General features: G+C 46.3%; 2 protein-coding genes across 5 annotated transcripts; both read right to left on the bottom strand.

The window, feature by feature from the left end:
• Nucleotides 1-11,198: 11,198 nt before the first annotated feature.
• Nucleotides 11,199-33,926, bottom strand: SPSB1 (splA/ryanodine receptor domain and SOCS box containing 1). 3 transcript variants are annotated; one of them, XM_032231946.1, is made up of 4 exons: nt 33,598-33,926; nt 23,846-23,956; nt 19,150-19,943; nt 11,199-13,239 (listed from the first exon to the last, which is right to left on the bottom strand). In XM_032231946.1, exons 3-4 carry the CDS (start codon nt 19,841-19,843, stop codon nt 13,112-13,114), a joined length of 822 nt encoding a protein of 273 aa, XP_032087837.1. In that variant the 5' UTR covers nt 19,844-19,943; nt 23,846-23,956; nt 33,598-33,926; the 3' UTR covers nt 11,199-13,111. The 3 variants fall into 3 exon arrangements, with proteins under 3 accessions (XP_032087837.1, XP_032087836.1, XP_032087835.1); XM_032231945.1 differs by lacking the exon at nt 33,598-33,926 and adding an exon at nt 26,075-26,823; XM_032231944.1 differs by lacking the exon at nt 23,846-23,956.
• A 4,359-nt stretch (nt 33,927-38,285) lies between these two features.
• Nucleotides 38,286-56,407, bottom strand: H6PD (hexose-6-phosphate dehydrogenase/glucose 1-dehydrogenase). Of its 2 annotated transcripts, XM_032231822.1 has the most exons (5): nt 56,302-56,407; nt 49,163-49,804; nt 45,591-45,708; nt 41,764-42,033; nt 38,286-39,784 (listed from the first exon to the last, which is right to left on the bottom strand). In XM_032231822.1, the coding sequence occupies exons 2-5, from the start codon at nt 49,790-49,792 to the stop codon at nt 38,427-38,429; spliced, it is 2,376 nt and encodes a 791-aa protein (XP_032087713.1). In that variant the 5' UTR covers nt 49,793-49,804; nt 56,302-56,407; the 3' UTR covers nt 38,286-38,426. The 2 variants fall into 2 exon arrangements, with proteins under 2 accessions (XP_032087713.1, XP_032087712.1); XM_032231821.1 differs by lacking the exon at nt 56,302-56,407 and having other exon boundaries at nt 49,163-49,916.
• Between the last annotated feature and the right edge of the window lie 14,239 nt (nt 56,408-70,646).

Raw genomic sequence — 70,646 nt, 5'->3', positions numbered from 1 at the left:
ATGGTCAAAATCTGAACGTTTCTCCCTTTTCTTTCCTCCCAAGAAACCGAATTGACTCTCAACAGAACAGCTCAATTTTGGACGTTGTCATCAGCCAGGGTTTTTTAAAAGCCCTCTCTCTCTTTTATTCATTTCCCAGTTTTGCATTTGCTTTTTAATCTCTTGCTCTTTCTTCTTTTCTTCAGTGCTTTCCTCCTCTTTTTGTGTTGTTTTTTTGAATAAAAGGTAGAAATATAAAATAGACTGCAGACAAAAATAGTAGAAAACTAAAATGATCTATAAGATGATATGGAACTGATGGAAAAGATACATGAAAAAAAATGTATATACTGTAGATATATAGTTATATAAGATTTATATGTACAGATAAAGGAAACACAATAGATATGTAAAAGAAGTATAAACGTGTTGCAAAGATGTTATGTTTGTATAAACAAAATTTAAAAAAATAAATAAGAGTCCCTCTCTCTGCGTCCAAGCGTCAATTTAAACACCCGTGAAGTTGGGTGGGTGGGTGGAAGAGATTTTGCGATATTTATTTCCTTCCTGGGGGTCATTCTTAGCGAAACAGATTAACAGCGTTGGAAGGGACCTTGTAGGTCATCTAAACCAACCCTCCGCCTCTTGGTTGCGTTCCGGAGTCCTGGGTGATCCTCTTTTACTACCTTCGGACAAGCAAAATCAACGGGGAAGCTCGGTTCCCTAATTTAGCCCGGCAAGGAAAGTCGTAAAAACGGGGACCAAAACTCACTTCACCCACGTCTCGCTTAGCAGCAGCAATTCTGGGCTCCACTGCAGGTGTAAGTCAAGGACCAGCTGTTAAAAAGAAAAAAAAATCGAACGCAGAGGGCTATCAGCTCACGCGAGCCCTTTTTTGGGGTGGGGGGCGGGGGGGCTCAGATCAAGGACAACCAGAAGCAAAACATAAGAAACATTAAAAAAAATAAAATCTGACTCGCAGACAAAAGAGAATTTTGCTCGCTTCCACGAAGCCACTGTGGAAAAGGGTTTTTTTTTTTTTTTTTTTACATTTTGTCTCCGAGAGGCAGGAAAATATCCACGTTTGTTGGACAAAGGAGGTTAAAGATCAGACAGACAGGAAAAAAAATAATTCCCAGACTATTGTTCTAAGTGAGATCGGAGCGGTTCTCAAGCCCCAGGTGTGACAGCTTCCTGCCTAACCAAACCTCATCCTGTAATTTGGACAAATCCAGACAAGGAGAGCGTCAGAAAAATTCCCAGCAATCCTTTTCCGTATTCGTCTGTGTGTGTGTGTGTGTGTGTGTGTGTGTGTGTGTGTGTCTTTCTCATGCTGTGGATACAAAACGAGGAGAAATCTTGGAGACAGGAGAACAGCCTTCCAATATTTGAGGGGTTGCCACAGAGAGGAGAGAAGGGGGTGGGTGGGTCAAGCTATTCTCCAAGGCACCTGAGTGTAGGACAAGAAGCGATGGGTGGAAACTAATCAAGGAGAGAAGCAACCTAGAACTAAGGAGAAATTTCCTGACAGTGAGGACCAGAGGTGGGTTCCTACCAGTTCGCACCTATTCGGTAGAACCGGTTCGTCAAATCTACTGAACCGGTTAGAAGAGGTTCCACCAGTAGATCCGGAAAGCAGGCCACACCTACAGAAGAGGTTCCAAAAATGTTTGAAACTCATCACTGTCACACACACACACACACACACACACACACACACACACACACACACACAGACAGACAGACTGACAAAGACAGAGAGAGAAAGAGAAAGGAAGGAAGGAAGGAAGAAAGAAAGAAGAAAGAAAAAGAGTGAGAGATGAAAGAAAAAAGGGAGAAAGAAAACACATGGCCGGCAAGCCACTCCCACCAGATCACATGGCCGGCAAGCCACTCCCACAAAGGCGGCCACGCCCACAGAGTGGGTTCCAAAAATTTTTGAAACCCACCACTGGTGAGGACAATTAACCAGTGAAACAGCTTGCCTTCAGAAGTTGTAGGTGATCCATCTCTGGAGGTTTTTAAGAATACTGCATCCAGTTTTGGTCACCACACTATAAAAAAGACGTTGAGACTCTAGAAAGAGTGCAGAGAAGAGCAACCAGGATGATGAGGGGACTGGAGACTAAAACATATGAAGAACAGTTGCAGGAACTGGGCATGGCTGGTCTTGTGAAGAGAAGGACCAGGGGAGACAGGAGAGCAGCCTTCCAATATTTGTGGGGCTGCCACAGAGAGGAGGGGGGTCAAGCTATTTTCCAAAGCTCCCGAAGGCCAGAGAAGGAACAATGGATGGAAACTGAACCAGGAGAGATTCAACCTAGAAACAAGGAGGAACTTTCCCAACACGGAGAGCAATCAAACCCATGGAACAGACGTTGCCTTCAGAAGTTGTGGGAACTTCATCCTTGGAGGCTTTCAAGAAGAGACCGGACTGCCCTCTGTCGGAAATGGTGTAGGGTCTCCTGCTTGGGTGGAGGGGTTGGACTAGATGACCTCCAAGCTCCCTTCTTCCAACCCTGTCCATCCCCAATCTTGTCTGATAAACATTAGGAGATGCCAGTCCCAAACCTTATTTCCCCCTCAGGTGGCTACGTACAGGTAGTCCTCAGCTTACAACGGTTCATTTAGTGACCAAAGTTACAACAGGACTGAAAAAAAAAGTCACAGGAGCATTTTTCACACTGATGACCTTTGCAGCGTTCCCATGGTCACGTGATTTACATTTGGGAGCTTGGCCACTTACTCATGTATATGACGGTTGCAGTGTCCCGTGTGTGTGTGTGTGTGTGTGTGTGTGTGTGTGTGTGTGTGTTTGTGCGTGTGTGTGTGAGACATGATCACTTTTTGTGACCAGAAGAATATAATACAGTAGAATGCAGAATACAGTAGAGTAGTATAGAAAAGTATGCAGAATAGAGTTGAGTAGAGTAGAACAGAATGCAGAATAGAATAGAATAGAATAGAGTAGAATGGAATAAAATAGAATGCAGAATAGAATAGTGTGATGTAGAGTCGAGTAGAATGCAGAATAAAGTTGAGTAGAGTAGAGTAGAACAGAATGAAGAATAGAATAGAATGCAGAATAGAGTAGAGTAGAATGGAATGGAATGCAGAATAGAATAGAATGCAAAATAGAATAGAATGCAGAACAGAATAGAGTACAATAGAATAGAATAGAATGGAAAAGAATGCAGAATAGAGTTAGTTGAGTAGAGTAGAATGCAGAATAGACTAGAATAGAATGAAGAATAGACTAGAATAGAATGAAGAATAGACTAGAATAGAATGCAGAATAGACTAGAATAGAATGAAGAATAGACTAGAATAGAATGCAGAATAGAATAGACTACACTAGACTAGAGTAGAATAGAAAAGAAAAGAATGCAGAATAGAGTTAGTAGAGTAGAACGGAGTGCAGAATAGATTAGACTAGAATGCAGAATAGAATAGAGTGGAATAGAATGCAGAATAGACTAGAAGGGTAGAATAGAATAGAAAAGAATGCAGAATAGAGTTAGTAGAGTAGAATTGAATGCAGAATAGACTAGGCTAGGCTAAAGTAGAATAGAATGCAGAATAGAATAGAGTAGAGTAGAGTAGAATAAAATAGAAAAGAATGCAGAATAGAGTTAATAGAGTACAGCAGAACAGAATGCAGAATAGACTAGAGTAGAATAGAATAGGATAAAATAGAATAGAATGCAGAACAGAATAGAATATAAAATAGGATAGACAGAATAAAATAGAATAGAATAACAAAACAATACAATACAAAACAAATCAAAACAGAACAAAAAGTTTATTTTCTCTCCCCCCCCCCCAACCTCGAATGCAGCCAATCGCTCTTTGCAAATTCCATGCCTGCCTCGGAGACTCAGCCAGTTGTCTGATGACGGGATCATCCCTAAAAATACTCCTCTGCATCTTTATTTTTTTCACTCCGCTCTTTGCTTTTAAATGCTTATGTTTTTGGCTGAGCGCCAGATGAAAACCAAGCCTGTTGCGCACGTAATCCGGGAACCCACAAAAAAGGAGAGAAACAACAACAACAACAACAACCACCACCCCCTGATGTTTGATTAATGCCGAATCTCCCAATCCCTTTTTAATCATGACGGGGGAACATTTTATAACTTTATTTTTGGCGTGCATTCCTGAGCAATTAAACAAAGAATGGGAAGTAACCCTTGGGCCTTCTCAGAGGCCGGGCTTTCCGCCTTGCTTAATCCAAAAGTTTTTCCCAGATGGGCTGCCCGTTTTCCCATAATTCCCCATCCAACAAATTCTGGGAGTTCCAAGCCGTCCTATTGAGATGAGCTCCTGTTTGGGAAAAGCAGAAAAGCCGAAACCCATAGTCAATATTTAATATTCATTAGTCCTCGACTTACAACTCGGCTGTTCCAAGTTACAGCAGCACTGAAAAAAGTGACTTACAACCATCACTTGCCCTTATGACCGTCACTTCATCCTCACTGCTCATGTGATCAAAATTGGGGCATTGGGCAACTGATTGTTGGTGCACGATCACCTGATTCTCATTTGCGACTTTTCCAGCCCTCCAAAATCAGTGGGGAAAATCCAGATTCGCTTAACGACTGCAGTGATTCACTTAACAACCATGCCCCCCCCAAAAGCTCACAAAAATCAGGCACAACTCTTTTAAGAATCATTTAGCTTAGCAATGGACATTTAACCATGGCAGTGATTTGCTTAAGAGCTGTAGCAAGGAAGGTTGTAAGATGGGGCAAAACTCACTTAACAACCGTTTCATTTTACCACAGAAATTTTGGGCTCGCTTGTAGATTCTATATTTAGGCAAGAAAAACGAAATGCACAGTGACAGTATAGGTGGTACCATCCTCAATAGTAGTAACTGTGAGAAGGGATCTTGGAGTCCTGGTGGACAATCATTTAAATAGGAGCCAGCTGTGTGCAGCAGCTGCCAAAAAAGCCAACACAGTTCTAGGCTGCATCAACAGAGGGATGGAATCAAGATCACGTGAAGTGTTGATACCACTTTATCATTTTACATTGCGATGTAGAAAAGATGTGGAGATTCTGGAAAGAGTGCAGAGAAGAGCAACAAAGAGAATTAGGGGACTGGAGGCTAAAACATACGAAGAACGGTTGCAGGAACTGGGGATGTCTAGTTTGATTAAAAGAAGGACTAGGGGAGACAAGATAGCAGTCTTCCAATATCTCAGGGGTTGCCGCAAAGAAGAAGGACTCTAGCTATTCTCCAAAGCACCTGAAGGCAGGGCAAGAAGCAATGGGTGGAAACTAATCAAAAAGAGAAGCAACTTAGAATTAAGGAGAAATTTACTGACAGTTAGAACTATTAGTGGAACAACTTGCCTCCAGAAGTTGTGAACGCTCCAACACTGGACGTTTCCATTTGTCTGAAGTGGTGTAGGGTTTCCTGCCTAAGCAGGGGGTTGGACTAGAAGACCTCCAAGATCCCCTCCAACTCTGTCTATTCTATTCTATTCTATTCTATTCTGTTCTGTTCTGTTCTATCCTGTTCTATTCATGATCTATTCCTGTTCTATTCTATTCTAATTCTATTCTAATTCTATTCTATTGTATTCTCTGTCTATCCTACATTCTATTCTATTATAATTCTATTCTATTCTATACTCTGTCTATCCTATATTCTAATTCTATTCTAATTCTATTCTAATTCTATTCTAATTCTATTCTAATTCTATTCTAATTCTATTCTGATTCTATTCTAATTCTATTCTATTCTATTGACTCCCAGTAGCTGTTTTTCCTTCTCCAAACACACTGAAAACCAAGACACCGTAGGATGCAATTGTGTGAATACGATCTCCAAAAGAGCTTTCTTGGGAATGAACAGCGCTAAAAATAAAATCAGCCATGGATTCCTCTTGGATCAGCAGCCTACAACTTTCCTAGCGAGTGGGGTTATCTCACATGTCTTCGGAAGCACTGTCCTTTTGCTATTTTTAAAAGCAAACTTGCTGGAATCTCTTTTCGAAAACAAATGCATCATGATTAAAAGGGACTGAGGGATTCGGCATGCATTCGCTGGAATTGTCTCTGCGGGAAAATCTCTCCGGCTCGGTTGAGATGCTCGTCGGCACGTCTCAACTCTACGCCGGCCGCAATCCATAATAAAATAATAATAATTTTAAAAAGGGTGGGAAAAGCATCGCACGCTGTTCTCCGGGATTTCTGATGTTAAGAATTCGCTTGCAGTCAACCAGTGGCTTGGAGCTACTGAGAACATTAAACCCAGGGGAAAAAAGCGTGTGACACAAACACCGCTTTTCCCCGAAAGCTGGATTTTTTTTCCTCCGGAACATTGTGTCCCTCTGGGATGGGAAAAGTGACTTACGACCATCACTCGCTCAAATTTTGATCACATGAGTAATGAGAATGCAGCAATGATCGTGAAGTCACTTTTCCCATCCCAGGAGGGAAATACCAGTCCATGCCGGACTTGGGATTTGCACCTGGCACATTGCAGTAACCCTATATTTGCTCTGAACAGGAAGTCAAGGATTTTGCACTCCTACAATACAGGTAGTCCTCCACTTATCACCACGAGTGAGCCCCAAATTTAGACGGTTAAGGGAAACATCTGTCAAGTGAATTTTAGCCCGTTTTATGAACTTTCTCGCCATATTCGACACATCTGCATACAGATGGGAGGTTGAACAACCAGTCTTCTGGTGCAGCCAGAACAATCTTGAACTAAATACACTCAAAACCATAGAAATGAGGGTGGATTTTAGAAGAAACCCTCCCATACTACCACCTCTTACAATACTAGACAACGCAGTTTCAACAGTAGAGACCTTCAGGTTTCTAGGTTCTATCATATCTCCAGACTTCAAATGGACCCCTAACATCCAAAACGGCATAAAAAAAGCACAAGAAATAATGTTCTTTCTGTGCCAACTCGGGAAGCTCAAATTGCCCAAAGAGCTGCTGATTCTGTTCTACAGAGGAATGATGGAGTCTTGTCCTCTCCACCTCCGTAACTGCCTGGCTTGGCTCTGCAACCCAACAAGACAGACACGGACTTCAACGGATAATTAGAACTGCAGAAGAACTGCAGAAGGCTACCAACCTGCCTTCCATTGAGGACCTGAACACTGCAGGAGTAAAAAAGTGGGCTGTGTAAATATCTTCAGACCCCTCGCATCCTGGACGTAAATTGTTTCAACTCCTACCCTCAAAATGATTCTATAGGGCACGGCACACCAAGACAATTAGACACAAGGACAGTCCCCCCCCCCAAATGCCATCACTCTGCTAAACAAATAATTCCCACAACACTGTCAAATAATTTACAAAGACTGTATTACTATTACTCTTCTCTTCCTTCCTACTATCTATCTTCCCCCCACTTATAACCATGTTGCTTGTATCTTTCAATGTATTTTGTTTTTATTGTTTCCTAGTACAATTTGATAGCCCTGAGTCCCCCCAGGGAAAAGGGCGGCATACAAATAAAGTATCTTATCTTATTTATCTTATCTTATTAATCACTAAGTGTTATCTTCTTATTCTTGAATGTATTTTTATTCTCCTTATGTATATGGAGAGCTTATGCACCAAAGACAAATTCCTTGTGTGTCCAATCACACTTGGCCAATAAAGAAATCTATTCTATTCTATTCTATTCTACTTTCTCTTCTCATATTCCATTCCATTCCTATTCCTATTCTATATACACTAAGAACCTATGCACCAAAGACAAATTCCTTGTGTGTCCAATCACACTTGGCCAATAAAGAATTCTATTCCATTCTATTCTGTTCTATTCTATTCTACTTTCTCTTCTCATATTCCATTCCATTCCTATTCCTATTCTATATACACTAAGAACCTATGCACCAAAGACAAATTCCTTGTGTGTCCAATCACACTTGGCCAATAAAGAATTCTATTCCATTCTATTCTATTCTATTCTATTCTACTTTCTCTTCTCATATTCCATTCCATTCCTATTCCTATTCTATATACACTAAGAACCTATGCACCAAAGACAAATTCCTTGTGTGTCCAATCACACTTGGCCAATAATAAAGAATTCTATTCTATTCTATTCTGTTCTATCCTATTCTATTTCTATTCTACTTTCTCTTCTCTTCTCACATTCCATTCCTATTCCTATTCTATATACATTAACCTATGCACCAAAGACAAATTCCTTGTGTGTCCAATCACACTTGGCCAATAAAGAATTCTATTCTATTCTATTCTACTCTATCCTATTCTATTCGCTAAGTGAATCACCGCAGCGGCTAAGTTACGCCAACACAGTCAAGTGAATCTGGTTTCCCCCGTAGATTTTGCTTGTCGCTAAAGGGGATCACATGACACACCTCTCACAAGCCCCCGCTGGGGACGCGGCGACCCCTGTCTGAATTCGGTCCTTGCAGGAGGACGTGTCAAACGGCGAGCGTGCTGGTAAGAAGGGTACAAAAGCTGCCCTTATTTAATCTCAGCCTTGTCTCCGAGCTCTGGATTGTTTGCCCTGGATAAATATTGAATGTGCTTTCCGGGCCAAAGCAAACAAACCTTATCAGAATTGAAAGATCAGCTCACGTGTGAGCCAATATTGGCTTTTGGGAGCTGGCAAGGTGGCGAAATCTAATCAAGCCAGACTAATCCCACACCACAACTCCCAGTTTGATCACTGAAAGATGCTTTAACAGCCCGACCTATTCGTGATTGGGAAGAGTGCAGACCACACCTGGAACGCTGCATCCGGTTTTGGTCGCCATATTATAAAAAAGATGTGGAGACTCTGGAAAAAGTGCAGAGAAGAGCAACCAAGATGATTAGGGGACTGGAGACTAAAACATATGAAGAACGGTTGCAGGAACTGGGTGTGTCTAGTTTAGTGAAAAAGAAGGACTAGGGGAGACATGATAGCAGCCTTCCAGTATCTCAGGGGCTGCCCCAAAGACGAGGGGGGTCAACTTATTTTCCAAAGCACCAGAAGGCAGAAGAGAGAATGGATGGAAACTAACCAAGGAGAGAAGCAACCTAGAAATAAGGGAAAAATTCCTGACAATGAGAATTTAAGATTTTTGCAACTGCAAAAATCTCTGAATTATTTCTCCAGGAAATAATGTCCCTTTGCAGAAATGTCATAGGTAAAGACAAAGGTTCCCCTCGAACATATGTGCTAGTCGTTCCTGACTCTAGGGGGCGGTGCTCATCTCCGTTTCAAAGCCGAAGAGCCAGCGCTGTCCGAAGACGTCTCCGTGGTCCTGTGGCCGGCATGACTCAACTCCCGAAGGCGCACGGAACGCTGTTCCTTTCCCATCGAAGGTGGTGCCTATTTTTCTACTTGCGTTTTTTAACGTGGTTTTGAACTGCTAGGTTGGCAGAAGCTGGGGCAAGTCACGGGAGCTCACTCCGTTACGCGGCGCTGGGGATTCGAACCGCCAAACTGCCGACCTCTCTGATCGACCAGCTCAGCGTCTTAGCCGTCTTAGCCCCTGAGAAATGTCAAAAGCAGCAGATAAATAAAAAGGGGGGAAAATATTGTGGGTCTTTAGAGCAGACGTTGCAAGCTTGCATAAAAGCATCACACACTTCCCTATACCCAGGCCAGTTAACACACAACAGTTGTTGGCAAGCTTAACACCTCCCCACATCCCCAGTCCGGTGTGTGTGTGTGTTGCCATGGTTTTGTACATAAACAGCCCACACGGCAAGGCTGAATTCTTCATTTTTGCTGGCTGTCCCGCATGTTTGGGTGTCTGGAAGGGAAGACCGATAAAACATTCGCTCTTCTCCACACACACACACACACACACACACACACACACACACACCCGAAATGATTTTTCTCGGAGCTTTCGACTTTGCCCCGAACGCAAAGCACATTCCACCGCTGTTGGGGACGAAAAGGACTATTATGGACTGCCAGGCGGCTGCTTCGTGAGCCCCCTGCCCTACAAGTTCGCCAAGAATCCCCCTCCCCCTTCCGAAGGATACCAACTCTTGCAAATATCGAAGGAGGGGAAGGGGGAGGGGTGGGGGGGGGAGAAAAAAGACCCTTCAGGAATTTATTTTATTTTTTTTAAAAAAATAGCGGTTGCATAGAAACCGAGCAAAATATTTCTCCGCAACCTGGAAGGGAGAGTTTGGAAGGAGAGAACCGGGCGCCTCTCGTTTTTCTTGCAAAAAAATATAATTCTATTTTTTTAAAAAAAAAAATCGTTTCTAATCCAGCTCACCCACTTCCTCATTTGGGGGAGCCGAAAACTGGGTTTGCTTGTTGCTTAATACGGATTGCAGAAGAAGCCGAGGTGAACAAGTTCGCTTGGCCACCAACGGTTTCCGTTTCGCAAGCCGCGATGAACAAGCCTTCTTTTGCCTGGAATCAGGCAAACCAGGTTAGCGCTTGGCCAGGTGAAACCCTAGATTCCTTCGCTGGTTGGTCTGAACATCCTGACTTTGCCCCGTGAAGTACAGGCAATCCTCGACTTTACGACTGCACCCAAAATTTCTGCTGTTAAGAGAGACCTTTGGTTCAGTGAGTTTTGCCCCATTCTGCAACTTCCCCCCCCTTTTTTTTGGCCAGTTGTAAAGTGAATCACGGCAGGCGTTAAGTTACTGACACAGTTGTTAAGTGAATCAGGCTTCCCAGTTGACTTTGCTGGTCAGGAGGTCGCAAAAGAGGATCCCAGGGACGTGGCAACTGCCATAACTATGAATCACGTGCCAAGAATTTTGATCACCTGAACACTGGGATACTGCAAAGGTCGTTAAGTGTGAAAAACGGTAGTAGGTCGTAACTCTGAATGGTCGCTAAATGAACTGTGGTAAGTCGAGGACCACCCGCAGAAACAATCCAATCTCAGCGATGAAACTGTCATCTTTAAACAAACTTCCATCCTTTCTTTCTTTCTTTTTCTTTCTTTCTTCTTTCTTTCTTTCCTTCCTTCCTTCTCGCTCTCTCTTTCCTTCCTTCGTCCTTCTTTCTTTCTTTCTCTCTCCCTCCCTCCCACCCTCCTTCCTTCCTTCCTTCTTTCTTTCCTTTCTCTCTCTCTTTTTTTCTCCGAATGCGCAAATCATATTTTCATCATTTAGTCATTGGAAACAGCCTCGTCCCTCCCTGTCTTCCAGCAAAATCCAGCTCGAGAGATTTTATTTTGAATGGAAAATGTGTCACTTCAAGATTTGCAAACCGTTTGGCGAGATTGACAGCCACAGACTTGTACTATTAATAAATTTTTATTTTCGTTCTTTTGCTTTCATCGGGGACCTAATCATCTACAATCCACCAAAGGGAGGGGAGGGGGGGATAAACCAGTGAGAGGGTTTTTTTTTAATTAAAAAAAAAAAAACAATTGTACAAGCCAGATACACTGACGTGCACCAAATAAAGGAAGGAAGGGGAAATGAAATACTGAAGATAATAAAAGAAAACAAGAAAGATAGAAAGAAATCACCTACGTGCCTGAATTCTTGGTGTGAGTGGGGAAAACGGGGACGAAGGACAATTAAAAATGCTTGGCCTTGCACACATTAAAATCCCTTGATGTGCAATTATTTTTAAAGTGTTCCGCTTGAAAACAGTTTTTGGTTTTATTCTTCGCTTTTTAAAAAATAATAATAACAACAACAATAATAATAATAATGAGAGACAAGCACAAAGTTTGCCTCCCAAAACTAACTAACTTTGGCACCAAGTTGTGTGCTTAAAAAAACAAAAAAAAACAAACAACCAACACAAAAATAATCACCTAGTCTATTTGTCTCTTGTTTAAAACAAACTAACTACAACTTCTCTACAGCAGCATGACTTAAAAACATCAACAACGAAAAAACAATCCAGCGTTTTTAACATTCAAAACAATGCAAAATGTATATACATATACACACACACACGCACGCACACTGTATCTATATATTAACATTTCCCCCTCCAAATAAGAGACGCTCCCTGTACCAAACACACATCAAACAAAAAGAACACACCTGTAGACCAAATTGGGTGGGTGGGACATAAGAAACAACACACAAATGTTTTCCCCACCTCCATTTAAGGTTAATAAAATATGTGCAAATCAAATCCCTTGGAAGGCAGTATCGAAAATAAATGCTTTTTCTCCCCTGCTGGTTGGATCAAGGATATTTGCTAGTCTAGAGTATCACACCGGGTGGGTGGGTGGGTGCTATCCTGCGATGCCCAACCAGCCCAGGAAATGTAGGAGGGGGGTTTACGATTGAGCTCACACTCCAAAACTATATTCTGGGTCAGCCACTGAATTTGAGCCCGACTATAAATGGCATTTTAGTCCATTCGCGAACAAGGAATCCACGATGGGACTTGGCTAGCGGGCTTAACCACCTTCCCCCACAATTGAAAGACCCTCCCCCATTGGAGTCTGAGGTTTCTGGCACCCCAAATTCCCAGCCAGCTATGTGGGTGGAATCCCCACGTACCCATTCCTCCATCCCTGGCAAGGACGAATGAAGTAAAATGGTTTTTAGCCGGTGGGGGGGGAAGGGGGATGCTTAGGGCATCCCTCCCTCCCAGCCCTCCACCCTCCAAATGATCTTTATATCCCCCGCCCCACCAATTTTCATTTCAAGTATTTTCTCCAGCAAGAGACGGGAGGGTGAGCCATGCAGCAGTGAGGCCGGGCGATTTGATGGGGGCCAAGGCACGGTGGTGAAGGCAGGGAAAAATACGGCCGAGGGCCTGATGTGGAAGGAGAGCTCCAACAGTGGCTCGTGTCCCCCTCAGGCCACCAGTCTGATTCTGTGTGCGGGCCTCATCCCTTTCCCCGCATCCAAAAGTTGGGCCCGTTGTCCGATGCTTGCACCTGCGCCATCTCCAAGATGGGCGAGCCATCCCCGGCTCCACAAAAATCCACAGGACCGCCCCCCTTTCGTGGTTGACGGACGAGCGGGAAATTCAAACGAGAATGCAGAAACGTTTGGCTGGAATCTTTTCTGGAAACAAATCCTGGTAGGATGTGATCTTGGAAAAGGAGATTTTCTGCTCACGATGTGGCCCAGGGATGGGGCGTTGGAGCAGATGACGAGGCCCCCATGATTTTGACTCAATGAATCCAACAGAAATTCGCTCCTGCAAGAGGTCTGTCCTTCCGATGTTCAAGAGGTGTCATTGGTAAAGAAGGTAATTTTTGAGAGATTTGGGCAAAGGCAGTGTCGAGATCTCACCCAGCCGGTTCTTGCCCAAAGCGAGGCGCACCGAACGTCGGCACAGGTCCATCAGTGGTAAAGGTTCAGCTAAAAGGGAAACAGATCCAAAATTAGCACCGTTTACAGACCTGGAACTAAGAACAGTTCAAATTCAACCAGCCGTTTGACTGCACAGACACGTTGAGCTCTTTCAGCGAGCCCAGCTGTATCCCAGATGTCATTGAAAACAGACAACGTTGGCGCAAAATGGCTGTGCTTGTTTAAGATTACGATTGATCGCAGAAGCAAAATTCTTCATTTAATTTGCTGGAATGGGATTGGCTTCAATCTAGGCTCGTGTTTCTCAATCTTTAAGATGTCTGGACTTCAACTCCCAGAATTCCCCAGCCAGCATGCGGAATTTTGGGAGTTGAAGACCTCACCTCTTGGAAAGGGAATTCTGGGAATTGAAGTCCACACATTTTTAAAAGTGCTGCGATTGAGAAATGCTGACATTCATTAGCACAACATCAAATTGCCAATTGAGTAAAGTTCCTGTTGAGAAATGCATTTTTCCTCTTAAATTACCCCAAATCCCTCCTCTGCTAGACCCAGAAAACCTCTAGGTTGCCACAGGAGGAATCTGTCACCTCCCCTCCTCTTTGGGCATCTCCTCACAAATCTCTACCTTTCAAAGCGACAGGTGGATTTGATTTAAATCAAGTCCAAATCAAAATCTCCTGCTTTTCTTCTATTCAGGGGCTGTCCCAACCTTCTGCAGCTTAATGGTTGCTTCTCCTGTTGCCGGAAAAAAGAGCTTCTCCTGGATCAATCAGGGACTTTGCGATGTCCCTGAGATAAGCAGGACGTCCCCCTTCTCTATCACCATCTCTACGCGATGGTTTAGGTTCAAAAGGACCGTCCAGCAGCAATCTTGGAGCTCTAAGACATCAGCCCCTCCCTCCACCAGTCCCAATATTGCAAAATATACAGATTAAACAGATTAATAGAGTTGGAAGGGACCTCATAGGTCATCCAGTCCAACCCCCCGCTCAAGCAGGAGACCCTACACCATTTCTGACAAATGGCAGTCCAGTCTCTTCTTGAAAGTCTCAAGTGATGAAGCTCCCACAACTTCCGAAGGCAACTTCTGTTCCATGGGTTGATTGTAAGAGCCGAGGTGGTGCAATGGTTAGGGTGCAGTACTGCAGGCCGCTTCAGCTGACTGTTATCTGCAGTTCAGCGGTTCTAATCTCACCGGCTCAAAGGTTGACTCAGCCTTCCTTCCTTCCGAGGTGGGTGAAATGAGGACCCAGACTGTGGGGCGATATGCTGACTCTGTAAACCGCTTAGAGAGGGCTGAAAGCCCTATGAAGCGGTATATAAGTCTAACTGCTATTGCTATTGCTATTGTTCTCCCTGTCAGAAAGTTCCTCCTTATTTCCAGGTTGAATCTCTCCTTGGTCAGTTTCCATCCATTATTCCTTGTATGGCCTTCAGGTGCTTTGGAAAATAGCTTGACCCCCCTCCTCCTCTCTCTGGCAGCCCCTCAAATATTGGACACCTGCTCTCCTGTCTCCCCTGGTCCTTCTCTTCACTAGACCAGCCAGGCCCAGTTCCTGCAACCGTTCTTCCTATGTTTTAACCTCCAGTCCCCTAATCATCCTGGTTGCTCTTCTCTGCACTCTTTCTAGAGTCTCAACTTCTTTTTTATAGCGTGGTGACCAAAACTGGATGCAGTACTCTAGGTGTAGCCTTACTAAGGCTTTATAGAGTGGTATTAGTACCTCCCTTGATCTTGATTGTATCCGTCTGTTAATGCAACTTGGGGTTGCGTTGGCTTTTTTGGATGCACTCCTAGCTCCTATTTAGCTGGCTGTCCACTAAGACTCCAAGATCCCTCTCACAGTCACTGCTAGTAAGCCTGGTTTCACCCAGTTTATATGTGTCCTTTTGGTTTTCCTTACCTAAGTGTAGGACTTGACTTTTCTCTACATTGAATTTCAGTTTGTTAGATAGCGCCAGAGGTGGGTTCCTACCAGTTCGCACCAGTTCGGTAGAACCGGTCCGTCAAATCTACCGAACCGGTTAGAAGAGGTTCCACCAGTAGACCCGGAAAGCAGGCCACACCTACAGAAGAGGTTCCAAATTTTTTTGAAAACCACTACTGACACACATACACACACACACACACAGACAGACTCACAGAGAGAGAAAGAGAAAGAAAGGAAGAAAGGAAAAAAGAAAAAAGAAAGAAAAAGTGAGAGAGATGAAAGAAAAAAAGGAAAAAGGGACAGAGAGACAAAAAGAAGGAAAGAGAGAGAGAGAGAGAGAGAGAGAGAGAGAGAGAGAGAGAGAGAGAGAGAGAACACATGGCCGGCAAGCCACTCCCACCAGGTCACATGGCCGGCAAGCCACTCCCACAAAGGAGGCCACACCCACAGAGTAGGTTCGAAATTTTTTTGAAACCCACCACTGGATAGCGCCCAATGTTCAAGTCTGTCAAGATCCTTCGAGAACTTGAGCCTATCTTCTAGCTTAGTATCTTCTGCAAATTTGGTAAGTTTCTCTTCTATTCCCTCATCTTATGAAGACATACCATCTCGGGCTACACAACTAAGCTCCATTTCATGCTGAATAAACAAAATTATGAATGTATCTTAAACAGGAAACGATCTTTAGATAGATTTTTTTTTTACTCCAAAAGGCATTGTGTTAAAATAATTTTGATTTTTTTTTAAAAAAAATCCAATTTAAATTTAAAAGCAAAAATCAGATTTAAATTTTAAAAAAATATATCTGATTTTTCAATTTAAAAATCATCAATTTTTATCCACCCTGCAAAGTGAGCTAAGATGATAGAGATGGAAGGAATCTCTATCTGGTAAGTAAAGTTTTGTCTACCACACCGAGTTGGAAATTTAGCGACGTCTGGAGGGAAAATTAGCAGAGGCCAATTTTGGACCTTCTCCTGCCTGAGAAAAGTCTCATCCTGTTGATTAAAGTTTGCCTTACTCATCCCACTTAAAAGCAGCACCTGCAAGAAAACGTCACAAATATTGGCAATTAAGCCTTTTTTATTTCTGCAGTGACTTATTTCTCCCAGCTGCCTGTTTCCGCCGCAGGCAGATTTTTTTCCAAAGTTGGCTGCCAATGCCAAAAATCCTCAATCATGTGCCACCGCTAAGCGGCACGGGAAAACACTGGGTAAGCATTTTCCTGTATGTCAGAATCGGGCACTCACAATGGCCTCCCCCCCCCCCGGCCCCCAGTGGACAGCAAGCAGGGCTGAAAAAGTACCGCCAAATCTCTCCGATTCAGAAGTTCTGAATGAAGGACTTGGAAAACCCCATGGGAGAATATTTCCCTAACTTTTCTGCCTGAAATTCCGTCGTCGTTTAGAAATCATCTCTTACGATCACACTGTAGAGAGTATTTTAACTTCCTGCACCTGTGCCAATTGCACAGTGGCAGGTAGGGCAGCGCTCCAGAGGGTCAACATCATTGCCCAGAGGATCCTGGGTTGCCCCTCTCCCCTCTTTGCAAGAGTTTTATACCTCCCGCTGCCTTAAGAAAGTTCAAAACATCCTTAAAGACCCATCTCATCCTGGGCACTCCTTTTTTTTTTTGAACTATTACCATTTGGCAGCCGGTACAGGGCGTTAAAAACAAGGACGAATAGGCTGAAAAACAAGCTTTTACCCCTGGGCGGTAACTATGCTGAATTCTACTGTTTAATGCAATATTAATGCAATGCTTCAATTCAATTGTATAGAATGTGAAGGAGTTGTGTTTTTGTTTTATGTATAATGCACACTGAAGATGGGATTTAATTTCGTTGTGTGAGGTGCAATGACAATAAACGATTTTATAAAACCTGTTTTTGTCTCGCTTAAGGGAATCCCTACAGTTGTTAAGCCAATCGTGCAGCCATTAAGCGAATCTGGCCACCTCCACAGACTTTGCTTGGGGATGCAAATCTCAAGCTACAACACCCCCCTCCCACACACACCCCAATTTCTCCCCGTGCGCCCTTTTCTCTTCCTGGGAAGAGAGGAAATCTTTTTCCTACTATCCAGGATTTGGAGGAAACCCAGGCTGTTCCATTGCCAAAAAATATCCCCATTTGCAAAGGATAATAAAACCCACTTGGGGGTTGGCTAGGCCAGCTAATCAAAATTGTGCCACCCACTAGGAATTAAGAGGAGAGACAGACAAATGCAAAAAAAACTCCAAAACACCCACCCAGGCAGATTCTGGAGAATTATGATTCAGCAACTGGGGTCTTAAAACCCTTTGTCATTAACGGGAATTTGTCTGCATCCAGATAAGCCAACACCAGCTGCCGTGTCTTCATTAAAACAACAATAACAAAAAAACGCCAAGGTGGCGCAGTGGTTAGAGTGCTGTACTGCAGGCCACTTCAGCTGACTGTTATCTGCAGTTCGGTGGTTCTAATCTCACCGGCTCAAGGTTGACTCAGCCTTCCAAGGTGGGTGAAATGAGGACCCAGACTGTGGGGGCGATATATGCTGACTCTGTAAACCGCTTAGAGAGGGCTGAAAGCCCTACGAAGCGGTATATAAGTCTAACTGCTATTGCTATTGCTATTGCTAAAAACAGAGATGGCAGGATTTTTTAAAAAGCCCATTTCTTCGTGTCCCCTCTTCTCGGCAAAACTGGCTTCAATTCTCCTGCGAAAATGGGGAGCCCCGGTTTGCAAAGAACCCCCCCCCCCCAATAGCATCAAGAAGCAAGAAAATGAAGCCAGGATCGAATTCCCACATAATCAGTGCCTTTCATCGGGTAGAGATGAGCTTCAAAGAGCAGATTGTGTAGAAATCAGCACTGACGGTTCGTTGGGGTGTCCCCAGAAGTTGCACAAGAAGCCCATCGCAAGCAATGTGTGAAAGGATGAGAGATGGGCGGAGAACCATTCAGATAAATAAATAAAAGATGGTTGAAAGGGGAGTACAGAAAGTGTGGTGGCCAGCCATCAAAGCTGGCAACAGATTTGGACGGTGAGGAGGTTGGGGAGGAAGATGGGCCAGTCCTGAAGTCTGGGGAAGGCTCTGTGTCGGAGGCAGGGAGGGTGCCAGAGCCGTCTGACAGTTATCAGCTGCTTTCAGAGTCAGACATCAGTGAGGCAGAAGAACAGCTGGAGCCTGTTCCCAGGGTGCGTATACGCAGTTGCCAGACGAAGGGAACAGCTAAAGAACAAGGGTCGACTTGGGAGTAAGGCCACAGGTGGACGATGAATGGCCCCTCCCAGAGGAAATAAAAGAGGAGCAAAAGGGAGTTTGCAGGAGTTCGCTTAATTGGTTGGTGACTCTCTGAGACTCCTTGCCAAGTTTTGCAGAGATCAGCCTGGCAGCTCTCCAAGCCAGATAAGGTCTGTGACCGTAAATCCTCCCTTGAAAGACTTTGCTGGATGCGAATGGGCAGAATTCACAGTCAATTAATAAAAGGGGAGGTTGTTGGGACCAGGAGTTTGCTTCCTGCTCTTGGGAAGCCTAGGTCAGAAAAGAAATTCCTCAACTTACAACAGTTCATTTAGAAACTGTTCGAAGTTGAAGTGACTTAGGACCGTTTCCCCACTTAACACCGATGCAGCACTCCCACAGTCATGTGATCAAAATTCAGAGGCGTGGCAACTGGCATTTACTTATGACGGGTGCATGACGCGCTCCCCTTCTGACTAGCCAAGGCAAGGAGGAAGCTTAGATTCCCCTTAACAACCACGTTCCTCACTTAACCACCAGGATGAGAATGGGCACTGAAAGGGAGCCAAGCTCACTTAACCATGGCCTCGCACAGCAACTGAAATTTACCTGTAGCAGGGGACAAGAACTCACGCAGAGAAGCAACAGGCAGCCTCCTTTGGGGTGGGAGAAGAGGTTAAAAGGGGTGTGGGTGAGAAATAACGGATTTAATTATCCTCAACGACAGAGGCCGAACTTTGAAGGACATTCCTAAGGAGGTTGACCACCAAAGGCCACGAAAAATAAAGACACTTACGATCGAGGCCGTTCAAGTATCGCATCTGGATTTCGCAGTGGCCCCACACGGCGCTCACCACGGGGTAGAGCTTTTTCCCTTTCAGCCCCCGGAAGGCCACTCCCATGTACTGTCCGTCCACGATGAAGCTGAGAGTACCGTCGTCCATGTCCAGCACCACCAAGAACGAATCCGGCACGATGAAGGTCTCGTCCGTCTCCAGGAACGCTGGATAAGTCTTGCTGGCTTGGTTTTTCCCGTCGTGGTAGAGCCGGTTGCGCCCCAGGTCCCAGCCCCAGGACTCGAGGTTGTTCCCGATGAGGGTGGTGTAGCCCACCGAGTGCAAGGGGGCCTCGGCCGTGGCCACGCCCACCACGGCGTGGGTCCCCCGCTGCCTCATGGCCCAGGTGATCTGCCAGATGTGTAGCCCACGAGTGTAGCCCACTTTGCCCCGGATGGCGTCGGTACTCTGGGCCACCGGATGCCGGTGAAAAGTCAACTTGTTGTCCTCCTTCACGAAGACGTTGAGCGAGCGGTCGTCGTTGTTCCACGAATGGAGCAGCTGGACGTCATAGGAGACAGCCGGCATGTCCAGCAGGAGGTCCAGCCGAGCCGGCTTGTTGTAATCCAGCCCTTGGAGTTCCTGCTTCAACGGCCGGCACACCGCATCCTGCATGTCCATCGTTTTGAACCCCCCTGTCACTTTTTGCCCCATGGTTCAAGGCCCGCCGCTCGGCGATGGGCATCCGGGGGGTCAGCCCGCTGCTCCGAGACCTCGCGCAGATGTCACTGTGGACGGCGGCGGTCAACAGCACCTAATTGGGTGGAAAGAAAAACAAGGGGCAAACATGAAAATTGGTGGCTTTGCGAGGAGAGTGGTTCGGGGTATGGCGGTACCTCTGGGGAGAGACGAGAAAGACCGACGTTTCCCCCACTACCACCAGCAGCAGCAATCCCGGGATGAAAAGCAGAAGACAACAGGCCTTAACAGTATGGAACATCTGGCCCTGACATCCATCGGAAGCCTCCAGGTGTTCCGAGGTGAATGCCTTTCAGGCCAGGTTCCAAAGTTCCATGCGCTGAACTAAGAGGCCCATCATCCCCTTCTTCCAGGAGGATGGAGAAGTATGGCTTTCAACTGGGGGGGGGGAGGATCTACCCTCACATGATTCCCACTTCCGCCCGGAGAGGATGGTTCGATCCAGTAGGGGGAAATCCTTTAGGTTCTGACAGGTTCTGGAGAACCGGTAGCAGAAACTTTGAGTAGTTCGGAGAACCAGCAAATACCATCTCTGGCTGGCCCCGCCCCCATCTATTCTCTGCCTCCCGAGTCCCAGCTGATCGGGAGAGAATGGGGATTTTGCAGTATCCTTCCCCTGCCATGCCCACCCAGCCACGCCCACCAAGCCACCCCAAGCTCACCAAACCAGTAGTAAAAAAAAATTTGAATTTCACCACTGGTTCGATCTCCATGCCACATTCTTCCACCGTGAGACGTTTCGGTTTCCTTGGTGTAGACCACTCCCGCCCCGGCTCTAACCAAGATGCACTCTGCACATGCTACAAGTACCTCCCACTGGGAAGCAAAGATATTTTTGGAGCTTCTTCCTGATGAGAAGCAAGCGTTCATTCGTACCGTTTTATTGGTAAGGCCACACTTGGAATACGGCATCCAGTTTTGGTCACCACATCATAAAAAAGATGCGGAGACTCTAGAAAGAGTGCAGAGAAGAGCAACCAAGATGATTAGGGGACTGGAGGCTGAAATATATGAGGAATGGTTGCAGGAACTGGGTATGTCTAGTTAAATGAAAAGAAGGACTAGGGGAGAAATGATAGCAGCGTTCCAATATCTCAGGGGTTGCCACAAAGAAGAGGGAGTCAAACTATTCTCCAAAGCACCTGAGGGCAGAACAAGAAGCAATGGATGGAAACTAATCAAGGAGAGAAGCAACCTAGAACTAAGGAGAAATTTCCTGACAGTGAGAACTATAAGCCAGTGGAACAATTTGACTCCAGAAGTTGTGAATGCTCCAACATTGGAAGTTTTTAAGAAGAGACTGAACAACCATTTGTGTGAAATTCAATGGAGTTTCCTACTTGAGCAGGGGGTTGGACTAGAAGACCTCCAAGGTCCCTTCCCAACTCTTGTTATTCTCTTATTTCAACTCAATCCCTCGCTTGCTTCCCGAATTGTGGTCAACTCACATTCTCTGGATTCAAACACGGGATCGGACAAGCAGCAGGGAAAAAAAAACACCCCATAATCTTCCAGCCCCCCTTTCCCCCCCTCCCCAAAACGGAAAGAATGCACATTCGTTTTCTAAGAAACATGTTTGAAAGACGAACTGCCCCACTGAAGTACTGCCAGCTGCAGACTGGTTAGTCATGGAAAGAAAAGGGGGGAAAAAAGAAGAAGAGGAGGAGAAAAAAAAATGAGGGTGTGAATCAGGTTCTGTGTTAAGGCTTTTTTACACAACACACACCGATGTGTGTATCTAAAAAAAAACTAACACTGGAAAAAGCGTGCGGCGGGAGCAAATGGACAATGTTAGAACAATTAACCAGGGGAAGAACTGGCCTCCAGAAGTTGTGGGTGCTCCATCATAGGAGGCTTTTAAGAAGATGTTGGATAACCATTTGTCTGAAGTGGTGTAGGGTTTCCTGCCTAAGCAAGGATTGGACTAGAAGACCTCCAAGGTTCCTTCCAACTCTATTCTATTTCTATTCTATTCTATATTCTATTCTATTTCTATTCTCTATTTTAGTCTGTCTATCCTACATTCTATTCTATTTCTATTCTATTCTATATTCTATTCTATTTCTATTCTATTCTCTATTTTAGTGTATCCTACATTCTATTCTATTTCTATTCTATTTTATATTCTATTTCATTTCATTCTCTATTCTGTCTATCCTACATTCTATTCAATTTCTATTCTATATTCTATTCTATTTCTATTCTATTCTCTATTCTAGTCTGTCTATCCTACATTCTATTCTATTTCTATTCTATTCTATATTCTATTCTATTTCTATTCTATTCTCTATTTTAGTCTGTCTATCCTACATTCTATTCTATTTCTATTCTATATTCTATTTCATTTCATTCTCTATTCTAGTCTGTCTATCCTACATTCTATTCTATTTCTATTCTATTCTATATTCTATTCTTTCTATTCTATTCTCTATTTTAGTCTGTCTATCCTACATTCTATTCTATTCTTATTCCTATTATTTCTATTTCTATTCTATCCTATTCTAACCTAACCTAACCTAACCGTATGGAGTGAAAACGCATGAGCACCCTGATGTCAAAAACCCGAAAACTAAGTTACACAGAAGTTTTCAAAGTCCCAAGAAAGAGGCAAAATCTTTTCTCCTCTAGCCATAGAAAGACAAAATTTGGGGGCGGCCCGATTCAGATTTCGAGGCTCTCCTTCCCTGCAGCCAAAACGATTACGCCAAGGTTTTTTTCTGTCTTTTTTTTTAGAGAGAGGGAGAGAGACTCTTTCTACATACAGGGAAGGCGGGCTGATGACACGCGAGAATCGCTGCGGGAGGACAGAAAATCTGCCAGAGGAAGCGAAAACGCCACTGAGTCTTCCTCTATTTCGAACAGGCTGTTCTTTGGAAAAATAGAGGGGTGGGGGGAGAGAGAGACAAAAACGGCTCAGGAAAAACTGCCCTGGATTTATTACATAACTGGCCGTTTGCAAGCTGGCTTTCCGCTAACAGGGATGCTGAGTTGTTGATTCGGAGGGAAAAGATATGCGATTGCCCCTTGATCCTGGCTTGTGCCCAAAAACCTGGTTTCCTCGTAGCTGGCTCGAACGAAGGAAGGAAGCGGGGACTGGTTTTCGGCTCCCGCTGAGATGATATAATAACAGAGTTGGAAGGGACCTTGGAGGTCTTCTAGTCCAACCCCCTGCCTAGGCAGGAGACCCTATACCATTTCAGACCAATGGCTATCCAACATCTTCTTAAAGATTTCCAGTGTTGGGGCATTCACAACTTCTGGAGGCAACTTCTGTTCCACTGATTAATTGTTCTCACTGTCAGGAAATTTCTCCTCAGTTCTAAGCTGCTTCTCTCCTTGATTAGTTTCCACCCATTGTTTTTTATTCTACCCTCAGGTGCGTTGGAGAATAGCTTGACTCCCTCTTCTTTAGCAGTTAGACTTATATACCGCTTCATAGGGCTTTCAACCCTCTCTAAGCGGTTTACAGAGTCAGCATATTGCCCCCAACAACAATCCGGGTCCTCATTTTACCCACCTCGGAAGGATGGAAGGCTGAGTCAACCCTGAGCCGGTGAGATTTGAACAGCCGAACTGCAGAACTGCAGTCAGCTGAAGTAGCCTGCAGTGCTGCATTTAACCACTGCGCCACCTCGGCTCTTCTTTGGGGCAACCCCTGAGATACTGGAAGACTGCTATCATGTCTCCCCTAGTCCTTCTTTTCATACCCAGTTCCTGCAACCGTTCTTCGTATGTTTTAGCCTCCAGTCTCCTAATCCTCTTCGTTGCTCTTCTCTGCACTTTTTCCAGAGTCTCCATATCTTTTTTACATCGTGGCGACCAAAACTGAATGCCATATTCCAAGTGTGGCCTTACCAAGGCATTATAAAGAGGTATCAACACATATTAATAACCAAGCCTTGCACTTAACGTTCTTGGCAAACCAAGAGGCTTTTTAAAACTTCAGTTACTACAAACCCCATCACCAGCATTCGCCGACAGCTGTGGCTCAGTGAGTCCAGTGCTGGATTCTCATTCTTGTGGCAGGGAGTTCCACAAGCCCCAACCAGGCAGGATGGTTTTCCGTGGCTGGGAAAAGCCAAGCAAGAGAGGGTTAATAGCTGTTGAATCAGGGTGACTCACGGGCCGGCTATTTAATACCCCGTGCAAAGCTTTGGGAAGAGAATTCAGGTCTGGTTCTCACGATGTGCCCAAAGTTGCTTCCTTCCCAGCCATAAAAACAGATCCAAATAATTATAACAGGCCGGCAAAACAAACCCCAATTATCAATGTTTTTAGGATGAACTGGCAATCCTTTCCTTGAAAGAGCGGGGGTCTTGGGAGGCAGCCCAAAAAACGGGGGGGGGGGAGGGGGGGCATGCCCAACAGGTGAGCGCGCCAAACCCACCGGGATGCACTTTGAAAGAGGTACTCCTCGACTTACGACCGCGACGGAGGCCACGATCTGTGTTGCTAAGCGGGACCGTTGTCAAGCGAACATGGAAAGGTTTTTTTTTAAACTGTTTTACGAACTTCAGCGATTCGCTTAGCGAACACGGCAGGAGAAGTCGTAAGACGGAGCGAAACTCACTTAGCCAATTTCTCACTACATGTTGGCCTCAAGTGTGTCGTAAGTCGAGAACTGCCTGCATTTTTAATTGTAAGTTCAAAAGAGATGTACGTCAGGTGGATGGGCTGCTGCCCACCCTTTTGCTAATTTGGAAATAAAATATTGTCATTTCTTATACGTTGCATCCACGATCTCCCTTCCCTTGCCTGATCTCCAGGCACATCAGCTTCCCGACTGCACACCCAGGACATCATCACTGGCCAGGTGTTGTACTATAACTCCCAAGGGCCCTACCAGCAGTAAAGAATGCTGAGAAACGTAGGTTAGTCTCTTCTAAAGTCACCAAGCCCTTCCCTTCTTTTCCAGATTTCAAATAAATCTGTGCTAATTTTAACCTTCCCCAAATGGATCCATTTGCAAAGGAAAAGAAATGCACCCCACCCCCACCCCGCTTTTAATCCCAGGGTAACCAGAACCCCAAAACCAACTTTTAAACATCGGGGGGGGGGGGGGGGGGGGAATAATTGACTAAGAAATAGGCCAAGAAGATCCCCAGTTCCAAAAAGCAAAGAATAATTCTCGGCTAGCTAGGGAATCCTGGGAGTTGAAGTCCAGGCCTCTTCAAGTTGCAAAATGGAGAAGCATGGCCCTTTTATGACTTGTGGACTTCAACTCGCAGAATTCCTGCTGGCTCAGGAATTCTGGGAGTTGAAGTCCGCAAGTTCTAAAAGGGCCAGTGGTCTCCATCACCTCTGGCTTCAATCGGATGGCTAGAGAATTCTGGGAGTTGAAGTCCAGGCCTCTTCAAGTTGCAAAATGGAGAAGCATGGCTTAAATCGGCTGGCTAGGGAATTCTGGGAGTTGAAGTCCAGGCCTCTTCAAGCTGCAGAATGGGGAAGCATGGTGCTTTCATGATTTGTGGACTTCAACTCCCAGAATTCCTGCTGTCTCAGGAATTCTGGGAGTTGAAGTCCGCAAGTTCTAAAAGGGCCAGTGTTCTGCATCACCTCTGGCTTCAATCGGCTGGCTAGGGAATTCTGGGAGTTGAAGTCCAGGCCTCTTCAAGTTGCAAAATGGAGACGCATGGCTTCAATCGGCTGGCTAGGGAATTCTGGGAGTTGAGGTCCGCATGTTCTAAAAGGGCCAGTGTTCTCCATCACCTCTGGCTTAAAGTCTAAAGTCCCCCCCCCCTTTTAAAACTAGAAACATCGGCGGTTGAGCAGGATAATGCCCTAATATTACCTCTCATTCCCTATTTTTTCATTATGCAACAATGCAGTTGGCCTCCTTTGATAATTAATGGGATGTTGTCCCGTATTAAGGCGTATTGACACATGGAGAGGATTGCCATCAATAATTATTATTTCTAATATCGGCTTCTCGTTTCTCAGCCTGACCACGGCGTTTCCCGGCCCACTCCCACACGCGGAGGCGTGCGCCTTCTCGTGGCTGGGCTCGCTCACCGACATCCTGGGAGCCGTGGGAAGCTATGGTGTGCTACCCGTTTGCCAAGCCACACAAATAAGTGTTGCGAAGGCCACAATAACACCCAGCCATTTGCCTATCGACGTTCTGCAGCCTGCTGCATCAGTCCCTTAAACCATATTCCAAGGATAGGTGTGGGTGCGTGGGCAAACCTGATTTGGCAGGGGATGATGGGCCATGTGTTGCTTGCTTGTCTGGGCCCCAGGCTGATGGTTTTTGCTGAATAAGGTTGTAAAAATGCTATGCCTGTAGCCAGTCCTGGTTTGCCTTGTTTAGTCCGTGTCTGAACAACACACAAACACATATGGTTTTTCTGAAAATAAGATCCAGTCTTATAATTTTTGGGCGACAAAATAAGCATTAGGGCTTAATTTTGGGGTAGGACTTATATTGGGAGAAATGTGGTAGGTAGGTAGGATGGAAGCAAGAGAGAGAGAGCGAGAGAGAGAGAGAGGGGGGGAGAGAGAGAATGAGAGACAATAGATGATAGGAAGACAGTGAGAGGGGGAAGGAAGATAATTATAGACAGACAGTAGATGATGGAAGATGATGGATGGAGAGACAGAGAGAGAGAGAGGGAAAGAATGAGAGACAATAGATGATAGGAAGACAGTGAGAGGGGGGAAGGAAGATAATTATAGATAGAACGGAAGGAAGGAAGGAAGAGAGAGAAGACAGACAGGGTGAGGGGGGGGAAGGAAAATAATTATACACAGACGGTACATGATGATGATAGATAGATAGATAGATAGATAGATAGATAGATAGATAGATAGATAGATAGATAGATAGGATGGAGGGAAGAGGGAGAGAATGATAGACAGACAGACAGTGAGAGGGGGAAAGGAAGATAATTATAGATAGACAGTAGATGATGGATGATAATGGATGAATGGATGGATATATAGATAGAGATAGAGAGAGAGGGAGGGAGATTGAGATTCTTTCAAAACAGTAAAATATATATATAAGAGAAAAAGATGGTATGAAAAAATAAACATACATTTATGTATTCTGCCCCCTTTCTGGAAAATAATTATTCCCCCTCCCCCATCTTCTTTGGTCTTTTTTAATCTCCAAATCATCATTTCAATCTATTCCCTTCCTTCAACATAAACAATTCCCCCCCCCTTAAAACTCAAAGCTGAACCTTGTGACACCTTAACCACAAGAGTTCAGTTACCTAATTAAAAAAAAAAAAGGTGTTTGCACATCAAAAGCAGTCCTTAACCAGTATAGTAGCATTTTAAAAAAAGGCACAAGTTACTTCACCCCCGCCAACAAGAGTTGGCAAAAAAAAAATAATAAAAAAAAAATACAACTTTCTAGATTTGAGCTTTCCTACATATCAAGTATGTAGGGCTTGATATGTGGCTCAGTGGCTAAGATGCTGAGCTTATCGATCAGATAGGTTGGCAGTTTGGCGGTTCGAATCCCTAGCGCCGCATAACGGAGGGAGCTCCCATGACTTGTCCCAGCTTCTGCCAACCTAGCAGTTCGAAAGCACGTAAAAAACGCAAGTAGAAAAATAGGAACCACCTTTGGTGGGAAAGGAACAGTGTTCTGTGCACCTTCGGCGTTAAGTCACGCTGGCCACATGACCATGGAGACGTCTTCGGACAGCGCTGGCTCTTCGGCTTAGAAACAGAGATGAGCACCGCCCCCTAGAGTCGGGAACCTACATATGCATGAGGGGACCCTTTACCTTACATATCAAATTAAGAAGAAAAAAAAAAGGATGCAGGAGAAAATTTGGACTTAAATCGAATGCATCTCAGTCTTCCAACACTCCAAGCAATGATTTGGGGATGAAACGGAATAGAAGCATCATGGTTTAATTTCCACCTGCATCAAACAAGAGTTTGGGCTCTTGATCTGAGCAAGCCTACTCCCTGTCATAGTTGCATACTCCTAAGTGTTCAAATGTTAACTACCCAAAGCAAAAGCCTACCTGGTCTGGCTACGTAGGTCAAAATGAAGTTTCTAGTCCTCAGTATGTCTCTTATGGAATTCCCTCCTCCAAAATAAAAAATAAGTGTTTCAGTTAAAACTGCCTCTTAACTGTCAGAACACTTGGAGGTTGTGTGGATGACATCAAGTGACTAATAAATTATTGTATGCTTTCTGAAGCATTTCAAAAACAAATGGATGCAAATTCTTAAGTGCGAGCAATTCAAAATTCTCATTTTTTATTTTATTTTCTTTGCTCCTTTCTGGAAACAACCAATACCAATACTTGGCTCCATTCGTCTCATTTGTCCAGCACCTGAAAGCAGGACAAGAAGCAATGGATGGAAACTAAGCAAGGAGAGAAACCAACCTAGAAATAAGGAGACATTTCCTTGCAGGGGAAGAACAATTAACCAGTGGAATTATTTGCCTCCAGAAATTGTGGATGCTCCATTACCGGAAGCTTTTTAAGAAGAGATCAGACAACCATTTATCCAGAATGGTACATGGTTTTTCCTGCTTGAACAGGGGGGGCTGGACTAGAGGACCTCCAAGGTGCCTTTAGATTCTATTATTCTGTAAACATTTCTATAATTTATTCCCCCGGCCCTGTGGAATGATCTTCCCGCAGATATCCGGACCCTTCCCACTCTCTTGGCCTTCCGTAAAGCCATTAAAACCTGGCTGTTCCGGCAGGCCTGGGGCTGTTGACCCCAAAATATGGTCCAGCCCCACTCAGAAATGGAGTGCATGGTGTGTTTTTTAAATCTTTTCTTTTCTTCTTTTCTTTTTGATTGTATTGTCAGCCGCTCGGAGTCCTACGGGATTGGGCGACATATAAATGTTAATAAACTTCAAACTTCCCTGCTTCTTACTGTCAAGGTGGGTACGGACACCATCCCCAGGCAGGCTGGATTTTGCTTGCAAAATGCAGGAAGATCACCCTCTCCACTGTTTATTTTGTTTTTTGCAATCAAGAAGCTAGTCCTTAGTGACTGCAAAAGGAAGAGTTTTTGCAAACAAACAAACAGGGAACAGATTAGGGTGGAGCGCAATTTCTCTGCCTCATTCACAAAAAAAGAGGAAGCGGAAAACTTAAGGAAAAAAGCACCCTCCAGATTCTTACCCAGGGTTGTTTATTTTTTTTGAAAAAAATCACAGCTCAAGTTCATCTTTTAAACATTGCCAAAGATTACACCCTGCCAACGCACCTAGGAAATTTCTGCCTCCCATTAGATAACAACCTTATGTTAATCAAGTCTTTCCCAACCCAGTTAATTTCCAAAGGCCGCCTTCCTACATTCCTGCTTATATTCCTGGCTTATTCATCATCTAAAGAAGTGGAATCCCGATTGATTTTTAAGGGACGAATCAGCCTGCTTTGCATGCAAAATTAATTCAGAGGCTGACCATAAATTCAACGACTGTTGGAAAATACACAGCGTTGTCTTCAACAGTGTGGCTAAAAAAAGCTTTTTCACAAACCTAGGTTTTATCCTGGTTTAATGGTTATCCTCTCCCATCCCACCTAGATTCACAATTTTACCCTAAAGCACGGTGACTATATCAACTATAGGATTGCCGCAACCCAGCTCCATTGCGTTTCTCCCATACGGGAGAGAGAGAGGGAAGGAGGGAGGGAAAGAGAGAGAGAAAGAAGGAGGGAGGGAGAAAGAGAGGGAGGGAAAGAGAGAGAAAAAAAGGGGGGAAGAGAGAAATGATAGTATAAAAGTTTTTCTTTTTTATTGTTGCTAAACGTAATATTTCAAAATCAGAAAAAAAATGAAGGGGCATAAAAGTACATTTCTCACAGGTTTCTTAGAACAATTAGCTGAACTCTGCCTTGTTTATCATTACTTTATGATCATTAATCATATTAAATCATAGTAAAACCTCATTATTCAGGTTAAATTTGTCGTGTCACTTATTTGTGATAAATAAGTGGGTTTTGGGTTGCAGTTTCGGGCACTCTAAAAATTTCACCATCACTAATCTAGGATCACCCCAGGAATATCTCTGCAAGGTTAACCTAACAAAAACTCCCAGCATCCTTTCTATGCTTTCTAGGCCTGCTGGGAAATGTAGTCCAGCAACATCTGGCTTAATGCTGGATTCATACTTTTTGGAGCTTGCTTCTAATTCCCCTACTCTGGCTGCAAAACCACCATTCCTAGGTTAGTTCCTTACTTGGTTACCGAGTTCATATGTTCCCATTTAAATCAGGTTGGTTAGGAAAAGGGTTTGGCCTTCCCAGACAAATGGAAACATTGGATTTTTCAGCTTCCTTTGGGGCAGGTGACCAACAGCTGTTTGGGGAAACGGGCAGGGTGGCAAATTATTCAGCAAAACTTCCGGCTGCCAAGCAGACCTTGAAACCCCAAACCGACTCCGCCAAGCAATGCCACGCCCCAAAGGATAAAAAAAAAAAGGAAAGGAAAACACCAAGCGCTCACGTGCTATCCAAAAAAATAATAATAATTGCATAACTATGTTTTGATGTTATACAACAACAGCAAACAGTTGAGAAACTAAAGACGACAATAGAATTGGGAAAGGAGGGAACGACGATCTCTGAAATAGCCACGTTAAATCAAGATTAATATTGGGATTTAGTGAATTGGCTTGGGAAAGGGGGGAAGAATCTTTCTCACACACACCCCCCACATCCTTTCCCTGCCTCCCAAAATTTCAATTTTTAAAACGATTTCCTGCTGAAATTCCGCCGGGTTGAAACCTCAAGGAGCCTGCGTGATTAGTCCTCCAAAAATTAAAATATCCAATTCTTCCAAGGAAAGCTGCAAACATGGTAAGAAAACATTATGTCGGTTGCCCGATGGCAGAGATGTCACTTTAAAAAAAAAAGACAGTTGACTAACTTAAATAAATCAGGATGCCTGACTTAAAAGTTGCACCCACTGGCGGGTTATTACAGCCAGGTTTCCTAACCTTGGCAACTCGAAGGTGTGTGGGCTACAACTCCCAGAATTCCCCCCCCCCGGGAATCCCTGAATCCCACTGGGGAATTCTGGGAGTTGTAGTTCACTTCCAGCAGCCAAGATTCCGAAACTTACTGAGTCCACTCAATGCAATTTAGGCCAAAAACATGTATTTTTCTGCTTTACTTTGCAAACTGTTTAATTACACCAATATTATTTGCAATTTTCTAGACCTGTTCCTTGCAAAAACAACATCCATTGCATTTATGCCTTTCGGTTGGTCAAAATGCAGGCCCTTAGCCTAGAAGACAGCCTAGGAAATCCACACCACCCCTAAACTAGAGTTTTGTCGAACCAGCATGCGTCCACACACAATTTGCCAATCTGGATTTGCAGGATATTTTCTCAGCCCATCCTCTGGCAACAAACTTCGCATTTTAGTCCACGTTTCGTTTCTAAAAGGAGAACATCCAAAACCTGAGTAGCCGCATTCCAGCTGCCCCGGTGCTCCAGGACTCCAACCCCCATCATTCCCTGGCATCAATTATCCCCATTATTCCCTACCACTTAGTTCTGCAGGACAAGGATCAAAACCCAGCTTTCCTTTCCCCACTTCCAAAACAGGACGGAGCAGGGACTCCTAACAAAGGGGCGACTGGGGAACCTCTCCCCACCACATTGCCTTGTTTGGCCCTCAAGAGGATGTGACCGCAGCCAATCATGGCTTGTTTAGCTGCCTTTGTAAACCATGGCTTAGCACGCAGCAGGAACTAACTTAATTCAGAGTTTCTTGCACTTGTGGTTCCTGCCTTATTAAAAAAAAATGCCTTTGCTGTGTGCTACGAAGAGGGCAGTTTTTCCACCTGTAGGAACTTGTAGTAGAGGAGGGTCCCACTGGCTGGGAATGATGGAAATTGTAGTACACAAGGGGATCCAGCCAAAAGACAAGACAGGTAAGTTTAACAACTCAAAGGAAAAAAAAACACTTGTGTCCATCCCACCCATCCTAAAATATATATAAGAAATTAGAAACATTAGGAAATAAATCAAATGCAAGCTTTAAAAAGAGAAGTCAGGTTCAAGTCATCACAGCAAACCATTGTTTATTCTGAACATAGCTTATCAGAGAAGCAGACCTGGCTAGATTTTTTTAAAAACACATGCACACACAAAGGTTTCTGAATAAACCACAATCAGTGGGGCCCACCCATCACACCAAGCCACAGCTACTTTTCAACCATCATTTGACCAAGAAGCCAAGACACATCCACCCAGCTTTCAATCATGGTTTGCTGAATAAACCATCATGAGCAGGCTCCCAAATTAGCAAGCAGCTCCCCATTTCTGATAGTTGTTTGTAACTTTGCATTATTAAGACAAAACACCCCCCCCCCAGTAGCGGCCTACCTTGCAGGGTTATTGCACTGGCCACAGCAAGTTGCTATATAAACCAAGTGGTCACACCATGACAAATATGGGTGAGGCCGATTTAAACTGCCGGGCTGCTACTTCCTATCTTAGTCACCGATATACTATGCAGCTCTGGAAAAGCTAATTATTAGCAGTCGTATCTTTAAAGGGGTATCACCTCTGTTGCAAATATTCTAGCCCTTAGGCCTTTCAAGGTTTTTTTTTAAGGTTTTAATGGCTTCGGAAAAGGCAGCAGATCAGAAATTGCAGATTTTAGGGGGGGGGAATATCCCCCTTTTTTTCTTTTATTCGCAAGGGCTGCTGAACCTAAAGTCCAGGGGGAGGGGAACCCCCCAAATAGCGTCCCAAAGAGAAGTATGATGGAAATAAAAAGACAAGGTTATGCAAACAAGGAACATTGCTCTCTTAGACCGGGAACTCACTCAAAGATGCAACAGGCAGGTTTTCACCTCCCTCCTCCCCCTAATATTGCAAATAAGCTTTTCGCTCAATGAATATATCAAGGACTTTGCTTTGTTTTTTTAAAGCCCCTAAAAAAACGCTCCAAGCTCAAAAGAAAGGGGGAGTTTAGCTCTTTATCTCCCCCCCTTTAAAAAGCTTCCAAGGCCCAAGTGCAGAAGTTTATTTTATTTTTTGCAGGATTTTCAAACTGTTGCATCTCCCTACCAAACCCTCCAGTGTGGATTCGCACAACCCCAAGTCAGAAGACCAATGATGGCCCAAACTTGGCTTGCTTTTTTTTTTTTAGCCCTCCCCCCAAGTTTGTTCCTCCTCCGGCTTGTGTGTGTGTGTGTGTGTGTCTCAACGCAAGGGTTGTGTGAACCCTGGGTGGGGGTTAATTTTGTAAGCCCATCTCTCACACACACATACCACCCCGAGTTTGCAACTCGGGGCTTGATTCAAACCGGCTTCCGCAGGTGAAAGATGCGCGATCAAAGCTGGGAAGGGAAAAAAATGAAGGCTTGGGGGGGGGGGAACCGGGCAGAAGCCCCCTCCCCATAGGCCTACCTTGCAGGGCTGGCCAAAGAGGCATCGAGTCTTTCATCTAGCCCTCTCCCCCCAAATTGGGGGTGGGGGGTGTCCTTCGCTTTCAAACCCCAAGCCCAGCAGAAGCAAGCGCGCAAACTTAGTCGCGATCCAAGGCTCCAATTGCCCTCCCCACCTGCAAAAGGAAGCGAAGTTCCCCCACTCCCTTCATCCGAATCAGAGGTGGCAAAGCGCAGCCACCTATCAGAAATGAGACAGGGTCTCCTGCTTGAGCAGCGGGTTGGACTAGATGACCTCCATGGTCCCTTCCAACTCTATATACGCTTTGATGGACCCTCCCCACCCCGGGGAGTTGTTTTTTTTTTGCGCACCTTCGCCGGGCTGTGACGCCGAGCATACCCCTCCTTTCTCTCCGGCCGGCCGGCTTGCAGACGGAACCCGCTTTTTTTTGTCTTTTAACGTGCGTCTGGCGTTCGGGTGGACCCGGGTCGTGAGAATCGCGCAGCAGATTCGACCCCGCGGCTCGCCCGCAGGCCGGAGTCCGCCGCGGGGGCGCCGAGCGCTCTAATAGCAGCGCGTTGCATCACATGAGCCGCGAAGCCGCCCAGCTCTGGCTCTGCTCCTCCTTCTTAAGGGCGACCGGCAGAATAGGATCGCTAGGAGAAGGATGACGAAGAGTTGGGAGAGCGAGCCTTGGAGGTCATCCAAACCGACCCCCGCTGCTCAAGCAGGAGACCCTGCACCGTTTCGCTGTCCAGGCTCTTCTTGAAAGCCTCCAGTGATGGAGCACTTGCACCTTCTGGAGGCCAGCTGCTCAATCAAACCATCAGAAAATAAGAGTTGGAAGGGACCTTGGAGATCATCTAGTCCAACCCCTTACGCAAGCAGGAGACCCTATACCATTTCTGACAGATGGCAGTCCATTTTCTTCTTTAAAGCCTCCACCCACGATTTCTGGTAGCAAGCTGTTCCACTGGTTAACTGTCCCCAATATTAGGCAATTCCTCCTTAATTCTAAGTTGCTTCTCTCCTCGATTAGTTTCCACCCATTGCTTCTTGCCCTGCCTTCAGGGGCTTCGGAGAATAGCTTGACCCCTTCCCTCTCTGCGACACCCCATTAAATATTGGAACCCGGCTATCATATCACCCCAGTCCTTCTTTTCATTAAAATCCAATTCCTTTGAAATAATATTTGTAGCTCTAGTTTTTAGATTTTGGCAACAGTTTGCTCTACAAGCTGGTTTCAAAGTAGTTTCCCAACGTTTCATTACCAGAGTAGGTAATATCATCAGTAGAATTGACTTGTCCTATGGAGTGGTGTGGTGAGGCTGTGAGTTCAATCCTAGGTAGAGGCAGATATTTCTCTCTCTGGCCAGCTTTCATTTTATCTTCCTCGAAGGAAAAATTAAATTTAGACCAGTGTTCCTTTTCATTTAAATTGGGAAGTTTTGATAGTTCCCCCCCCCCAAGATAGCGGATTCCTTTTATAAAGAACTGTAGCTGTTTAACACTCTCAAAAGCAGTTTTAAATGTTGACCCCTGAAACAAAAACAAAACTTTTTCTCCCCCCCCCCCCCCCCCTTGGCTGTGTTGGAAACATTAAAGGCAGTCGTGAACTGGCCTGGCTGCACCTTCCCAAGAAGTTAAATTTAAATGGGAAGCTTTAAGTTTCTAGTCCTGAGTGAACTGATTGAGGAAGGAAACACGGCATTTTTTAAAAATAGCACGATATAGGTAAAGGTAAAAATTCCCCTCGCACATAGGTGCTAGTCGTTCCCGGCTCTAGGGGGTGGTGTTCATCTCCGTTTCGAAGCCGAAGAGCCAGCACTGTCCAAAGATGTCTCCATGGTCATGTGGCCGGCATGATTCGACTCCCGAAGGCGCATCAAATGCTGTTCCCTTCCCAACAATGGTGCCTCCTATTTTTCTACTTGCATTTTTGACGTGCTTTCGAACTGCTAGGTTGGCGGAAGCTGGGACAAGTCATGGGAGCTCCCTCCATTACGCGGCGCTGGGGATTCGAACCGCCAACCTTTCTGATCAACCAGCTCAGCGTCTTAGCCACTGAGCCATCCTGCAGCACTCGATATCAATGCTATCAAACTCGTGGATCGTTTCCCCGTGGCCTTAATAGCCTTTTCCTCGAAAAATAAAATATACTTGCCTTTCCGCGGTTATCTGCGAGGTGGACCTCGTGGCATTTAGCAAAACTTCTGGGCTGCTCTCTTTAGCAAAACCTCCGTGGTCCGAGGCAGTCTATCTGTCCATATGAAAGCAACTAGCATCCAGGACAACAAGGATGGGCATCAGCGTGGGGGAAGCGATGGCACGGAAGTGGGAGATACATTATGCCCATTTTATGGACAGGGTATTAATACGTGGAGGCTATCGTCACCGTAGCTGTGTGCACCACTGATGGGCCAACTTTTTCCCCGCGTCATAAATTGTCTCTTGCCTTCCCTTTGGCGCAAATGTGTGTGTTCTTATCTCCCAGCAGCTGTTTTCAGGACCCTTGTGTATCACTAAAGCTTGATGTTTTCTTGCGTGGTCTGCCGGCTGACATCAAGTACACTACGCATCGGACAAAAAGATCTCTGTAACGGATGCCACCGACGACAGCTGCCAATCTGACTCAAGGAAACAGCGTTTTGGTGACCTTCTTAAGTCATTTTTTTGGAAAGCAAGACTTCACATCTTCAACCCCGTTGCACAAGCCAAAGGCAGTGTGTTTGTGTCTGTGTGTGTGTGTTTCAAAACTAGGCAACCGTCCACACAATGCTTACAACTGGAGACACAACAGCTGGCCCGCTCAACAGTGAAACACAATTCACACGCCGAGCTTAGCTGTGGAACGGAAGCAACCCAGGACCCCAACTGAACCTCCTTGGCTGCAGCCAGTCTATCCCGAACCCAGAGCAAAGTCAGCGAATGCAACAGAGCAAACAATTTATTACTATTTTCTTTTTACAAATTTTTTTTAAAAAAGAAATGATTTCGGGCGTATAAAATACTGAACATTGATCCTTTTAGGACAGAAGAAAACGATTTCGTTTAAAAATATCAGTAGTATTAAAAAATCGCAAGTGGAAAACATCGGTTTAAATCACGAGTTTTAAACAAGGCCGCTTTAAGGGGGTGTGGTGGACCTCAACTCCCAGAATTCCCCACAGGCTGGCTTGGGAATCCTGGGAGTTGAAGTCCACACCCCTTAAAGTGACCAAGCCTGAAAACACATCTAACAGGAAAATAGCTCTTTAAGGCACTTTCATATTATTGCAATAATTCCAGCAAATATCAGTCATCTCTAGTTTAAATTCAGAAAAAGCAAGTGGTTTGTCCCATTTTTTTAATGCTAGTGTAGCCTTCTGTAAATTGCTATCCTCAGGGCTTGAAAGACGATAGTCCCTATCACCCCCACTGTCCATTGTGTGCAGCTTCTGTTTTATTACAAAGCATTCTATCCTGAAAATTAAAAATTCTGAGAATTAGGAAAGGGCACCACCTGGTGGTAAAGTTACATTTCTCTTATATTTTTGTTCCTACTCACTTGCCCCAAGTCAGTTTTAGCAACTGTTCTGACACCGAATCAAAACCAGATTGCAAAATAAATCTCTGATCTGGAGGAGAATTATGCTGGTTTGAATTGGAGGGGCACCAGGAAAGTTACCAACACTTAGTTTGCTTAAAGATAAAGGCTCCCCTCGCACACATGTGCTAGTCGTTCCCGACTCTAGGGGGTGATGCTCATCTCCGTTTCAAAGCTAAAGAGCCAGCGCTGTCCGAAGACGTCTCTGTGGTCATGTGGCCAGCATGACTCAACGCCCGAAGGTGCACGGAACGCTATTACATTCCCACCAAAAGTGGTTCCTATTTTTCTACTTGCATTTTTTACTTGCTTTCGAACTGCTAGGTTGGCAGAAGCTGGGACAAGTTAACGGGAGCTCACCCCGTTACGTGGTGCTGGGATTCGAACTGAATTTCTGGAAGTAGCTGTCTTGCAGGCTGTATATATATTTTTTTACCTGGGGTTGAACGGCAGGGAACTCTGCAAGGTAGGTTGTTTAAACAATTCCCGAAAGGGGAAACTGAGGCACACAGCAAATTTGTTCCTTGAACAGTAAGGTAGAAAAAGAACTGAGAAATATTTCCCTCTACCTGATTGAAACGTTCCAGAGGCCAATCTTAGCTGTTGGAACTCCACGCCACGAGGCGCGGTGAATGAATGCCATCTCCGACGGCTCAATTAAGAAGAATTAAATTAAATTAGTAAAGGAGAAGGAAGCGGCCCTCAAGCACTCCACGTTTTGTTTCAATGAAGCTTATATTAGGCTCCCCACACCATTAGGCTCCTGACAAACAGAGAATGAGGCCACTTCCTGGGTGGGGTGTAAACGTGGCTGGCTGTAATTAAGGCAATTTAACGAGAAGATAAACAGCCTAGCCTGCAGTGGTCCATTAAGTACCTTATTTTTCGAACTATAAGACACCTCGGAGTATAAGACACACCAAGGTTTTGAAGAGGCAAATTTTTTTAAAAAAGTTTTTGCATTCTGCAAACCTTCCAATAACGGGCCATTTTTCATGAAAACGGGCCCGTTTTTTGTTTTCAAAAAATGGCATGAATAGCCCTTAGGAGGCTTGTAGAATGATGGGGGGGGGGGGGAAATGAGCAATAAAAGCCTGTTTTTTTGCAAAAACGGGCCCGTTTTTTGCCAAAAAAAGAGGGCATGGATACCTTTAGGAAGTTTATAGAGTGCTCCTGGTGGTTTGGGGGGCAAAACTGAGCAAAAAACGGTCCGTTGTTTGCTCATTTCTGCCCTCCCCAGCCCCCAGGAGCTCCCTGGAAGTCTCCTAAAGGCTGTGCATGGCCATTTTGGTAAAGGGGCAGGTTTCTGGAGGCAAAAAATGCTGTATTCAGTGTATAAGACGCACCCAGATTTTCAGCCTCTTTTTTGAGCTGTCTGGTTTCTGGAGGCAAAAAATGTTGTATTCAGTGTATAAGACGCACCCAAATTTTCAGTCTCTTTTTTGAGAGACTGAAAATTTGTCTCATATGCTGAAAAATACAGTAATTTTTAAAAAATGGCATTTTCCCCCCTCGATTCATCCCCCAGATAATTTTCACGCCACACACTGATTTGTGCTGAGAAATGCCAGATTAACAGGAAGGAGGGGGGGGCGACCTGAAGTGTCAGAAAGCTCACCCCATTAAAGATTCATAGTCGATGTACCAGGAAACCTGGCCTTTTTTGGGCTTCACGCCGGATATCGGCCACTTCTGCGGCTCGTTCCCTGCCCGGCTGACAATAGACACAGTCTCGTGTTTGCTTTTCCCCATCACTAAGACGGACACCTGTCTGGCTTTATTGATAAGCGGCAGAGTGACAGTCATGCGCTGGTGAGGTTTTGTGGGGCTCTCGGCGAAGATGACGTCCTTGTCCCCCTCCAAGCCGGCCGAGTGGGGGAAGAGAGAGGCCGTATGCCCGTCGGTGCCCATGCCCAGGATGATGAGATCGAAGCTGGAGTTGGCCACCAAGGCGGCGATTTCATTGGCGTACAGCTGCGGCCCTCCGTCCTCTTCCACGCACAGCCTCCGGTTGAGGTGCACCGGCATCGGGTGGATGTTGAAATAAGGAATGCGGATATGTTGGAGTAAGTGCTGGTGCAGGTGGCCAAAATTCGATTCCAGATCGGCCAGCGGGACGCAGCGCTCGTCCACCATCCATACGTGAGTCTGCTTCCATGGGAAGCCGTAGCAATGTCTGCTGAGTTGCCGGAACAAGGCCAAGGGGCTCGATCCGCCGGAAAGCGCCAAGTGGAATTCGCCGCGCCTCCGGATGGCGTCGAGCGCTGCAGTTTCCACGTCGGACGCCAGGCGGCCAATGAGGTCGTCTGCCCAGGCGGTAACCAACCGGCTCTCTCGAAAGGTGGAAAGCAGCGTCTGGAATCTGTCGGCGGTGTGTTTGTCCTTGGCGTCGATCACCTCAAGGGGGTCTCTCGCTATGAAAGCCACTTCTTTGCCCACCATCTTGAAATCCAAAAGGTGCCCGTTTTCTTGGCCTCCAGGATACAGGCGGGGCGATTCGCGGTTCAGCTGATCCAGCAACGGGGACCAAAACGCCCACGAAGCCAGCAGATTCTCCGTGGTGATGAAGGATGCCTTTTTTCCATGGTAGATCGCTGAGAGAAGGAAGGAATAAGCCTCCCGCTGGGCTGCGGGGACGTAGACGTAATAATCGGAGAGACTTTGTCCCCAAAGGCGCAGCTGCGGCTGTTCCTGGAATTCTTTCCAGTCGGCGCGGGGCATGGATGGCTTAAAGAGGTTGCGGCTGACTAGGATCGCGGGTGAATTCAGCTCTCCGGGCCCAATGGAGAAGATGATCTGTTTCGGCTTGCAATGGCTATGTTTGGCCTCCCGGGCACTCTCGGTCTGGACGCAGTGCACCTGGTTTTTGAAGAGGACGCGGACATAGCTGGCCCGCTCGTCGAGGAGTTTGCCGGACGTCAGGACAAACGGGACCCCTTCCCAGCGTAGATTGTCCAAGTGAACCAGTACCCCTAAAATCATAGAGAATGGGTCGCTACTGATCCATAGATGCACATCTACACCACAGATGTGGGATTCAGCAGGTTCTGACCAGTTCTGGAGAACTGGCAGTGGAAATTTCAGCAGGTTCTGACCAGTTCTGGAGAACTGGCAGTGGAAATTTTTGGTAGTTTGGAGAACCGGTAAATACCACCTCTGGCTGGCCCCACCCCCATCTATTCTCTGCCTCCCGAGTCCCAGTTGAACAGGAGGAAATGGGGATTTTGCAGTATCCTTCCCCTGGAGTGGGGAGGGAATGGGGATTTTACAGTATCCTTCCCCTGGAGTGGGGAAGGAATGGATATTTTGCAGTATCCTTCCCCTGGAGTGTGTGTGTGGGGGGATGGGGATTGCAGTATCCTTCCCCTGGAGTGGGGAGGGAATGGGGATTTTGCAGTATCCTTTCCCTGGAGTGGGGAGGGAATGGTAATTTTGCAGTATCCTTCCCCTGGAGTGGGGAGGGAATGGGGATTTTGCGGTATCCTTCCCCTGGTGTGGGGAGGGAATGGGAATTTTGCAGTATCCTTCCACTAGAGTGAAGAGGAATGGGGATTTTACAGTATCCTTCCCCTGGAGTGGGGTGGGGGTGGAGATTTTGCAGTATCCTTTCCCTGGAATGGGGAGGGAATGAAGGATTTGCAGTATCCTTGCCCTGCCACGCCCACCAAGCCACACCATGCCCACTAAGCCACGCCCACAGAACCAGTAGTAATCTTTTTTGAATCCCACCACTGCTACACCGCCAAGGCAAGGAAGACCAGGTGGATGGGAGTTATAGATTAGCCTCCAAGATTAAAAGCGCAGCTGATGAATCGTACCATAATTTTTCCAGGCAGGAAAAAAAACCCTTCTTCTCAACTGACCCCAAGCTCTCCAAACGGGTGCTAACTACAAGCCCCATCATCCCCACGCAGAAAATCCATTCGCTGCCTATCAAGGACTGTACTTTGGTCTCAATAGGGCCTGTCTGAATAGGGGAAATCTGGGTCCCACCCCTATATTGTAGTTTCTTCTAACTTTTATCTTTTTTGCCCAGATTCCCAAATCATACCGTTGCACCTGGATTTCCCCCCTAGCAAATGAATAACCATTTAACTGTTCTAAAGATTGCCTTTCCGTTTATTTTTTCCTCCTCTTCCTTCGGCAATCTGAAATCCTTCAAAAAAGTGGGTTTGGTTGTTTTTTTTGGTAACAATAGAACCTTGGAAAGGAGTCAAAATGTGTTGTTTCCGAGGTTGAGTTTATGAAAACTCAAAAGATGTTGCCATAAGACTGGGATGGTGAACTATAACATGCCTGCTGGAAGTGGCGCGCAGAGCCATCTCGGGCACGCCAGCCGTTGCCTATTGCTCTTCCGGGTTCCGGCACAAAGATGCGCGGCAGCCAGCTGGTCTTCGGGCGTGCCGGAAACGGGAACAGCAGCTCCTGGGTGCGCATGTGTGTACCAGGAAGCTGAGCTTCTGGTTTCTGGCACATGGATGCAAACCAGACAGCTGGTCTTTGCGCACACATTTGCGCCAGAAACCGTAAGACCAGGTGAATGGCGTATATGTGTGTACGCCAAAAACTGGAAGCTCAGCTTCCCAGTGCGTGCATGCGTGAAATGCTCTTCCGGTTTCCGGCGTTCTCCCATGCATGCTCCCCCATTTCGGCACTTGGTGCTGAAAAGGTTCTCTAACACTTCCATAAGGTAAGGCCTGGAGGGAGAGCCCAGTTTCAAATTCCGACTTGTCTCCATCCGTCCTGCAGCCAGGATGCTCCGTGGGCAACTGGCGAACTCATCAGGAACTTCACACCTACCTTATAAAGTTGTAGTGATGCTTGAGGAAATTCTGGCCCTTGCTAATTTCTGCATAATACATAAACTTGTTTTTCCACCCCCTGTTGGCATTCTAAAAATAAGAGGAAGGACGGACAGACGGACACACCCCCCTTCGTTGTCAAGATTTACCTGCAAATGTTGGCGTCTTGGTGAAATAGTCCTGCCCCTTTTGAAGCTCCTCCCTCACATGGGCGCCGTACGCCTCGTACTGGCCAATCACGGCGCTGGTTTTTTCCAAGCTTTGCAAGCAGGAGAAAGCCTCGAGCTTCCTCCGGAGGACTTCTTCCGAGTTGGTGAGGTTAGCCGGCAGCTCCATGGCGAGCGACATCAGGATTTCGGTCAGATGGTTCTGGTGGATGTCGCGAAGGACGCCGTACTGCTCGTAAAACTCAGTGCGATCTGGGACGAAGAAGGAACCGTGGCAGCCATGAGACCAAATTATGCCGCGATGAATCAATGAATCTATCGATTAATCTGCGGAATTAAAAGCTTCCTGTGCTTCGGCGACCGTTGGCAAAATTATTCAACCTGCACAGCAGGCACACAGCCCCTCCCCAGCTGTCTTCCCGGATGGTTTTTGGGGGGGGGGCTCTGCACCAGGGGTGGGATTCAGTCGGTTTGTACCAGCTTGGGTGAACCGGTAGTTATGGCTCCGCCCACCCTCCCCTGCTCTATATTTCCTCTGTTTGAAGCCAAGCTGATCGGATTGGCGCATCTCAGCTGTTTTACTCACCGGGCCTGTAGGAAAAGGGATGATTTAGCATCGATTTCAAATGCAATGTTTGCCTGTGCGCCCAGGGAACCGGTTGTTAACACCGGTTGAATCCAGGGGTGGGTTCCGGCTGCCGCTACTGCCGGTTTGCCCAGGGCCGTGCTGAGCGTGCATATTTTTCGCACAGGCGCAGTGCAACAAAAATTGCTCTGCGCATATGCAGAAGGCAAAAACAAGATGGCACCGCAGAGAGAACTATGGCGCCGCCTATGGAGCCAAGAGAACCGGAACTGGGGGCATGGCAGGCCTGGGTCACTGCCAGTTCCAGCGACCCAGGCCTCCAAGATACTACCGGTTCAGCCACACCGGTAGGAGGCCGCCTCTGGTTGAATCCTACCATTGCTCTCCACCCTAGTGTGGGATCACATTATAGAGCCGAGGTGGCGCAGTGGTTAAATGCAGCACTGCAGGCTACTTCAGCTGACTGCAGTTCTGCAGTTCGGCTGTTCAAATCTCACCGGCTCAGGGTTGACTCAGCCTTCCATCCTTCCGAGGTGGGTAAAATGAGGACCCGGATTGTTGGGGGCAATATGCTGACTCTGTAAACCGCTTAGAGAGGGCTGAAAGCCCTATGAAGCGGCATATAAGTCTATCTGCTATTGCTATTGCTACATTGTGGCCGCCCGTTCAAAGGACTACAGTACCTGGGCCTATCCCTGCTTAGCCTTTGGGTACCCCAAAGGTCATCTAGCTCAAGAAAGACCGAGAAACGAGCCAGGGGACTTCGAGTCAACTGGTGCTGCAGTGACCTTCAGAAAAGGAACAAAAAAAAATCACTTTTGCTTCGACTGCTTCGTGCTGCACCAGGAGGAGAAAAAGGTGCTTTTTGCTCAACCAGTTTTTCCAACTCAAAGAAAAAGGGAAAAAAAAAACGTTTAAGGGCCGTACCGCAAGCAAGCGCACAGCCCCTTTTCCCATCCTTCAACAAACGAGGCCTTGCACGAGCAAAACCAGTGTGCAACACACCAAGAATTTCCTCCTCCTCGTTCCTCAGCCAGGAAAAAAAAAAATCCACCCTGAAATTTGCCAAGCTTAAAATGATTATTTTAGGAAACGGACGGTGGTTGCTTTTAATAACATAACGCACCGCTGGCAGCATGCGCAGCCCAGACGCATTTCTGAGGCTGCAGAAAAAAAGGAAGCTAGCACCAGGTGAGTGATGAGTGTGGGAAGACATCAGCGTTGTGCGTTTTACCCACAACAGTGACTTTACGAGGTTTCCCAAGCTATCTCTCTGTGGACAACTTTCCGTGTGCACAACGAAGGCGCTTGATCATTCAGTCGCGGCTCTTCCTGTGCAATTAAGGCGAAGTCACCATTCCTCATGGTTTTTAATAAAGGGATGATTTCCACAATCACACAGGAAATCCTCTCACGCGACTCAGGCCACTGGAATTCCAGTCGATCGTGGAAAGCAACCGGCATGCATAAAATCAAAAGGCAATCAAATAAAACCCGGGATTTGTTTTCACAGTTCTGTCGTCGGGGAGTTTTTGGCTGCTAAGAAAGCAGCCCTGGATTGAATTTTTTATTTTTTAAAAAAAGGGTTTAATGAATTGCTAAAGGCAGGCAGCCCAAATGGAGGTGGCCACTGTATTTTTCGGAGTATAAGAGGCAATTCCCCCACCCCCCCCCAAAGAAGGTGCGTCTTATATACACTTAATGTCGCTCCACCCACCCTTTGGCCTCTGCCTCCCAGCAATTTGCCTCCTTGCAAGCAAACAGCAAACAGCCTGTTTCTGTTTCGGCTTCAGCACAACCTTGATTAACACAAGCAGCTGATTTGTCGGTTGGATCGGCCTCCTGACCACCAGCTGTTTAGGCTGTAGGGATTGCCATTGCCTATTGCTGCTTCTGCACACCCTGTTTTCGGCCCATTCCGATCCCCGCTGCCCAAAACGGCCGGAAAATGGGGAGCACGAAGGCTGAAAACGGGACGGGTGGAGGATGAAAACAGGATGCGGAGGCCAAAAATGGCCCGCGGGGGTAGAAATAGGCTATGGCTGGGATGGTGAACTTATGGCACACGTGCCACAGGTGGCACGCGGAGCCATTTGTCAGGGCACGCGAGGTGTTGCCCTGTCAGCTGGCCAGCGCGCATGTCTGCGCTGGCCAGCTTAGTTCCCTGAAGCCTCCGGAACGCAAAAAAACAGCCCTATAAGCAAACCGGAAATTCAGGAACGGACTTTTGGTTTGCTTGTAGGGTCGGTTTAAGCACTCCGGAGACGACCCAACGAGCAAATCAGAAATCACTTCCGGTTTGCTCGTAGGGTTGTTTTTTTGCCCTCCGGAGGCTTCAGGGAAGCCTCCTGAAGGTCTCTGAAGCCTCCAGAGGGCCTCCAGGAGGGCAGGAGAAGCTGTTTTCGCCCTCCTCAGGCTCCTATAAAGCCTCTGGAGCCTGGGGAGGGCAAAAAAAGCATGCAAAAAATAGGGGGGTGTCGTGCCTCTCACGCGTGCATGTGCACTGGGGGTGGTGGTTGCGCGTTGCATTATGGGCGTGGCACGCCCGCGCATGACCCGCCCCCCCTGCGCTGCAACCCCTTATGGCACGTGAGTCAAAAAAGGTTCGCCATCGCTGGGCTATGGCAATCCCTGCAGCCTGAAACAGCTGATGGTTGGGAGGACTGATCCAACCGACAATCAGCTGCTTGTGCTAATCAGGCTGGGCTGAAATTGAAACCGAAACAGACTGTTTGCTGCAAGGAGGCAAATTGCTGGGTGGTAGAAGCAGATTTCTTTTTCTTGTGCTAATCTGGCTAAACGGAAACTGAAACAGGCTGTTTACTGTTCGCTGCAAGGAGGCAAATTGCTGAGAGGCAGATTTCTTTTTCTTGTGCTAATCTGGCTAAACGGAAACTGAAACAGGCTGTTTACTGTTTGCTGCAAGGAGGCAAATTGCTGGGAGGCAGAGGCAGATTCCTTTTTCTTGTTTTCCTCCCCAAAAGGTAGGTGCATCGTATACTTCGGCGCGTCTTATACTCCAAAAAGAACACGGTAACTTAAATGGAAAAAAAGGAATTAAATTGAAAACGTAAAGGAACTTTGGTGTGGAAAGGGCCAAAGCGTCTGGGAAAAGAAAATGGAAATCAGGATTGCTTGTGGAGAATTCACTGACATTAATAATAAAATCATAAGTCTCCCTCCCACTGATTCTTCCTCTTAACCCAAATTGACACTGACGTACTTTTGGCATCCACAGTCTCTTTCAGAACAATTTCCACGCGTTCCACGTGATGTCGGTTCCAGAGTGGGTCCAATTTTTCTCGGTTTTGCTTCCGGAAGGGTAAAATGTGAGCCACCGCCTTCAAGAGGGGGAGAAGAAGGGGAAAATTTGCAGGAACCCCCATATTTTTTGGGGGAAATAACAGACCAGAGTCCCCTCTCTCGTCTAGGGGGTCTTGCCAACAAATTGCACCAACGTTCAGAAAGACCCAGAGGCGATCAATTTCGCAATTCAATTAAACCGAAGATCTAATCCAATCCTCAGTTAAATCGAAGATCTAATCCAATCCTCAGTTAAATCAAAGCTCTAATCCAATCCTCAATCAAATCAAAGATTTAATCAAACCAGAGCCCCAATTGGTAGATTATAATAATAATAATAATTGTGGCCTTGATAATAAAAGTTCCATTTGGTTCAATCCAGGCTGTTGCGCATGAAATTTGGGAAGCAAAGTTAGCAGAGGGGTTTCATAATTCCCCCATTGGAGCCTGATTCCCCGAAAATAAGACCTCCCCAGATAATAAGACCAATCAGGCTTTTGAGTGCATGCACTAAAATAAGCCCACCCTGAAAATATTGCAACACAGCAGCCGCCACGAAGTGACCATGTTCGCTGCCTCCAGCACCTCAAAAATAATAAGAACACCCCCCCTCCCCCCAAAAATAAAGCCAAGCGCTTATTTCGGTGGTCAAAAGAAAATAAGACCCTGTCTTATTTTCGGGAAAACACTGTATCTAATTGGATCCTGATTAGTTAGGACAGTGTTGTTGAACCTTTTCGACACCGAGTGCAGAAACCGGAGCCTGCGGGGTGGGGGTGGGGGGGAGAAGGCGGGGGAGGACCGGAAATCAGAAGAGCATTTCCCCAGTGCGCATGTGCACACTGGGAAGCTGAGCTTCCGGTTTCCGGAGTGCGCATGTGCGCAGGTTTCTTCCAGTTTCTGGCATGCATGTGTGAATGAAGACCAAACTGTCTGGTGCGCATGTGTGTGCCGGAAACCCGGAAGCTCAGCTTCCCAGCGTGCACATGCTCTTCCTGTTTCCCACACTCCTGCATACGCTGAAACCAGCTGGCTGTGTGCATGTTTGTGCCAGAACCTGGAAGAGCAGCAGGCGACGGCTGATGTGCCCAGAGAGATGGTTCTGCATGCCACTTCCGGTGCATGTGCCATCGGTTGGGAGTTAGGATCTCTATTCAAACATTTGGGAAGCTAAGTTTCTCCATCAGAGGTGGTCCTCGGCTTACGAGCCCAACGTTTCTGGGGTTAAGTGAGACGTTCGTTAAATGAGTTTTGTCTCATTTTCCGACGTTTCTTGCCACGGTGGTTAAGCGAACCCCTTGCAAGAGAGTCAGGCCGTTGTTAAGTGAATTTGGCTTCCCCACTGACTCTGCTTGTCGGAAGGTCGCAAAAGGGGAATCGCGTGAACCCGGGAGACTGCGACCGTCGTAACTACGAGTCAGTTGCCAAGTGTCCGAATCTTGATCGCGTGACCACAGTGGTCGTCAGTGTGAAAAATGGTCATAGATATGAATTAGTTGGCGAGCATCTGAATTTGGATCGCACGATCCTGGGGATGCTACAACCGTAACTGAAAAGTGGTCATAAGTCACTTTTCTCAGGGATGTTGTAATTTCGAATGGTCACTAAGCGAACTGTTGTTAAGTCGAGGACTGCCTTTGTTAACAAAAGGAAAGCATGTGTTTGGAGAAAAGAGAAAACTCTTTGAATTATTCAGAAAATGTCAGGCCTTTGTGACGTTTTTTCCATATCTATAACTCAATAAACCTCTCCTTTTCATCCTAAATGCACTCTGCACGTACTCAGAGGCCCAGTTTTCTTCAGCAGTGGAAATCTCAATTTTTGGTCCCCCCCCTGAAAGCCAAATTATCCAATTTCCAGGCAAGATCTTTGTCTCTAACACCCTACAGCAGGGGGCTCCAACCTTGGCAACTCTAAGCCTGGGGGACTTCAACTCCCAGAATTCCCCTCCCAGCAAACCTGAAGTTGAGTCCTCTAGGCCAGTGTTTCTCAACCTTGGCAACTTGAAGATGTCTGGACTTCAACTCCCAGAATTCCCCAGCCAGCATTTGCTGGCTGGGGAATTCTGGGAGTTGAAGTCCAGACATCTTCAAGTTGCCAAGGTTGAGAAACACTGCTCTAGGCTTAAAGTTGCCAAGGTTGGAAACCCTCCCAGCAAAGCTGGCTGGGGAATTCTGGGAGTTGAAGTCCTCTAGGCTTAAGATTGCCAAGGTTGGAGAATCCCTGCCCTAAAGGAACATCCTTTCATCCCCGCCTGCTGAGATTCCCGGCCTTGCAGAACAATGGACCCTCCTCAAGTCAGAGCGGGGGAAGGGGGAACATTGGAGGAAGAGAGGAGTGAAAATTGCACGCTTCGCTGCCAACTTATCAAATTAAAAGCCTCGTGCGGGGGGGGGGAAATTTGGGAATTTGGCAGCCAAGCAGAGATGGGAGGCCGAGACGAGGGGAAAAAAAGAAACACGCTTACTCAACGAAACAGTAGTGACAACCTTGGGATTCCTGGCAGGGTGGTTTGGTTTCCCAATCTGTCTTTTTGCACAATCACTCTCCCGCACAACAACTGCAGTGGGTTAGCTCGCGAGCGTGGGGAGATAACCCCAAATGAAATGAAACCACCCTCATTTTTCTACTTTAAAGGTAAAGGTTGCCCTTGGACATATGTGCTAGTCGTTCCCGACTCTAGGGGGCGGTGCTCATCTCCGTGTCAAAGCGAAGAGCCAGCGCTATCCGAAGACGTCTTCGTGGTCATGTGGCCGGCATGACTCAACTCCCGAAGGTGCACAGAACGCTGTTTCCCTTCCCACCAAAGGTGGTTCCTATTTTTCTACTTGCATTTTTTAACGTGCTTTCGAACTGCTAGGGTTGGCAGAAGCTGGGACAAGTTAACGGGAACTCACTCCATTACGTGGCACTAGGGATTCGAACTGCCGACCTTTCTGATTGACAAGCTCAGCAGGGGTGGGTTGCTAATCCCGTTCCAACCGGTTCGGCTGGAACGGGACCAGCAGCGTCCTCGTGCACGCGCGCAGTTCACGCATGCGTCTTAGCGCCTGCGCGATGCTCCAGCTGCTCGCGGAGACTCGCGCAGGCGCTGTATGTGCCATCCAGCTGCTCGCGGAGACTCGCGCAGGCGCTGTATGTGCCATGCGCCTGCGTGAAAGCGCAGAAGCCTTCATAGGCCGGTAAGGAGCGCGGGCAGGCGGGTGGGCCCTTCGCCGTTCCCGGAAGTTACTTACTTCCGGGTTCGCCGACCAACCGGTTCGCGGGGACTGCCGCGAACCGGTTGAAACCCACCCCTGAAGCTCAGCGTCTAAGCCACTGAGCTGATGGGCGCTGAACTCCAACGCCTCTAGTGATCTCGGACAGTCGCTCCTCTTAAAAAGTGACAACCCAGCTGTTGTCTGTGTTCCCTGCCAATCAAACCAGGTTCTTTCCTCTCTTCCACCCAGATGTTGGGGTGGATCCTCCAAACCCCGTTTAGATTCTCCTCACCTGCTTCCCCAGGTAATGATCCACCCGGTAAATCTCCTCTTCGCGGAAGACCTTGGTGAGCTCCTCCGCCAGCTGTTGCGCAGACAACAAATCGCGGCCAAAAGGTTTCTCCAGCACCACGCGCAACCACGCACCAGTGGGCGGCCTGCAGCTGCTGTTAATGTGCCGGGCAATTTCGGCGTAGGCGAACGGCGGCACGGACATATAAAAGATACGGCCGGTTTCCACCAGCTCCTCCTGAGCAAGGCTGGTTTGAATGCCCTGGTTGAGCCTGGCGTAGTCTTCCTCGCCTTTGAGTTGGTGGTACTCCGTTAATTTCAAGAACTGGTCCTTTAGCACCGCACATCGGTTGGGGGGCACCTCCGGCGAGCAGGCCAGGTTTTTCAAGGGATCATACATCAGCTTCCGCCCCGTGTCGGGATCCTTCAGACCGGCCCCATGGAAAGTGAACGTGTGGCCGTTCGTCACTTCATCCACGTAAAGCTGGAACAAGCTTTGCCACAGGTATTTTTTGGCCAAATCTCCAGTGGCGCCTAGCAGGACGACAGAAATGTGGCCCCGAGATTCCCTGGTTTCGGTGGGGAAAATGCCCCACAGCAAAAGTACGACGACGGTCTCTTTAAAAAGCATCTTCAATGCAGGCTGGAAAGAAAGAGAGGAATGGAACATGAGGTCTTTTTCAAAAGTCAGGGGGAAAAAAAACATAGAATTTGCGTCTTTGGCCCGTAAGGCTTCGGCCTGTTTCAATATTAACTTTGTACCCCGTGAGGCAACTCTACGATTTCACATCGCTGGCTCGGAGTGAAGATATGTTTGAGCAAAAAGCATTTGTAATACGCGTGTTTTACAGCCGAACAGTTTTCTTGGTGCAAAAAAGAATCCTCATCGCACTCGCAAACTCTTTTAGGAAGGCACAAAGCAGGATTATCACTGCTTCGCTGCTTATACTCCCTTTTTAAAAAAAATAAAAAATAAAATTTGCATACAGGTAATCCTCAACTTACGACCACAATGGAGCCCAAGATTTCTGTCGCTAAACAGGGCAGTTCAGTGAGTTTTGCCCCATTTTAAAGCCTTGCCCCAATCATTAAGTAAATCATTGCCATTGTTAACAGAGTAACTTGGTTGTTAAGTGAGTCTGGCTTGCCCATCGACTTGGTTGGTCAGAAGGTCGCAAAAGGGGAGCACGTAACCCCGGGACACTGCCACCGTCATAAATACGAGTTGGTTGCTAAACATCTGAATTTTTAACATGTGACCTTGGGGATGCTGCAACAGTTGTAAGTATAAGTATAATCTTTATTGTCATTGTACTTATATACAACGGAATTGGTTAGCAGGGCTAGTATTCACTTACTAGCTACCCCTACTGGTTCACAAAGGTGAGCGCACCCTGTCCACACATGGGCTCGGCCTACTGCGCATGCGCTTTGGCTTGAAAACATGCCTAAAATAGAGCTGGGACGGGTGGGCGATCCTATCTGCTATTTCTGTTAGTGGTTCGGATGAACCGGCTCGAATGAACCGGTTCGAACCGGCTGAATCCTACCTCTGGTTGTCAGTGTAAAGGTGTCCTAAGTCACTTTTTTTCAGTGCCATTGTAACTTCGGTCACTAAATGACCTGCTGTAAGTCGAGGATCACCTCTACAGTACAGGTAGACAATGGCACGGATGCGATGTAGGGAATAAAAGGCAGGATCATATCTTACTAGTTGTTCTAACTGAGGCTTCCCGAGAGCATGAAGCAGACTCCTGGTCCCGAGAAAAAACCCTTTTATTAACTGACTGTGAATTCTGCTCCTTCACATCCATCAAAGTCTTTCGAGGGAGGATTTACAGTCACAGACTGAGCCAAGGTGGCGCAGTGGTTAAATGCAGCACTGCAGGCTACTGCTAGATCAGCAGTTCAGCGGTTCAAATCTCACCGGCTCAGGGTTGACTCAGCCTTCCATCCTTCCGAGGTGGGTAAAATGAGGACCCAGATTGTTGGGGGCAATATGCTGACTCTCTGTAAACCGCTTAGAGAGGGCTGAAAGGCCTATGAAGCGGTATATAAGTCTACTGCTATTGCTATTGCTATCTGGCTTGCAGGGATGCCAGCCGATAGCTGCAGAACTTGGCAAGGAGTCTCAGAGAGTCACCAACCAATGAAGCGAGCTAATTGTCTCCTGCAAACTCCACTCCCCTTTCGCTCCTCTTTTATTTCCTCTGGGAGGGGCCACTTGTGGCCTTACTCCCAAGTTGACCTCTGTTCTTTAGCTGTTCCATTATCCTGGCAGCTCTGCGCATGCACTCTGGGAACAGGCTCCAGCTGTTCTTCTGCCTCACTGATGTCTGACTCTGAAGGCAGCTGATAACTGTCAGATGGCCCTGGCCCCCTCTCTGCCTCTGACACTGAACCCTCATCCAAGCCTTTCCCTGACTCCAGGACTGGCCCATGTTCCTCCCCAACCTCCTCACTGTCTGAATCTGCTGCCAACTCTGCTGGCGGGCCACAACACTAGCTAAGGTGCAAACTTAATTTGTTGCATACCCGGGAGCTTGCCAACACCTCTACGGAGGCTCAATCAAAACCTCTCCTTCCTGTAGCTGTATATTATATATATTTTGAATTGGCGTAAAGGGCAGGTTTATCAGCCTTACAGAGAAACTGGCAATTAATACTTCCCTATTTGACAACTTGGTTTCCCAGTGAAGATAAAATACTTTCAACACTCCAACGGTTAGTCAAACAAAAAACCCATAGATTAAAACAATAAATCAGTATTTCCTGGTGCAGAAGCCACTGTCCCGGAAGGCCAAGAAAAGAAATAGATTAAATAGCAGTTAGAGAGTCCAGTCACACCCTCACTGGTCAAGGCTGGATTCACACAACACGTTTAACTCAGTTAAAAATCTCACTGGCAACCTGTGGAAAAGAGGCTAACTCTCTTTCCCCCAAAATAAGCCCTCCCCAGATAATAAGCCCAATCGGGCTTTTCAGCGCATACACTAAAATAAGCCCTCCCTGAAAATATTCTAACACAGCAGCAGCCATGAGGGGACCATGCTCGCCACCTCTTTATTGGCCAAGTGTGATTGGACACACAAGGAATTTGGCTTTGGTGCATAGGTCCTTAGTGTATATAGAGTAGGAATAGGAATGGAATAGGAGAAGAGAAAGTAGAAGAGAAATAGGATAGAATAGAATAGAACAGAACAGAATAGAATGGAATAGAATTCTTTATTGACCAAGTGTGATTGGACACACAAGGAATTTGTCTTTGGTGCATATGCTCTCAGTGTACATAAGGGGAATAAAATGCATTCATCAAGAATAAAAAGATACAACACTTAGTGATAATCATAGGGTACAAATAAGCAATCAGGAAACAAACGTTCCATATCAATATAAATCGTAAGGATATAAACAACAAAGTCCTGCAGTCATAAGTGGGAGGAAATGGCGGATAGGAACGATGAGAAGACTAATAGTAATTAGTAATGCAGATTTAGTAAATATTTTGACAAGTGTTGTGGGAATCAGTTGTTACGTAGAGTGATGGCATTTGGGAAAAAACTCTCCTTGTGTCTAGTTGTTCTGGTGTGCAGTGCCTTATAGTGTTGCTTTGAGGGTAGGAGTTATATTCATAATATAATATAATGTAATGTAATGTAATGTAATGTAATATGTAATATTATATTATATTATATTACCGTGACCTGACAAAAGCGCGAACGTCATAAGCGCGCCAACAACACCGCGGCGCTAAAACCGCAATGTCAAAAGCATGCCGACAACAGCGCGCCGACAGAAGCGCGATTTAATTTAAGGTAAGATTTACGGTTAGGTTTAGGGTTAGGTTTAGGGTTAGGTTTAGGGTTACGTTACAGCGCACTTCTGTCGGCGCGCTTTTGTCGGTGCGGTTTAGGGCTAATTCGTCGCTCATTCATCGCGCGCTTTTGTCACCGCGCTTTAGACACTGCGGTTTAGTCAGGCGCGCTTTTGTTGTGCGCGCATTTGTGGTGGAACGTTATATTACTATACTATACTATACTATACTGTACTGTACTGTAATGTTATATTATATTATAATATTATATATTATATATTATATTACCATACTATACTGTAATGTAATGTTATATTATATTATATATTATATATTACTATACTATACTATACTATACTATACTATACTATACTATACTATACTATACTATACTATACTATACTATACTACATTACATTATATATTATATTATTCCGTGAAACAACTTGCCTGCAGAGGTTGTAAATGTTCCAACACTGAAAGTTTTTAAGAAGAGATTGGATATCCATTTGTCTGAAGCGGTGTAGGGTTTAATGCCTCAGCAGGGGGTTGGACTAGAAGACCTCCAAGGTCTCTTTCAGCTCTGCTATTCTGATGATATGAGATGTATGTACTGGTATTTATGTACTCACACATACATAATGGAATAAAAAATTATATTACAAGATCCCTTCCAACTCTATTCTGATGGTTTGAAATATACAGTATATGTAATTTTAGACTGAGCCAGCAAAAAGGGTTGGGCACCAACGTTGCCATTAAGACACGGCATTTAAAAACTGCCTTTTTGCTTGCTGAAGGTTGGGAGCGACAGTTGCCAAACGGTTGCCACAAAATAAATAAATAAAACACAGCTTGTTTTGGCACGAGACCGAGCTTCGCCACATTTCATAACCCCACAATATTGGAGAAGGGGGGGTTTGCTCTGCAGCATCTTCGCCTGGGGCCTGGCTGGCGATTTTGGAAGTCTGGGGAAAAAGTGGCATTTTTATTTTTTTGCTGAAACTGGGAACTTGGGCATCCTCCCCGTTTCCAGCTGAGCAGAACAACCAGTTTATTCGGTCTTGCTCAAGGCCCCCAAACCCTCATCGTGGCAAACGCCACTTTTCTGCTGATGTTCAAATAAACCCAACAGGATGCGCCAGAGGACGTCTGGGTTAATTGCTGACATATTAAATGGAATACACAAGGTGTGTTTTACGCATCAAGGTTTCTGAAAGAAACCGGAATGCACACAAAAATGCCACTTATTATTATTATTTTATTATTATTATTATTGTTAATCATCGCACAGTCAGCCAGATGTTCAGTCTGGGTTTGCTATTGTTGTCTACCTATCGAGTCCTTACCAAGGACCTGGGATAGGCAAATCTGCAGGTTTGACGGTGTTACAGGTATTGTCGCAGGATGGAAGCAATCCCAATTAAAGCAGCCTTCTTCTGCAACTGACATCCAATTTATCAATGCCTATGGCCGCGAGGGCAAGCCTATGGCATGTGTGCCACAGGTGGCACACGGAGCCACATCTGCCGGCATGCGAGCCATCAGCTGCAGCGCGCATGTGCATGCCGGCCAGCTGATATTCGGCCTTCCGGAGGGCCCCCGGAAGAAATACCAGGCTCAGCTTGGAGGCGAACAGTGCGGCGTATGTGTGTGGGGAGAGTTGTGCACACATGCGCATTATGGGTGCTGGCGCATGCATGCACAAAATGGTTAATCATCACTGTCCTACAATGTTCAAATGGTGCACCCAAGGCACCTATTACTATTGGCACTACCCTTGCTTGCCTTTGCCACTCTCGTTCTATTTCTATGTGAAGGTCTTTATATTTTGTTATCTCTCCAATTCTTTCTCTTCTATTCTGCTGTGTTATTATTATTTCTTTTATTCATTGAACACGAAACTGTCAACTGAACATTCAAAAATGCATCACAAATACCATTGACTGGTACTGACGGTTGGTACAGGTTGCTGGCAGCATCCTAGGTATCAACCAAGTTCTTCTTCTTCTTCCTCCTCTTCCTCCCCCCCCTCCCCTTTCTCCTCCATTGGAAACTCAGTCAACTGATCATTTAAAGAAATACCACTGACTGGTGCTAATGGTTGATGGGGGTTGCTGCCAGCGTCCTAGGTATCAACCAAGGACCTTCTTCAAATATAAGATGTTCCAAGTAGCACAGGTTTTTGCAGTTCCACTGGTGTTATGGCAGGAAGCTGCAGTTTCTTGATGTGTTTCATCCTTAATCCTTAATGGCCAGGTTGTGATATTTCTTCTTCTATTTCTTCTTCTTCTTCTTCTTCTTCTTCTTCTTCTTCTTCTATTTCTTCTTCTTCTTCTTCTTCTTCTTCTTCTTATTATTATTATTATTATTATTATTATTATTATTATTATTATTATACAATTGTATCACAGCGGCCAGTTGTTTCACCGGATTTGGCATTGGTTACTAGTCGGGCCCCACCCAGGGGCCTAGGACGTCGTAACGTATTTTCGTAATATGCGTGCAGATCCAAGCAGTGCGGCTTTTTGCATTTGACATTATTATTATTATTATTATTATTATTATTATTACTACTACTACTACTACTACTACTACTACTACTACTACTACTACTCCTTTTATTCATTAAGCATGAAACTCAGTCAAGTGAACATTTAAAGATGTGTCACAAATTTCATTGGTGCTATCATCATCATCATTATCATTATCATTATCATTATCATTATTATTATTATTATTGATTGGAGAGGGTGGAATTCCTAGATTTGGGGAAGAAATTCAAATATTTCAAAAGACAAATTTAGTGTCGAGGTGGGGGTGGGTGGGTTGCATCTACAAAGCCAGGAAAAAAGGGGGGGCAGATGTGGATTGTCCAGACTCCCCCCCCCAGTCCAGGGGAGAGGGGGAAATCATGGGTGCAAATCCAGAAGAAAAGGGGGTCACCCAACCACAGAGACCCCCCCCCCTAAAATCCATACCACCAACCCATCCAACTGCCCTACCCCCCTTCTTCTCCTTGGCAGAGGCGCCTACAAGCTGATCTGCTGGCTGGCAAGGCGGAAGCGGGCTTGCCACTGGCTTTTTGGACCGGATCCCGACCAAGCTCAGCCGTGCAAGGTGGTTGCGTCCTTCCCCCCCGCCTCCCCAGGCTCCAGCAGGCGTCCTTTTTTATTTTTGCAAAAGCGCGCAAGGGAAATAAATGCACGCTCAGGTTTTATTTTTGCAACAGGAAAACGTGAACAATGCCCCCCTCCCCTCTTGGGGAGCTCACCCCTCCTTCTCCCCCCGCCCCTGTCGGCCCACGCAGGAAAAGACCCACTCACCTCCCTCCCACGGGCGGCGTTGGAGAAGCCCAAAGCGGATCCGGGAAACGGGGAGACGGCGCCAACGCGGAGATTTCTTCCTCGCCCCGTCTCGGCCGGGCAGCTCCGCCTCTTCTTCCCAATGGCAAGTCGGAGGGAGGGGGGAAAAAAAGCTTATGGTTCGTGTCGAGCCGGAGCGGCCGAATGTGAAGCGGGCGGGGGCAGCGAATCTTCCTTGTTGCTATTTTATTCTTATTTTACTCCGTTGTTTTTTTTCAGTTTTTTCAACAAAGTATAAACTTGGGCCCAACATGAGAGCATCCTCGTAACGAGCGCGTTTAGGTAGCGTTTATGATACCCGCTTCCCAATCAGACACAGGTATGGAGTTCCAAGTCCCATCATCCACCAGCACAGGGGGTAAGGGGTTATGGGAATTCAATCCCGGGAGATCTGAAGGGATTATGGGACTTGGGGGAGCGCCTTCCAAATTTGTGGGAGCACCTTCCAGTGGGTGGGAGAAAGGCCCTTAACTAAGTTTCCATAAACTAAATTTTATTTATTAAATCCCAATATTATACATGTCCTTTATACTTGCCTCCTGACACTATTTCTCCAAGAAGCATTTAACAGCTCTGAGGAACTGGCATAACTAGCTGCGTTCACATTTGCTACTTATGCAACTCTTCCTCATTGTGGTCTAGTGCATTGTTAAGTATAGCCCTGTGGGGGGTCAAACCATCATTTGGGTCCAGACTCATGCTACAAACCAAAGCTAGCCCCCGCAGCTTAACCCTACAGGGAATAAGTGGGCCATGCTAAAGGTAGGATTTCCAGGCTTACCTTTAAGGAACGTTGTGTGACAAATGGAGCATTCAGATTAAGTCCTCCTTTATTTAGGGGGAAAAATGGTTTCCTTGCAGGACAAGCTGGGCTTCAGTGCAAACCGGGATTGATTTAACCACCTTTAACTAGACAAGCCACAATGGATTGGCTTCCCTAGAAAGTTATGCCTTAATCTTCAATGGATACCGTAATCAGAACTGCAGAAAAAACATTGGCTGCCAACCTGCCTTTCATTGAGGGCCTGTATACTGCACAAGTCAAAAAGTGGGTTGTGTAAATATCTACAGACCCCTCACATCCTGGACGTAAATTGTTTTAACTTCTACCCTCAAAACGACGCTATAGGGCACTGCACACCAGAACACATGGAAAGTTTTTCCCCGAATGCCGTCACTCTGCTTAACAACTAATCCCACTGTCAGCACTGTCAAATTATTTACTAAATTATTTACTAAATCTGCATTACCGTTATTCTTCTCTTCCTTCCTAGTATCCATCTCTCCCCACTTACGACTGTAACCATGTTGCTTGTATCTTTACAATTTATATTGTTTTTGTTTGTTTCCTAGTACAATTTGATAGATTATTAGTAACCTTGACTATCACTAAGTATTGTATATTTTTACTCTTGATGAATGTATTTTATTCCCCTTATGTACACTGAGAGCCTATGCACCAAAGACAAATTCCTTGTGTGTCCAATCACACTTGGCCAGCAAGGAATTCTATTCTATTCTATTCTATTCCTATTCCATGTACACTGAGAGCATCTGCACCAGACAAATTCCTTGTGTGTCCAGTCACACTTGGCTAGTAAAGAATTCTATTCTATTGCTATTGCTATTGCTATTCATATTCATATTCATATTCATATTCATATTCATATTCATATTCATATTCATATTCTATTCCTATTCCATTCCATTCCATTCCATTCCATTCTCTATTCTATTCTATTCTATTCTATTCTATAAACCACAACAGCCAGCTTTGTGCAGGGCATTAAACCCACAATCCATCATGGTTTGTGGCCAGAAGACAACCTTCTATTCCTATTCCTATTCCTATTCCTGTTCTATGTACACTGAGAGCATCTGCACCAAAGACAAATTCCTTGTGTGTCCAGTCACACTTGGCTAGTAAAGAATTCTATTCTATTGCTATTGCTATTGCTATTCATATTTATCTTCATATTCTATTCCTATTCCATTCCATTCTCTATTCTATTCTATTCTATTCTATAAACCACAACAGCCAGCTTTGTGCAGGGCATTAAACCCACAATCCATCATGGTTTGTGGCCAGAAGACAACCTTGCATCGCTAGCACTGCATTTCTCTATCTAGCCGTTTGACCTCCAAAGCCTCTTCAGCAAGGAGCCGGTGGGTCTGCATGCGTTTCTCCCCCCCTCCACAACCCAGCCTGCAGGAGACTGCAGTGAACTGCGCAGCCAACTAACATGCCCAGAACTGCATTCTCTGCAGCTCAGAAATGCTGCAGTTCTAGCAGGACGGTTTAAAAGAAAAAAAGAAAAAGAAAAAGCAATAGTAACAATGAATTAAATATGGCAAGTCTGCCTGTCCTTTCCGCCTCCTTCAACTTCTAGATGGAGGGTTCAGGCACCACAAACACACTTTGGTTGTGCGGGAGCTGGAAATCACAACCGCAGAGCTTTCGCACCATCGGAGAAGAACAGCTGCCTATCCCAGGGTCCATGGATAGGTGGGTAACAATGCTGGCTCCAGTCTGAAGATTTGGTTGATTGCTGATTAACCATCTAATCTAGTGAAAAGAAGAACGGTTTCAGGAACCGGGTATGTCTAGTTTAATGAAAAGAAGGACTAGGGAAGACATGATAGCAGTCTTCCAATATCTCAGGGGTTGCCCCCAAAGAAGAGGGAGTCAAGGTTATTCTCCAAAGCACCCGAAGGCAGGACAAGAAGCAATGGGTGGAAACTAATCAAGGAGAGAAGCAACATAGAACTAAGGAGAAATTTGCTGACAGTGAGAACAATTAACCAGTGGAACAACTTCCCTTCAGAGGTTGTGAATGGTCCAACTTTGGAAGTTTTGAAGAAGATGTTGGATAACCATATGTCTGAAGTGGTGTAGGGTTTCCTGCTTGAGCTGGGGGTTGGACTAGAAGACCTCCAAAGTCCCTTCCAGCTCTGTTATTCTGTTATTGTTACCCATCCTTTGCTTGAAGTGGTGTAGGGTCTCCTGCTCGAGCAAGGGTTGGACTAGAAGACCTCCAAGGTCCCTTCCAACTCTTGCTCTTCTGCTATTTCTGTCCTTCTCTCTCATCTTATTGTCTGCGCTGGCCATCCTAGCAAGAATCGATGTCGCCAGTTAATTGGGAGGTGGATTATTTGGGCTTTCTAGGTTTCCTATGGAGTCGTGGTTGGACACCTTATGCATTAAATTGTTTGATCGTGAGAGGTTTTTAAAAACCCTTTTCATAAAGATTTCCAGGGGAACCTTCTCTCATTCTTCATCCGATTCCGCCTTTAGAACTTTTAATTCCGCGAGGCCTTCGGGGACAACCCCTGCGTAGTTTGTACAGGGAGGCATCACAATACTTTGTGATGTGTGTGTGTGTGCTTTGCAGCCTCGGTTTGCCCCCAGCCCCAAAGCTGCAACACAACAGCACCGTTCCACCAGCTTGAATTTCAGCACGCCCGTCTTCAGGGCCCAGTTAACAACAACATACATTTTTAAGGATTGGCCCTTCGGTGCTTCACAGTTGCCTACAAGAGAATAACAGAGTTAGAAGGGACCTCCGAGGTCTTCTAGTCCAGCTCGATGTGTGTGTGTGTGTGTGTGCGTGCGCACGCAGCGTACCCCCTTGGGCTCCATTTTTGGTCCCAGGAGGCTTCAGGGAGGCCTGCTAGGCCAGAAATGGGACCCAAAGGTGTGTGTGTGCAGTGTATCCCTTTGGGTTCCATTTTTAGCAATAGCAATAGCAGTTAGACTTATATACCGCTTCATAGGGCTTTCAGCCCTCTCTAAGCGGTTTACAGAGTCAGCATATTGCTCCCACAGTCTGGGTCCTCATTTCACCCACCTCGGAAGGATGGAAGGCTGAGTCAACCTTGAGCTGGTGAGATTAGAACCGCTGAACTGCAGATAACAGTCAGCTGAAGTGGCCTGCAGTACTGCACCCTAACCACTGCGCCACCTCGGCTCTCTTTTTGGTCCCAGGAGGTTTCAGGGAGGCCTGCTAGGCCAGAAATGGGGCCCACTGTGTGTGTGTGTGTGTGTGTGTGTGTGCGCACGCGCGTGTGCAGCGTATCCCCTTGGGCTCCATTATTAGCAGCAATAGCAGTAGCAGTTAGACTTATATACCGCTTCATAGGGCTTTCAGCCCTCTCTAAGCGGTTTACAGAGTCAGCATATCGCCCCCCACAGTCTGGGTCCTCATTTCACCCACCTCGGAAGGATGGAAGGCTGAGTCAACCCTGAGCCGGTGAGATTAGAACCGCTGAACTGCAGATAACAGTCAGCTGAAGTGGCCTGCAGTACTGCCCCCTAACCACTGCGCCACCTCGGCTCTTGGTCCCAGGAGGCTTCAGGGAGGCCCGCTAGGCCCAAAACGAGACATGGGGGAGGTCATGCCACATGCGTGGGGAGGCTCACGCCACATGCATGGGGAGGCTCACGCTGCATGCCGGGGAAGCAGGGGGGGGGGAAGCAAGGGGGATCATGCACAGATGCATGGGGGTGGGGTGGTGGCGCACATTGCATTGCAATTTCAGCACCCGAGAAAAAGGTCAGTCTAGAGAAAAGAATTAGGGGAGACAGGATAGCAGTCTTCCAGTATTTGAGGGGCTGCCCCAAAGAAGAGGGGGTCAAGCTATTCTCCAAAGCACCTGAAGGCAGGACACAAGAAGCAATGGGTGGAAACTAATCAAAGAGAGAAGCAACTTAGAACTGAGGAGAAACTTCCTAGCTGGCTGTTTTTAAGAAGATTCTAGACAGTCCCTTATCTAAAATGGCTTAGGTCCTCCTGCTTGAGCAGGAGGGGCTGGACTAGAAGACCTCCAAGGTCCCTTCCAGCTCATTTTATCCTATTCCAATCAAGGATAGAAGCAACTAAGGAGAAACTTCCTAACAGTGAGGATAGTGGAACAGAAATTGCTTTCAGAAATCGTGGGTGCTTCATCACTGGAGGTTCTTTAAGAAGAGACTGAATAATCACTTTGTCTGCAATACTATAGGCTGCTTGAGAAGGGGGCTGGACTAGAAGACCTCTCAGGTCCCTTCCAGCTCTATTCTCTTCTAAAGAACTGTGCAATCTCTTCTAAGATAAGGGAAGGAAGAAGCGCTGCCCTGCATGGAATCCCACGTGTGGATTCTTTGCAGTTTTCTGCAACCGCAGGATACTTGGCATTCACCGGAAACAATTATTCCCCCCCCCCCCCCGCCCCGTCCCTCTCCAAAAATAGAGGGCATTTTTTAATCTATTTAATGCCTCCCTCCTCCTCTTTTCTTTTTTCATTCTCCTCCGATCTTTCTTCTGTTGGCTATCCATCACCCTAAGGAATCCTGAAGTCCAGCCTCCCCAGGAACTTCTCAAGCACCGGTTAGAGAAGACACCGTGGTGTCCCAACGAGGAAGCAGGTAATTGGGGAGGTGGGACAGGGATGGGTGGGTGGCTGGGTGGGAGAAGGCTGCGGGCATCCTTGTTTCATGCCAGGAAAAAAAACTTGTCCAGTCAGTTAGAACGGCCCAACATTTCTATCTCTTCTTTTAGATGATTTCTTCTCTCGTTTTCAGCAGTCCGTCTTGTCTTTCACACACCCACCAACTCATCCTTCACTTCCCCCCCACCTTTGTTTTTTGAATGCCAACTTTTTGCTTTCGAGGGACTGACCTTGAGGGGCAGGCTTTGCGGGCAGGAGACCCCCCCATCCCACTTTCTCTCGTGCCTCGATTTTCTGGGTCAGGAAGGGAAATGGTGCATGCACGCCTGGCCGGGTTTGAAGGAATCACACTCACTCATGCCTCCCACGGCATGGGGAGAAAGGGGGTAATTGTGGCTCCGCTTTGCTGATTCTCTCCACACACACACACACCGATTTTTGATGCAGTCTCGCTGCAGAGGGGAAAGAGAAGCTGCAGAGCACTTCCACACACATACCACCTCCCCCCCCCCCAAACACACACACCAATGCTGCAGAAGCAGGAGCGTGACCAAGGTTAGGCTTGCAGGAAAGAGAGAGAGGGAGAGAGGAAGTGACAGACAGACAGAGAGAGAGAGGAAGAGAAATAGAGAGAGAGAGAGAAAGAAACAGGAAGAGAGAGAAAAAGAGAGAGAAAGAGAGAAAAAGGGAGACAGAAAGAGAAAAGAGACATATGAGAGAGAAAGAGAGTGGGGAAGAGACAGAGAGAGAGAGAAAAAGAAAGAAAGAGAGCAGGAGAGAGGAAGAGACAGAGAGAGAAAAAAGAAAGAGAGAAAGAAATAAAGAGAGAGAAAAAGAAAGGAAGAGAGAGAAAGAGAGAGATGAGAGAAAGAGAGAGAAAAAGGGAGAGAGAAAAGAGACAGAGAAAGAGAGAGAGAGAGAAAGAGAGAAAAAGGGAGAGAGAAGAGACAGAAAGAAAGAGAGAAAGAAAAAGGGAGAGAGAAGAGAGAGAAAGAAAGAGAGAAAAGAGATATGATAGAGAAAGAGGGGAAGAGACAGAGAGAGAAAAAAAGAAAGAAAAAGAGAGAGAGGAAGAGACAGAGAGAGAAAAAAGAAAGAGAAAAAGAAAGAGAGAAAGAAAGAGGAAGAGAGATGCAAGAGAAAGAGATATGAAGAGAAAGAGAGAAAAAGGGAGAGAGAAGGGATAGAGAAAGAAAGAGAGAAAAGAGATATGAGAGAGAAAGAGGGGGAAGAGAGGAAGAGACAGAGGGAGAGAGAAAGAGAGGGAGAGAGGAAGAGACAGAGAGAGAGAGAGGAAGAGACAGAGAAAGAAAGGGAGAAAAGAGAGATATGAGAGGGAAAGAGAGAGGGGAGGAAGAGCGAGAGAGAGAAAGAAAGAGAAAAAGAGAGATGGAGAGAGGAAGAGACAGAGAGAGAAAGAAAGAGAGAATCTTTCTATTTTCTATATTTGATCCTTCCTGTCTTTTGCCCTGCATTGCTGGGATGAAAGATGGGAAAAAGTCAGGGTCCTCCAGCAACCCACTTATTCTTTCTTTGCCTTTTTTCCCTTCTTCATTTTCCCTTCCTTATTTTATTCATTTTTCTTTCTTTCTTCCTGGCTCTTTTGCAGTTGAGAGAGAAAACAAAATCAACAGTTGAAAAGTCAGGTGTGTGAGGATCATTGGGAGTGTGTGTGTGTGTGTCTGTGTCTCAGGACTCTGGGGAAAGTGGCATCTAGGGGTGGGGATTTCTAGGACTTTTAATGGGGGATTATGGGAGATGTCATCTGCAGGTTAGGCCAGCAGGAGGAAGAGTGTGGTGCACCAGGAATGTGAGGGAAAGGGATATCAAGGGCCTTCTGAGCTTTTGACCTGGACTGGTCCCTTGAATGGCTTTTAAAAGGGGATAGGAGGCCTAGGTATGCAAATAGAGTCTTCACAGAGCCTCCTTATTCCAGGACACTCTACCAGGAAGATCTGATGTTCAGCATTAACAAAAAAAGTTGATCTTCCTGCTTGGGGTGGGGTTTTTGGGGGGGGGGGTTGGGGAGGTTAACTCTGCAAATATATTTTTTTCCTTCTGCAACCCCATTCCATGACTTACTCAGGGGGGGGGGGGAAATCAAATCTGGGAGTTTTTCGTTCTGTGCATTTTTTTCCCCCCTTCCCCCTCCGTTCTCATCATCTTACCCATTTTATAGCGGGGAAAAAAAATCTGGGCCTTTTTCTATTCCTCCGCTTTTCTCAAAACCCCATTTCTTTTGCGCAGGATTGACAAGGAACATTTAAAAAAAAAAATCATCCCTCCTATAACTTGAAACGCTTTCTCTCCCTCCCTCCGTTCCTGAACTCCCGCACGACTGTCCTTCCCCAAACCATGGTTTTTCAACAAGCCACCATTTGGCTCCAGGCGAATCCGGCGAGACCCCCTAATTTAATAGGGGATGGCGGGTTTCATTCACTCTTTTTGCCTTAACCTGGCAAGAAATCCCATAGGAGAGGTTGCCAACGTCGCAAGGCCTTGCCTCGTTTTTTAGCCAGGTTTGGGGCTGGATAAGCCCCAATTGGGGAGGGGGGGTGGTCCTCTCCAGGCCAGCCTGCACAAACTGTGATACGTGGCCCGATGTCCCCCCGCAAACCCTACTCAAGTATCCTCCATTTCCGTTCTCAGAGGTCAAATAATTCGTCTCTCTCTCTCTCTTGTAAGTTTCTGCATTGCCCTCTGCAAAGAGCAATTTGAAACCAGCCACCACAATCGGCACCACAACAAAATTAAATGTGCCCAAAACTCGGAGATTGGTACTGCTGGGATCTTGGCTTGGTCAAAAAGCAGATATTATGACCTTTATGTTTTAAAATGCATTAAAGCACCAGAAAGGGAATGAAAGAAAATTCCCAGGGGTTTGTAGAAAAGAAGAGTTGGGGGGGGGGGAATACTTTCAGACCCTCCACCACTCCCTCCCCACTCTGGCCGCCTTCGCCCAGGAGTGCTTGGACACAAAGTGGGTTTTTCTGCACGCTGGACATTAAGTGTGTGTTTTTATTTCATGTGGACGGGACTTGCTGGCCGTCTCAATTTTTGCAACCAGCTGCACACACACCCCCAATCCACTTTTCAAGGTGAGGGGTTTTGTATGTGTGTGTGTGTGGGGAGTTACTGCAGTTGTCTACCCCCCCACACACACACCCCACCCCCACCCCAAAGCATGGGCTCCTGTGTTTGTAGAATAGATCCATTTTTCCCTCCCCCTGGAATCCTTTGTGATCCAGCCCCTGGGTTTCTCGGCCGCCGCATTTATTCTAAGGGATCGATTTCTCTCTCCCCCACCACCACTTTTCGTAACTCAGTGAGCAGCCTGCGCATCCATGCTTGCAACAAACCGGGTTTTATTTTTTAAAAAAATAAAGCATTTTTCCACCGTGCACAGGGACATTAGGTGGAGGGACGATTCGGGATAGGAAATTGAGTTTTTAAATTAAATCAACGGTGAGGGTTTTTTTAACCTGGTCATTGCAGGCTTCTCTCTCTCTTTCCCTCTCTCTCTTCCTCCCTCTTTCTCTCTCCCCTCCCTCCCTCTCCCTCCCTCTCTCACTCCTTCTCTCTCCCTCCCTCCCTCTCTCTCCCTCCCTCTCTATCACCCTGTCACTCTCTCCTCCCCCCCTCCCTCTCTATCTCCCTGTCTCTCCCTCCCTCTCTATTACCCTGTCCCTCCTCCCCTCCCTCCCTCTCTGTCCCTCCCTCCCTCTCTATCTCCCTGTCCCTCCTTCCCTCCCTTCCTCTCTATTACCCTGTCCCTCCCTCTCTCCCTCCTTCCCTTTCTCTCCCTCCCTCTCTATCACCCTATCCCTCCCTCTCTATCACACTATCCCTCCCCCTCCCTCTATCTCTCCCTCCCTCACTATATCCCTGTCCCTCCCTCCTTCCCTCCCCCTCTCTCTCCGCCTCCCTCTCCCTCCCTTCTCTCTCTCCCTCCCTCCTTCCCCCACTTTCTCTCTCCCTCCTCCCCTTCCTCCCCCTCTTTTCCCTTCCTCCCTCCTTCCATGATCCATCTCTCTGTCTCTCTCCCTATCCGTCCTTCCCTCCCTCTCTCTCCCTCCCCCCTCTCTCTTCCTCCCTCTCTATCTCCCTGTCCCTCCCTCCCCCTGTCCCTCCCCCCTCTTTCTCCCTCCCTCTCTCTGCCTTTCCCTCCCTCCCTTCTCTCTCTCCCTCCCTCCTTCTCCCTCTTTCTCCCTCCCTCCTTCCATGATCCGTCTCTCTCTGTCTCTCTCCCTATCCCTCCTTCCCTCCCTCTCCCTCCCTCCCTCCCTCTCCTTTTTACATGCATATTCTAGGACTGAAAAGATCAATAGACAGCGATCTGGCTCTTGCAACAGTGCACATCGCTAAATTGTGGCTTGCTGAACAAACCACAGCTCGCTAGCTTTGCTTGTAAACAGTGCTTGGATTTACACAGCCTTCCATTTAACCGGCTACGGTTTCTTGCAGTTTTTCTCAAAGTTAGCGACTTTAAAAAGAGGTGGACTTCAACTCCCAGAATTCCAGGCTGGCTGGGGACTTCTGGGAGTTGAAGTCCACCTGAGTTAAAGTTGCCCAGCTTGAGAAAGATTGATTTATTTCCTTCGGGGGGCCCTCAGCTTTTAATTCCCTCACAGTCTTATGATGTACACACTCCACGGAAGCAGAATTCCGAAATTGTTCTGCAAAGCAGCATTCCAGTGATAGCAGCATTCTGGTATTTGAGGGGCTGCCACAAAGAAGAGGGGGGGTCAACTTATTTTCCAAAGCACCAGACAAGAAACAATGGATGGAAACTAAACGAGGAGTGAAGCAACCTGGAACCAAGGAGAAACTTCCTAACAGGGAGGACGATTAACCGGTGGAACAGAGAAGTTGCTTTCAGAAATCGTGGTTGCTTCGTCACTGGAGGTTTTTAAGAAGAAACTGGACAATCACTTGTCTGCAATGCTATAGGCTCTCCTGCTTGAGCAGGGGGCTGGACTAGAAGACCTCCAAGGTCCCTTCCAGCTCTATTCTGATTGATTGCATTTTCACCGCCTCTGTTATGTTTCTCCTCCTCTGCCCTAAACATCCAGTTAGTTATTGACTTAAAATCATCCGTGTAGTGATGGTTCGAATGACACTGAAAAAAAAACCCGGTCCTTTCACTTATAACAGGGGTAGCATCCTCACGATCAAAATGTAGACGCTTGACAACCCGACATGTGTTTATGATGGTTTTCTGACCGAGACTTCCCAAGAGCAGGAAGCAAACTCCTTGTCCCGAGAAAAAACCCTTTTATGAATTTACTGTGAATTCTGCTCATTTACATCCAGCAAAGTCTTTCAAGGGAGGATTTACGGTCACAAACCTTATCTGGCTTGGAGAGATGCCAGGCTGGTATCTGCAGAACTTGGCAAGGAGTCTCAGAGAGTCAGGAACCAATGAAGTGAACTAACTGTCTCCTGCAAACTCCACTCCCCTTTCGCTCCTCTTTTATTTCCCCTGGGAGGGGCCATTCATCGTCCCCCTGTGGCCTCACTCCCAAGCCGACCCCTGTTCTTTAGCTGTTCCTTCGTCTGGAAACTCTGCCTGCACACACTGGGAACAGGCTCCAGCTGTTCTTCTGCCTCACTGCTGTCTGACTCCAAAGAACAGGAGTTGACTTGGAGTAAGGCCACAGGTGGACGGTGAATGGCCCCTCCCAGAGGAAATAAAAGAGGAGCAAATTTAAAATAAAATAGAATGAATAGAATAGAAAATAAAATAATGAAAATAGAATGAATAGAATAGAAAATAAAATAATGAAAACAGAATAGAATAATAGGGTTAGAAGGGACCTTGGAGGTCTTCTAGTCCAACCCCCTGCTCAGGCAGGATACCATTTCAGACAAATGGTGGTCCAATCTCTTCTTAAAAACCTCCAGTAATGGGGCACCCACAACTTCTGCTTTGTCTTTTTCATAAGCATGGCAGGGTGACAAGATTTCGCAGCGCCAGGGTTTTAAGGGACAAAACCGTGCAGGGCCGCATCGGGTGTGAGCTGCACGTCCTTTGCAGCTCAGGTGCTGCATTTGCAGCTGCCAAAACACCTGGATCTCTTCCCCTGCTTCTCTCCAGCCAGGAGAAGGAAGGATTAAAAAAAAAAAAAAAAAAGAACACCACCGCAGCTTGCTGAGTGCGTCTCTTCCCAAAATTTGCTGATTTCTTCTCGCAGTGATGGGACCGAGGCTGGGAATAAATGCAGTTCCATTCTTCTTTTTGATCTGGTTAAAGGGATGGGTTTGTGTCTCCTACTAAACCAGGGTGGCTTGATATTTTAAATTTTGAGAGAAAAGTACCCCGAAAGCTGGTTTTCTGTTCTTGAAACGAGACGAGTTTGTGATAACCTTGTTCATGGATTTGGGGCAATTCTCAGTCTGCAAAAGGCTACGTTAGCAATAGCAATAGCAATAGCAGTTATACTTATATACCACTTCATAGGGCTCTCAGCCCTCTCTAAGCGGTTTACAGAGTCAGCATATTGCCCCCAACAATCCGGGTCCTCATTTTACCCACCTCTGAAGGATGGAAGGCTGACTTTCTCTCTTTTCTTTTTTTCTCCTCCTCTGGAAGTTTTGGGATGCAGTTCCCATGCTCCCCAGCCCGGAGCTATGCTGGGAGGATGAGGAATTGGCATCTGGCAGAATTATTTCTGAATTCTCCTTTTTATTTTGTTTATGCGAACTTCACATCTTTGCAACACATTACACTTCATTTACATGTCTGTTGTGATTCTTTTATCTGTACATATAAGTCTTGTATAACTATAACTTTATATATATATATATGTTTGTGCATTTATATTATTTCATACATCTTTTTTCTTCATTCTATATATAACATTCTATATATTCTATGTATAACAACCTTTATTACGTTTGAATCATTTTGCATCCATTTCCTATTATTTATTTGCTACAGTCTATTTTGTATTTCTATCTTTTAATCATTTTCCACTTTTATAGTTGTTTTTTAATTTATTGATCTTTCTTCCTTTCTTTTTTTGCTTTCCTGCTTCCCCACCCCTACCTTTCCTCTAGCCAATTATGTCATAAATCCCATATGGAGTAATATTCAGATTCTTCTTTTAATGGCAGCCTAAAACCCAGATCCTGCAGGATCCAACAACCAGGCTACGAGTTGGAAGGGGCCTTGGAGGTCTTCTAGTCCAACCCCCTGCTCAAGCAGGAGACCTCCTCCCACTTCAGACATGTGGCTGTCCAGTCTCTTCTTTAAAAAGCTCCCGTGTTGGAGCAACCCACGACTTCTGGTGGCAAGCTGTTCCACGGGTTAATGGTTCTAACTGTCAAGTTGGAACCCCCCCCCCCCCCCAGGCTAACCTTTTCGGGATAACAGAATATTCAGAATAACTTAGAATTGCTGTCAGGTTTCCAAAAAATGCCCTAATTGATTCACAAGCCTCGGGCCAAACTCCAAAAGAAAATTAGTCATTTGTTAAGGAACCTTCATTTTTGGCAAGATCTTTTTGCAGTCAGATCTGAGCCTCATTTGAATTATAGCTGAACTTTACCCCTGTTCCCCCCCCTCCCCTCAGTCTATGTCATAAATCACATTCCCCAATGAGGTGTACCCCTCCCAAGCCTGCTGCAGTAATCTGAGCCGAACGTATGCGTGGAATGCGTCCCCCCCCCTTCTCTCACTATGAGTCCTCCTGGACCCACAGCTGACCTTAGAACATCATTTGTCGGCTGTGACCAGGGGGGCATTTGCCCAGGTCCGCCTGGTGCACCAATTGCGTCCCTACCTGAACCGGGAGGCCCTCACAACAGTCACTCACGCCCTTGTGACCTCAAGACTGGACTACTGCAATGCGCTCTACATGGGGCAGCCCTTGAAGAGCATTCGGAGACTTCAGCTTGTCCAGAATGCAGCCGCGCGAGCGATTGTGGGTGCACCTTGGTACACCCACGTTACACCTATCCTCTGCGAGCTGCACTGGCTGCCTATCGGTCTCCGGATACGCTTCAAGGTGCTAGTCGTCACTTATAAAGCCCTTCATGGTATTGGACCTGGGTACTTGAGAGACCGCCTGCTGCAAATTACCTCTCAAAGACCTATTGGATCCCACAGATTAGGCCTCCTCCAAATTCCATCCGCCGGCCAATGCCGATTGTCGACCACCCGGAGGAGGGCCTTCTCTGTGGCTGCTCCGGCCCTCTGGAATGATCTCCCCGTGGAGATCCAGCTCCTCACCACTCTTCAGGCTTTCCGCAAAGCCGTCAAAACCTGGCTGTTCCGACAGGCCTGGGGCTGATGAGTTCCCATCCCCACTCGAATTGTGTGGCTGTTGACTGTTTTTAAATTGTTTCTGTATTTTGTTTGTTTGTCTTTTGCTTTTTTGTTGTATTATTCCCTCCCCTTGGTTTGTTAGCCGCCCTGAGTCCCTCCGGGAATAGGGGGGCATACAAGTTTAATAAACCTTGAAACCTTTAGGAGTTGACAATTTTCACTTGATAAATGCAAGAAAAGCGAAGGCAGAACAACAGAAGAGTTGGAAGGGACCTTGGAGGTCTTCTAGTCCAACCCCCCTGCCAATGGTGGGATTCAATTTTTTTTACTACCGGTTCTGTGGGCGTGGCTTAGTGGGCATGATGTGGCTTGGTGGGAGTAGCAGGGGAAGGATACTGCAAAATCTCCATTCCCTCCCCACTCCAGGGGAAAATTCCCGTTTCCTCCCGATCAGCTGGGACTTGGGAGGCAAAGAATAGACGAGGGCGAGGCCAGCCAGAGGTGATATTTATCGCTTCTCCAAACTACTCAAAATTTCTGCTACCGGTTCTCCAGAACTGGTCAGAATCTGCTGAATCCCACATCTGCCCCCTGCTCAAGCAGGAGACCC

This window comes from Thamnophis elegans, chromosome 15, assembly GCF_009769535.1.
Source record: "Thamnophis elegans isolate rThaEle1 chromosome 15, rThaEle1.pri, whole genome shotgun sequence".
Lineage (NCBI taxonomy): Eukaryota > Metazoa > Chordata > Lepidosauria > Squamata > Colubridae > Thamnophis > Thamnophis elegans.
Note: the sequence above shows the minus strand (reverse complement) of the source record. Positions and strands in the feature narration are given on the sequence as shown.

Excerpts from the sequence above, each read along its gene's own strand:
- SPSB1 (XM_032231946.1), bottom strand. The coding sequence starts at position 19,843 with ATGGGGCAAAAAGTGACAGGGGGGTTCAAAACGATGGACATGCAGGAT. Across the intron at positions 13,240-19,149 it reads ATACTTGAACGGCCTCGATC|CTGAACCTTTACCACTGATG; the intron begins GTAAGTGTCTTT and ends TTTCCCTTTTAG.
- H6PD (XM_032231821.1), bottom strand. The coding sequence starts at position 49,867 with ATGTTTTTTTTCCCCCTGACTTTTGAAAAAGACCTCATGTTCCATTCC. Across the intron at positions 45,709-49,162 it reads ATCATTACCTGGGGAAGCAG|GCGGTGGCTCACATTTTACC; the intron begins GTGAGGAGAATC and ends CCCCTCTTGAAG. Across the intron at positions 39,785-41,763 it reads CAAGACGCCAACATTTGCAG|GGGTACTGGTTCACTTGGAC; the intron begins GTAAATCTTGAC and ends CTATGATTTTAG.